At 40.2% G+C, this 72,089-nt stretch overlaps 1 protein-coding gene across 1 annotated transcript; it reads right to left on the bottom strand.

The window, feature by feature from the left end:
- Positions 1 to 9,758: 9,758 nt before the first annotated feature.
- Positions 9,759 to 11,610, bottom strand: LOC109215378 (dof zinc finger protein DOF3.1-like). The gene has a single exon (XM_019379433.1). It carries the CDS (start codon positions 11,033 to 11,035, stop codon positions 10,361 to 10,363), a length of 675 nt encoding a protein of 224 aa, XP_019234978.1. The 5' UTR covers positions 11,036 to 11,610; the 3' UTR covers positions 9,759 to 10,360.
- Between the last annotated feature and the right edge of the window lie 60,479 nt (positions 11,611 to 72,089).

Raw genomic sequence — 72,089 nt, forward strand, 5'->3', positions numbered from 1 at the left:
TATTTCCCTTCCATTACTGTAATGTACCGTATAGTATTGTATTGTATTGTACTGTATCGTTTGATGAATACAATGTTTGGATGGATTGTGTCGTTTTGGCGTCGTTTTATGGTATCACCGCCTGTGATATGATGAATAAACTTGCAATATTATAAAAAAAATTATGATACGGTATATAAAAAGGTAGTGTAAATGATAAAATAAAATTATTTAATATAACATCAAAATCAACCATGTCCAGAAGCAACAGATCTACACGAGTCTCAAGACCCCCAATCACCACAATACAAGAACGATGGACTCGATCTACTACAATAGAATCACCCACCTGTGTAGACACATATACTAGGACACTCAAGGAATCACTAGGCATGACCAGGTACGGTGCAAAATAAGATGACACATACGAGTATGTAGACCCCGGATCAAATAAAACTGAAGCATCTCTGCCACAAACCAGAATGGTACATGTAATAACTGCATCAGAAGCCTAAGCCTCGGGCCTGGCTGAAAGAGCAAAACATCGGGGCCGGGCCCCCACCACCCTGAACCATATCTCTGGGACGATCTGCCGCTGGCTGGCCTCCACCCCTGGCGGCCTGAGCTACCTCTAGGACCTTTACCTCCACCTCTAGCACCTCTACCCCCACCTCTAGCTGGCTGGGCGGGCTGTGGAACACCTGGTGCCTGAACCATAGCGCGGGAACCCTGCTACTGCGACTGAGTACCCACTAATCGCGGACAAGCCCTCCTGATATGACCATACTCACCACAATCATAGCATCCTCCTGAGTGTTGCGGCTGAGGAAACTGAGACTGACCCTGGCGACCTGAATGACCACCCCGAAAACTCTGGAGTGGCGGTGCACTGATAGGAGCTGGTGGTGCACTGTAGGGCTGCTGATCAGAATACTGCATGTGAGAACCACAGCCACCTGAAGCACCATGAGAAACCTGAAGTGCTGACTGAAAGGGCCTAGGAGGATGGCCTCTATCATACGAATCCCTGCCTCCAGACGAGGCACCACTGAATCTGCCTGACTGACGGGGTCTCTTGTCTGCCATATAACCACCCCCATGTGATAGAACCATCTCAACTCTCCGGGCCACATTGGCCGCCTCCTGGAAAGATATCTCACTCCCAGCCTCTCTAGCCATCTAAAGACGAATCGGCTGAATAAGTCCATCAATGAACCTCCTCACCCTCTCTCTCTCGGTGGGAAGTATGATAAGAGCATGACGAGCCAAATCGATGAATCTGGTCTCATACTGAGTAACGGTCATAGAACCCTGCTGGAGACGCTCAAACTGCCTCCGATATGCCTCTCTCTGAGTGATGGGGAGAAACTTCTCCAAAAATAGCTGAGTGAACTGCTCCCAAGTCAAAGCTGGTGATCCGGCTGGTCTAGCCAAGCAATAATCTCTCCACCAAGTCTTGGCGGATCCAGATAAGCGAAAAGTAGCAAAATCGACCCCATTGGTCTCCACTATCCCCATGTTCCTGAGAACCTAATGACAGCTGTCTAGATAATCCTGGGGATTCCCGGTAGATGCACCACTAAAAGTAGTAGTGAAGAGCTTGGTGAACCTATCCAACCTCCACAAAGCAACGGCAGACGTAGTTGCACCATCATCGGTCTGAGCTACCACACCCGGCTGAACTACTCTAACTGGCTGAGCTGCTGGAGTCTGAAACTGGGGAGCTACCTGCTCTGGAGTGCGAGTAGCAGGAGTCTGGGCTCCTCCTCCAGCCTGAGAGACGCCTGGTGCTACAGGAAGTAGACCTGCCCGGGTGACACTCTCCATAAGGCCCACTAGACGGACCAGAGCATCCTGAAGAACTGGGGTAGTAATAAACCCCTCTAAGACCTGAGCTGGGCCTACCGGAACTGCTGGGGCCAGAACCTCATCCTCAAAATCAACCTGAGGCTCCGCCACTGGTGCTGATGCTCTAGGCTGAGATCTACCCCTGCCTCAACCTCTAGCACGTCCTCGGCCTCGCCCTCTGCCCCTCGTGGGAGCTGCTGCTGGGGGCTCGGGCTGCTGATCGGTAGATGAGGAAGCGCGTGTTCTCGCCATCTGCGAAAGAACAGAGTAGAAGTTCAGTTAGCATTGAGAAACCAAACCGCACGACAAGAAAGAATAAATGTGAAGTTTTCCTAACTCGGTAGCCTCTGGGGGATAAATACATACGTCTCTGTACCGATCCCTCAGACTCTACTAAGCTTGTCCATGAATTGAAAGACCTATGTAACCTAGAGCTCTGATACCAACTTGTCCTGACCCGGATTTCCATCCTCGGGGGTCGTGATGGCGCCTACTCGTAGAAGCTAGGCAAGCCACGAGATGCAGAAATCTTAATTCATTCATTTTAGTCCTTTTTAACAACTTAAAATAAACAAGCGATCAACATTAAAATGATTGCGGAAGATGAAATCAAGCGGAAGACACAGTCAAATTAAATACCAAAATCAGTACAGAAATGCCAATATATGCCTCCACCCAGAAACCGGTGTCACAATATCCACAGACTGTCTATGAGTGCTACATACAAGGTATGAAAAAAAGGAAATACAGTCTGTCTCGAAACCAAGTGAAAACAGAACATAATCACAGGTAGAAGAGAGCGCCGGGCCTGTGGACGCCTACAGGACTACCTCGGACTCCCTGACTGGACTGAAGGCTGGCTCCCCGAATGCTACTGCCCAAATGTTGTACCGGTATCTGCATATAGTGCAGAGTGTAGTATCAGCACAACCGACCCCATGTGCTGGTAAGTGCCTGGCCTAACCCCGGCGAGGTAGTGACGAGGCTAGGACCAGACTCCAGATAAACCTGTGCAGTTATATAATATACAGCGGAAAATAAATAGAAATAAACAATTTAAATGGGAGGGGGTACATGCTACGGGGGATAATGTCAAATCCAGTAGGAACTTAAGAGAAATACGAGAGAACAACTCAGAATCTACAACAAAACAATAATAGTACTGTTGCGGCGCGCAACCCGATCCCTTAACATTTACCACTGTTGCGGCGTGCAACCTGATCCAATATAATATTTACCATTATTGCGGCGTGCAACCCGATCCATATTTAGTATTGTTGCGGCGTACAACCCGATCCATATTTATAATATACTATCGTTGAGGCGTGCAACCCGATCCATATTTAATATTATTGCGGCGTGCAACCCGATCCATATATATATAATATCAACAACAACCATACCAAGTATCCTGGCAAGGGATCATTAATAACTACTCTATCCCGGCAAGGGTTTCAACAGTAAAAAGAATAAATACGTCCCGACAAGGGAGAATCAGCTATATCCAATCTTAACTCAACTTCTACTCATCTCAGATAACACCAATACCCATTCATAAGTACTTTCCACGAAAGACAAACTCAATCCTTGCTCAATATCGAGGATCATCAATTAAAGCATTCGTAGTATCATTTAAGAACATAACAATTCGCAATTTAAGACTCACGGTCATGCTCGACACCAACGTATAGATACTCGTCACCATGCCTATACGTCGTACTCAACAAGAAGCAAGTAGCAAATAGGACACAACTCCTAATCCCTCAAGCTAAGGTTAGATCGAACACTTACCTCGAACTTCCACGACCAACTCAAGCCGCAAACACCGCTTTCCCTTTCGAATCTGGCTCCAAATCAATCGTATCTAGACATAATCGACTTAATAACATCAATAAACGCCCAACAATACAATTCCAATGCTCAATTATAACTTTCCAATCATTCTTTCCAAAAACCAAAAAATTGACCCCGGGCCCGCTTGGTCCAAACACGAGGTTCGGACCAAAACCCGATCACCCATTCACCCACGAGCCCGAATATATAATTTGTTTTGAGATCCGACCCCAAAACGAGGTCAAATTACCAATTAATCAAAAGCCCTAACTCTACCCAATTCCCCAATTTTCTACCATTAAAACCCTAGGATTATTGATAAAGTTGATGAAAAACATTAGATAGTTGAAAGAAATCAGTTAATGAATACTTACTTGTGATTTGGGAAGAAAATCTCTTGAGAAAATCGCCCTTGTTCTTCTATTTTTGTGAAAGTTTGACAGAAAAATCGCTGAAGTTATGTTTTAAAAGACTCACTGCCCGACTTCCGCGTCTGCGACTCGTGGGTCGCATCTGCGCAACCGCACGTGCGAAAAGATGACCGCTTCTGCGGAAATGACTTGGCCCACTGGGGCCACATCTGCGAGGGGGAAATCCGCTCCTGCGAAACTGCTTCTGCGGAATTTTGCCCGCATCTGCAAAGGTTGGACCGCACCTGCGATACACTTCTCGCACCTGCGAGTCCGCATCTGCGGCCCAAGAACCGCAGTTGCGGTTACACCAGAATTGGTGCAACAGCAGTGTTTTTCCTAAGTTTAAACACCCTGGAACCTACCCGAAACTCACCCGAGCCCTCTGGGCTCCAAACCAAACATGCATACTAACTCAAAAACATCATATGAACTTATCCATGCGATCAAATCGCCAAAATAACCTCTCAAACAACAAATTAAACCTCAAAAATCAATGAAATATCTCAAACTTCTTAAACATCAACTTTTGCAATTTAGGCTCGAATCACGTCAAACGGATTCCGTTTCTTACCAAACTTCACAGAATTATCTTAAATCATATATAAGACATGTACCGGGCGCCGGAACCAAAATACGGGCCCGATACCAACATGTTCTAATCAAATTTTATTTCTGAATCCTTTAAACAATTTCAGAAACAATTTTCTTTAAAAATTCATTTCTTGGGATTGGGACCTCGGAATTCGATTCCGGGCATACGCCCAAGTCCCATATTTTCCTACGGACCCTCCGGGACCATCACATCATGGGTCCGGGTCCGTTTACCCAAAACGTTGACCGAAGTCAAATTAATTTATTTTATAGTCAAAATTTATCATTTTTCACAGATTTTCTCATTTAAGCTTTCCGGCTACACGCCCGGACTGTGCACACAAATCGAGGTGAAGATAAAAGAGGATTTTAAGACCTCGGAACACAGAATTTAATTTAAAAGCAAGTGATGACCTTTTGGGTCATCACATGAATTTGTTCCAAAGGTTATGTTTTTAGCATTCATTTTTTTTAAAAAAAATCCTTCCTTGAACATGAATAACTAACGTTTCTGCAAAACAATAATGACAGATATTATACGTTTATATATTTAGTTTTTTTTTTCTTTCAAATTTTCTATATGGATCTTGCCCGTAAAAATTAGTACGACCTAATTCATACTTTGGTTCGGGCATGTTCAGAGGAGAAGTCCAGATGCTTCGGTACGGAGGTGTGAGCGGCTTGTTGTGAAGGGCACGAGAAGAGGTAGAGGGCGGCCTAAGAAGTATTGGGGAGAGGTGATCAGGCAGGATATGCGAGGCTTCAGATTTCTGAGGACATGACACTTGATAGGAAGATGTGGAGGTCGAGTATTAGGGTTGCAGGTTATGAAGTAGTTGAGTCTTGCCTTAATTCGTATCATTATGGGACTAGTCTGGTAGGGTTTTTGTCTAAGATAGCTAATGGCAATATTGTGTCTTAGTGCAGGACCTATTTACTAGCTATCACTTTTGCTTTGCATCTTTCTTCGGGATTTCATGTTGTTCCTATTTTTCCTGTGATTTCTGTGGTGATACTAATATTGTCTCCTTTTGTCCTTTTGTTTTCTTGAGCCGAGGGTCTTTCGGAAACAACCTCTCTAAGGTCTACGTACACACTATCATTCCGAGACTCCACTAATGAAATTTTACTGAGTTGTTATTGTTGTATTTATTATCGTAAGCCTAGTGAAATGAAATGCAGTCCCTAGCTAGTGCCACCCACTAGTGAGTAGGGACTAGGGAGGCATTACATAGACAAACAACTTAATGAGAGAGAGTACGATAATATGAATTTTTTGCAAAAATATTTTTGTTTTGAAAGAATTATTATGTCTCTGCTTCTTGAAAGAATCAAAAGAACGTAACAGAAATTTATTCAGTTTAAAATTAAACACCTGTTTTAAATTATAAACCAAACATTCACCAAAAAAAGCAATTGAACCAAATAAGTAAGAAATTTTTAATTCCTATATGACGATCCTTGTATGAGTTTATCCACAAATCAAATGACCTCTTTTACGGTCATACATCTCTATAATATATCCCTATATAACAACACTTTAAAAAGCCAAGCTTTTTCGGGATCAATTTTTATGTTATGTTATAATATATGTTCTTTACAACAGCACTTCGCTATAACATTCAAAAATATTCAAAACAAACGAGGTTGCTATAGAGATGTTTGATTGTAGTTCTAAAATAGATATTTACCAAGATTTAAATGACCAGCAATTTGATGAGTCCGCCCACAGTCGAAATAGACAACAATGAAAACCAAAGTCAGAAATCTGCAAATCGGGTTGGCAAACAAAGACCCAACGCCACTCCCTCAGGGGTTGAAGTCAAGGCTTCAATACCATTAGGTACCGCATTCATTCCAAGATTTCAAACCATAGCAACTCAAATATTTTATCAAATCGATAATAGAAAGGCAATAAATGTTATCTATATCTATATGACTATATCAACACCTATAATTAAGTCGGTCTTTTTCTTATTTTTATATACAGTCAAACCTTTCTATAACAGCGTCTCTATATAACAACACTTCACTATAAAAGCCAAGCTTTTTGGAACCAATTTTTATGTTATGTTATAATATATGTTCCCTATAACAGCACTTCGCTATAACATCCAAAAATATTCCGAACAAACAAGACTATTATAGAGAGGTTTGACTGTAGATTCTATACTTAGAGTCCGAAACAATGGATACAGAAAAATGCATAACACATGAATGGAAGCATCAAATGTCTGCATCAAATTAATAAATGCATAACACATGTTAATGTAAATAATAATATTAATTTTATACTTAATTCACGTAAATTTATATAATTTGGTGTAAATATAAGAAGAAAGCAAAATTTCCTATCTTTGGAACTTTTGTTCATATATACACTTTCAATGATGTCAAGGCTTGTGTTTCACACCATCTGATCTAAATTCTAACACAGATGTGGGCCCAATTCTTAAAAGATAGATACTAGATTTTAGCTCTAAGTGGCTTAAGAGGCCCACTTCATGTGGGTTGGTTCAAGATGGGAATCATCATAAATCAACATAGTGGTCCTTTGGTCCATCTGTTTTGCACATCATGGGTTGCGGGCCTTTGTTTCTAATCTCACAAACTCTAATCCAATTGCTTAGTTTGGTAATATTATATTAGCTGCTAATTATTACGCGACACATCAAATATATATACATATTTATTATTTTGAATTTTATAGCAAATCTATGAAATAAAAGATCAATTGTTTTGAATTGAAACAAGAGAGCAACAAACTCTCGTAGCTTAGTTGGTTAGACTGATCGCTTAGTAAGTGGAGGTCTTCAGTTCAACTATCAACAAAGGCATTTTTTTCTATATTTCTGTATTTCGCAACAAATATAATTGATACGGGTTGTACCTTTTGTATATACCCCTGTATTTCGCTTTGGTTGTACTTGTTGCGCGAACGAATGTCGTCGATACATGTTGTATTTCGCTTGGTTGTATTCGTTGCGCGAATGAATGTCGTTGATATATGTTGTATTTGTTGCTCGTACGAATACAATTGCACAACGAATACAGTTGACACAGGCAGTATTTGTTGCGCGTTTGAATACAAGTGATACATACGGATAACAATTGAATTATTACTACGAATGATAATTAGGAAAATTATAGTTACTAGGTTATAAATTATAGTGCTTTATTAAAATTCCTGAATTATTACACCAATTCTAATTACACTAGAACTCCAGCATAATATACTGGAGTTCCAGCAAGTATACCGGTCCAGCATAATATACTGGAGTTTGGAGCACCGGTGCTCCAGTCTCCAGTATATTATACTGGAGCCAGCAAAGTATACGGTCCAGCATAATATGCTGGAGTTCATACACAGGTGCACCGAACTCCAGTATATTATGCTGGACCGGTCTCTGCTGTAGCAAAATAGTGGCTATTTTTCATTGACTTAGTAAACGCTGGCTATTTTTGAATGACCGGTCCGAAAACTGGCTACACCGTGCTATTTTTACAAAATTTAATAGTGTATTAACAATGCCTTTACTTTTTCTATAATTTTCTGTATCGTTTGGACCAATCACTGCGAGCTGGGGGGCAGAAGAAGATCCAATTTAATTTAATTTAATTGTAGCAACTAGCAACGAAACACACAAAAAGGGGAGGCAAAAAAGATAAGATAGAATATCGAGTTAAGGGAAAAGTCGAGATCCTGTCTAGTCCTTTTTAAGACATTATAACAAGTCTACAACTCTTCAATACTATTTAATTTGGGATCTTCATTGTATTTCACCCCTCTCCATCCCATCATCCATCAAATCAATTTGGAATATATAATCCAAAAAGAACAAAACTAGTCTCCTTTTCTAATGTTCCCTTAAAAGATTTTCAATCTAATCGAATTATTTACATTTCAATAATAGTTCAATTCCTATATTACGAAGGAGATTACTTGCATTAGTAGCAACAAAGCCCTTGGGATTAAGGTGGTTTGTTCCATACACCAATTATAGGTTAAAATATCATGGTATAGCCAGTTTTCACACTAGTCAATGAAAAATAGCCAGTGTTTATCAAGTCAATGAAAAAAAGCAACTATTTTGCTGCAATAGGGACCGGTCCAGTATAATATACGGGAGTTCTGGTGCATTTGTGTACGAACTCCAGCATATTATGCTGGACCGGTATACTTTGCTAACTCCTGTAAAATTTGCGGGAGACTGGAGCACCAGTGCTCCAACTCCAGTATATTATACTGGACAATTATACTTGCTGGAACTCCTGTAAAATTTGCGGGAGTTCCAGCATAATTATGCTTGAACTCCCGTAAAATTTGCGGGAGTTCCAACATAGTTATCCTGGAACTCCCGTAAAATTTACGGGAGTTCAAGCATACTTATGCTGGAACTCCCGTAAAATTTGCGGGCGTATTTTTCCGGATTTTGAACAGTGTTTTCGCTCAGATTTAAAGTGGCTAAATTTCGATGACTTTTGAAACTTGGCTATTTTTCAACGACCAGTGGTAAATCTGACTATTTTTGAATTTCTCCCCAATTATAGACAATACCCTATTCCTAGGTCAACAAATGCATCCACGTTAGCGGGACGTACATTGAAAATTTTGTAAGCGGCGTCATAATTTATAGAAGAACGGAATAATAACTTTAACTATCATACTTTTAGATAAAAAATAACTTTTCTCTATTGATTTTGTTGAGTCTTAAGTTAGAAAAGGTCCTGAGTTCAATTCTACTTCATTACAACTTTTAACCAAAGGCTCTCTTAAATATTTGCCAAAAAAAAAAATGTGCTTACTGAGCTTTGAACCTGTAACTTCTTAGAACAAAATGAAGCACATAATCAACACATCAAGAGACAATTCACATAAAGTGGTATCATTTTATCCTCTTATTCGTTTCTTCACAGTATTAATACATATATTTAGTAAAATTTTCCGAGACGTCCATCGGCCCCTGCACGTTAGTATCTACATGCAGACCTGAGTTAGGTGAACAGAAGGGGGTTCAATTGAATATCACATGATGTATTTTTATTTTACATATCCTTATTTGAATTCCTGACTCCACCATTACTTACGAGATAAAAAGAAACGAACCAAAAATTTCCATTATACTGAATAAAACAATAAAACACACACATCGTTAGTATGTATATATCAAATTGCATTACCTGTAGAAAACGAGTATCATTGCTCACGCACAGCACTTCACCACCACATTTTCCAGAAGTAAATTATGTACGGGTTCGTTTGGTACGAGGTATAATAAGGTATAATGTTGGTATAAAAATTTAATACCACCTTAATACTTTATTTGGTTAGCAAACCTAGTATATTTTAGTATCGGGATAACTTATATCTTGAAGAGAGTGGAGAAATTAGTGCCGGGATAAGTTATACATTCTCCTTAGAAATTATGCAATTGTCATTTTTAATACAACATACCAAATAGTGGATAAAAATCAATACCAGTATAACTAATCCCAGTATAACTTATCCCTGCATAAGCCGTATTCAAACCAAACGACCCCTAATAGTACTAGAGTGCAATCAGTAACAACACTTTCAAAAGAATGTCAAAAAAGAGAATAAAAAGTTAAATACTTAGCAAAGTAGTAGTAGTTAAATACCTTCTCTTAAAAAAAAATAGTAATACTAACTCTAATAATTTTTTTGGCAATTTCATTCACTGGAAATTGGAACCTGGTGTGTAAATTGCAAGATCAGGCCAACCATTGCTACCACCATTCCAACAATTATTAGTATCTCCACCATTTTGAACTCCCAAATATGTATTATTCCCATTTTGACGGGTACCATCTGAGACCGAACCCGAACCCGAACCCGAATTTGAATTTTGATTCCTCGCAAATTCACCCAACTGCAAAACGGACCCATTATTATTACTGGGATTCAAAGCTTCCAGTAAATTCCCAAATTGCGGCTCGTTTGACTCCAGCAGCGAACTGAATTGCCCATTACTCATATCAATCACTCCACTACTGTTTTGATCAAAAGCTGGAATTACAGGTAAAACAAATGGCTCTGGTTTTGGATTTGCTATCTGATCAGATTTTGAAGATAAAACTGAAGACGACGTCGTTGAGGAGGAAATTTTCTTACTTGAAGATGAAGAACGTTTTGTGTTCTTACGAGAACCACCACCAACTGGAATATTCCTAAGAGTACCGCCTTTGGTCCAATACCTACGACAACTCTTACAAAAGTGACGTGGCTGAGAAAGATTGTAATTGTTGTAATAACAGAATTTTGTATTTGGTGAATCACATCTTGGACATTTCAAGTGTTCTTGCTCTGGAAATTGTGGCTTTATTTGTGTATAAATTGATGGATCTTGCATATTTAACTTTCTCTTCAGCCTATAAAAATTCAGTCTTTTTGAAATAAAATCAAGTGAATTAGTAGTATTGAAACCAAAATTTGTAGTTCTTTTTTTGAGTGAATTTTCACTGGATTTGTTTGTTACTATGAAAGAAGAAATGCTGGCCTTTTTGGGGTTTGAGAAGTGGCGAAAAAGCACTGAAGAAAAAAGGACAAAAAAGACAAGATATTTTTCACTAGTAAAATCTCCAGAAGAAAAACAACAAAAAGGTAAGAGGAAAAAGCAAGAATTTGTACACAAAGAGGGCTATTTTAATTTCTTGAATATATGAAACCAGTTTATAGGATCTTTACCTCCAAATTTTCACCAAAATCAGTGACTCTGCAGAAAAATTCTGACTTGAAATCTTTCAAGAAATCAAGGAAAATAAGGGGAAATGAAGAAAATAAATATACTTAGATTTGAAGTTTGATTGAATGATATGAAGAATTCCGCGTTAGAAAGAGTTAAGAAGAGAGAAGTAGAGTTTCCTTTCTCTTTCTTATATACTCTTTTTAGGCTTATAGAATTGGAATTTTTAGGAGTCTATAGTGTTTAGTGAAGTCTCACTCAAGCTGATTTTAATAGATAGGCTAAATACTAAAGAGGAGTCTAGTAAAAAAGACACACTGCCACATATTTAAAAAAGGAATTAAAAGTCGAGAAAATCATACTGTATAATCGCTCCGCACTAAAAATAATAGCCGAAAAAAGTATATAATTTTTTTTATATCTTTTGTATGTATAGACATTTTATATGTTATATACAAAATTTTATACAATTTTTCGGCAACTAAATATAAATAATTTATGGCGCGGACTAAAAGTGATAATAACTCTTAAAAAAATAAAGAACAATCTAGAGATGATTAAAAAATATTTATATAAGATTCTTTTAAGCCTTGGCTACCTCTAGGTAGGATAGAATAAGCCAAAAGCTAATATTGTATTGTTAAATCGTCAACGTAATAGTGTTAGTAAATTCAAACAAGGAGACTAAACGTCAATTCTTGTCTTTATAATGTTCACTTAACCTTACACGTGTTTATTAACCTTTGTTTTTCCTTCAGCAAAAATAACTACAGTTAAACCTCTCGATAACAATACGCTATATAACAATTATTTACTATAAAATTCAAAAATTTATGGAACCAATTTTTATGCTATACTATGTTAGAAAATATAACAGAATATAGGGACGAAATAATTAGGCTTTGATAGTGTAGTCACTGTCCTTAAGGAATTTAAGCCTCCCAATTTCGTTGCTGCAGGGATTATGGCAGAATTCCTCCAGGATTTTACAAAGCCTCTGAAATTCGAGCACCAGCAATTAACTCGAATTTCCACTTGAACAAATTTGGTGAATTGAAGATAGCAGAAAAGAAGAAGATACTTTGTTGCTTTTCTGATGATTTTTGTTTTGGAAAAGAAAAGGGTATTTATAAACCTTTAGGTGTCTGTTAGGACTAACAGACTCAACCTTTGCCAATAGGCACCTTTTAAAACAAAAGTCAGCTCTTTTTAAAATTAAAACGTTTTAATATTTAAAACGTTTTTTTATTAATTAATAAAATTAATAGATGACTAAAAGAAATAAATTTTGAGCTATTTAATTGGCCCAAAGCCCCAAGTGCCCAAGTGCCCAATTTTGACTATTAATAATATAACCAAATTCTAGTTCCCTCCAAAACATCTTTAAATTATTCAAATCATGTAAGACAAAGAAGTGTTTTTAAACACTTCTTCCTTTCTTTCTTTTTCCAACGAGGGACAAAGCAACCTCTTCTCAAATACTCTCATCAAAACACTAACTAATATAATATACTATAATTTATGTTATCTATAACAACACTTCGCTATAACAGCCGAAAAAATTAATAAATAAGATTGTTATAGAAAGGGTTGATTGTACATCAAACATCCTCAAATCAATTTTCTCTAATACAAAACTTTACAGGAACGTAATACTTTATAATTGGCATTTGGACAATTTTTGAGAATTTTTTCACAAGATCTTTACAAAATACACATTTGATACACACCTTTTCAAATGTTATTTTAGCTAGTCAAATTTAGTTCAAAATAAAAGTCATTTAAAAAAATAACTTTATCCTTGTTCCAAGAGATGAGTTATACACTCTTAACAGCTATTACTCAATTTTAAAAGAGATAAAAAGTAATGTAATAAAGTAGTTCCGATGATTAATAACTACTAAATGGATTTTTTTAATTAGTGTGTTAAAACTTTAAATGGTATTTACAAAGAATCTAACATAATTTGTTTGATATTTGTATAAAACTTTGTATTGCCAAACAACGTCAACATAAAAAAGTTTTTAAAATATTATTTGGTTACAACTAGAAATAATACTGGGGTATTTATTTATTCAATCAAAATTTTAAATGGTAACAAAACAAAATTGTTCTTTTGTAGGCAAAAAAATTGGAGGGGCTTTCAACTTCAATGGCATCTTCTTTAGGAGAAGAGTTTAGCATTATTAGGCGTTATTATTTTGTCGCATTAGATAACGATTAAGGAATGTCTTAGTCAAATAAAGATATGAACACGACTCCTTATCTCTAAAATAATCCGCGTGACGACTTTCCTCTACTGTCTAGTCTTGATTCTTAACTTATTAGTGGCTGATTTTTGAATCCTAAAAAATTTAATGGGTTTAATTTTAATGGTTTTGACAGTAATTTATTATGCGTTAAAAATGATGAATTCAATTATAATATTTACTAAAAAATTTAGTAATTTTTGTGTATACATTTAAGTTTTGCGTTAGATATAGCTGGTTCATGTATTTTTAATGTACAGTCAAGACCTCTCTATAGTAATATCCTTATAAAACAACACTTCACTATAAAAATCAAGTTTTTCCGTTATCGAATTTTATGTACTGTTATAATTGTTGGGTGTGCGAACAAAGTCCCACATTGGTAGTTGAAAAGATTGGGAGTCTACATATAATGTGTAGGGATCTCTTAATGGTGTGAGGCCTTTTGAGGAAAACCGTGCGAGCTTTGCCCAAAGCGGACAATATCACACCATGTTAAGAGTGTCTTTGGGCTAGTTTAGCCCAACAACTGGTATCAGAGCCCAGGTTCAGCGGAACGAGTATGGAGATGGTAGAGTGATGGTGCAGGGCGGTGCACACACAAGAAGAAGCTAGTTGCGGGCTTCGGTTGACATAATACTCTAACAATGTGGGTGACACACAGTGAATCTCAAAAATTGACCCGTGGATCGTGGTAGTGGGCCACGTGGAACTTAGTTCGAGGGGGGATTGTTGGGTGTACGAACAAAGTCCCACATTGGTAGCTGAAAAGATTGGGAGTCTACATATAACGTGTAGGGATCTATTAATGGTGTGAGGCCTTTTGGAAAAAACCGTGCGGGCTTGGCCCAAAGCGGACAATATCACACCATGTTAAGAGTGTCATTGGGCTGTTTTAGCCCAACAACTGGTATCAGAGCCCAGGTTCAGCGGAACGAGTATGGAGATGGCGGGGTGATGGTGCAGGCTGTGCACACACAAGAAGAAGCTAGTTGCGGGCTTCGGTTGCCATAATACTCTAACAATGTAGGTGGCACACAGTGAATCTCGAAAATTGACCCGTGGATCGTGGTAGTGGGCCACGTGGAACTTAGTTCGAGGGGGAGATTGCTGGGTGTGCGAACAAAGTCCCACATTGGTAGCTGAAAAGATTGGGAGTCTACATATATATAAGGTGTAGGGATCTCTTAATGGTGTGAGGCCTTTTGGGAAAAACCGTGCGGGTTTGACTCAAAGCGGACAATATCACACCATGTTAAGAGTGTCTTTGGGCTAGTTTAGCCCAACAACTGGCTTCTTCTTGTGTGTGCACCGCCCTGCACCATCACTCCGCCATCTCCATACTCGTAACTAGGACTTTCGTGGGGGGAAAAACCTTAGGGTAAAAGACAAAAATAACAAACCTAGTTTAAATAAGGAATTGTTTATAAGAGTTAAATTTTAATTTGATTTTAGAGTCTTAAATGTTAGAATATTTTATATGTTTCAAATAAGGAATGACTTAATAACCATAATTGAGTTGATTTCTAAGTCTTAAATATTAGAAATATTGTTAAATTAAAATTTTATCTAACATAAAATATATTTTTAAAGGGTAAAAATGACGAACGATATGTCGCTAAGGGCCTTTGTGCTTTTAATATAGTAGTATAGATAACTTTACATATATGATCAATTTTGAAAATGATTGAATGGATTCTTTCATTTATTAATTAATTAGTTTAAATACTTAATTTATTGACTTCAACAATTTAAGGAACTATTTATTTTTCGTCGACTCAAATATAATGTTTAGGTATCCCATGTTTTAAATATTAACAGTAGCATGGAAAGAATTACAATTATGTTTATTTTCAATTAAGAAAGTAATTCATATAAAGTAATTGCACTTTTAGTTTATTTTAAAGTACTAAATATTAAAATTTCCCAAAATAGAAAGAACTTAACAAATAATTTAGTGGACTGTAAAGTCCTAAACATTAAAAATATTAATATAAAGTAATTGTATTTATGATAAATACTCTAACTCATGTTCTTTATTAGAAAACAATAAACATATTTAAAAGTCATTCTCTAACATTGCCTCAACGCACTGAAACTGGAGACACAATTCTTAACCTCAAATAATTTGGGACTCATAATATTCGATAATAAAAATTGAAAGTTCTATCATTTAAAAGTCTATGCAATTCAAATAAGGGAAGAATTTAAATAAGTAAATTTTTATATAATTTTGAATTCTTAAATATTAGAAGATTTTATATAATTAAAATAAGGAAAGACTTAATAACAAAAGTTCTAATTAATTTTAAAATCCTAAAAACTCGATAATAATACTATTTTTAGCTTTTAGGAAAGTAATTAAAGTTCTATTCCTAAATATTAGACAAAACACTCAAATGACTATTTTATCCAATGTGAACACTATTTTAAAAGGGTAAAAAAGACGAACGACATTTCACTAAGGGTTTTCGTGTTTTTAATATAAAATATAGAATATAGATATAGATAAAAGCACGAATAATTTATGTTAAATGTTGGACGACTACTGATGGGAGGTATGCCATTGTCTTTGATCACTTCTCCAAAGTCTCAGGTCTACAGGCAAACTTGGAAAAGAGCTCACTATACATAGCAGGTGTGCCTATGGAATTCAAAGATAGAATGCTAGCAGAACTCCAGCTATCAGCAGGAAGTATCCCATTCAAATACTTAGGAGTCCCACTATCCTCAAGGAAGATAACTATTCACCAGTGCATGCCATTAGTTGAGAAGATTGTGGAGATGATAAGAAGCTGGACATCAAAATGCCTATCTTATGCTGGAAGATTACAACTCATTAAGAGTGTTCTGTTTGAAATGCAGACCTACTGAGCTCAAGTATTTCTAATCCCAAAGAAAGTTATTAAACTTGTCAATGGAATATGTAGGAACTACTTATCGACTGAATCAGGAGAATACTCACAGAGCTCCTATAGCATGGGAAACATTGTGCAAACCAAAAGCTGTTGGGGGTCTAAATATTATCTTTGGGCCATAATGGCTAAAAAAGATAAGCTTTGGATCAGATGGATACACTGTCACTACATAAAGCAGAAGGAGATCAATACAATGGAGGTTCCAAAGCAGGCTAGCTGGCTAGTAAGGAAATTGTTTATAGCAAGAGAGTGGTGGGCAAATGACATAATGTCACACCTCCTTTTTCATACACCCGCAAGGGCGTAAAGGAGTTTTTCCAAATAAAGGACAATCGAAACGGGATTCGTTATTTATTAAGGTTCAGAGTCGCCACTTGGGAGATTAATGGTGTCCCAAGTCACCGGTTGAGTCCCGATCCGAGGAAAATATGACTCTGTTTAACAGTCCGCGATCCAGAAATCCGAGTAAGGAATTCTGTTAACCCGGGAGAAGGTGTTAGGCATTCCCGGATTCCGTGATTCTATCACGGTCGCTCAACTGTCATATTTGGCTTATTTACTTGATTTTAGTACATGTTTTAACCCATATGCTTTTAACTTTTAACCGCTTTTATTATTATTATTTTGAGAGAATTGCAACGTCGTGAAAACATGTCTCGAATCGCGTCACATAAATGCACCCGCAATTTTTGACATGTTTGGACTTCGTTGAGATTTGAATTTGGGTCACATAAATGTGCACCCGTATTTAAGAAAGTAAGATTATTAAAAACGCGCCTAAAGTGACTAACACGTTATTATCTTTGGGGAGGGCCGTGAAATTCTCTAAACGGCCCATCCCGGAGTCTAGGTATTTTTAGTATAAACATTTATCGAGGGCCCCGCAATTTATTTGTTTTGTTTAGCGAGGCTCGTCTCGTTTTATTATTAAAAGGGCAAATCTAAAGCAATCTATAATTTTCTATTTTAATTTGTCCCTAATAAAATAATCCTAATGAATATGTTATTGTATTAAAGCAAACCATAAGAACAATTGCATTCAGGCCTACATCAAAGAATGGCCGATCACAGGCCTTGGCCCAGGCCCAAACGTGCACGGGATACACGAACAGAACCTGGGCCGCTCATTAAGGCACTGAAGCCTACACTTTTGACAATGGGCTGTTGAACCCAAATCCTTAAAACAGACCAAGCTTCAATTCAATTAAAACAAGTAGCCACTGAAACTGCTTCAATTTATTCTACTTACATCCAGATGATACTGACCCTTTGAATTTCAATTCATGCTCATATTAATCTACTCCCTTATCTGTTGGTGAATTCCTAAATATTACTAACGTTGAAGATTAAAAACAGAGGCGTGAATTTGGCAACATTACTACTAATGCAAACTAACTATCTTTTAACTAAGTCAAACTAACATGATTAGATAAGCTGGACTATTGGAATTAACTATTGAAACAGGAAACTGTATTTTTTATTACTCACATAGATTTGAAACAATTCACCAGTCATCTCACGAAATCATTCTAAATTAGCTAATATTCATAGTACTCATATGGATATGAAATATAGTACTCTGCACAGTTCTAGTCCAATTATACAATTCCAATTACAATGACTAAATTAATTTCTAGAACAAGAGGGAGAACAGTCCAATTATACAGCTCTTCCAAACCTAAGTCATCAAATGTCAAATGCTGATACCATACATAAACTGATGTGTACGTAAACATCAGCAGGAGCAAACTATCATGTGAAGAATATATGAATGAACGACTAAAACTCTAAACAATTCAGCTTTCTATTCCAATAATGCTTCAGTTACAAATTTCCTAAGTTTTAGCCATTGGAGATTGAAGATGTACCTGGAAAATGAAGAAAATGTGAGAGAATAATGAGTCAGCAGTGCAGACAACAGTCAACAGCAATGGTATTTCAACAGCAGCACCGAAATTACTCTCAAACTCAAAATCGATTCAGAAATAGCCCAGGATTGAACTCAGAAACTCAATAGCAGTCAATTGATCAACAAACAAACTCATTTGACATCAAGTTTATTCGAAATCGAACTATGAAGCTACTGGATGAATCAATGCAACTTTTTTGGATTTTTTGAGAGTTTTCTATTGTTTTTGGACAGGATCTAGACCTAAGAAAAGGCTTGAGCTATCATATCAGAATTTTATAGCTCCTTTTATTTGAAATTCAAATTTTGAAGTTCAGATTTGCAGAATGGTTGTTGGAGGGAAATTTTGGGTTCCAAACTTGTTCATGAAGGCAAGGTGCATGCCTTTTTATAGGCACAAAATGAAGCTCTATCAGAATTTTCCTTTTGCTTATTAGTCCCTCTTTTAAAATTTAGTTTTTCCCACTTAGCCCTGTTATTCCTGACTTGTTACTCAAGTAAGTGCATTTATTTTCTGAATTCTTATCTTAAAACCCCTTCTAGAATGTTCTAGGAATTTCAGGTAACAACTACAAGATTCTTCACCCTATAATTTCTAAACTACTCTCTCAATGCCCTATTATTTACCCCAAACTGGCCCAACCTCTTTACCTCAGTTAACAACTATGGTTAAATACTAAAAGTGATTAAAATTTAACTAAGTCTGATCAACTCCTAAAGTTGCATCCTAAACCACTAATCAGAAATGAAAATCAAAGTCAGCTAAAATGCTAATACTAACTAGACTCACTTACTACACAAACCATTCAAAGAATTAAACTATAGTCAGGTTATCAAATAACAAAATTGAATCAAGCTAATCAGCAAACAAAATCAAACCAAGAACAAAACCTAAAGTAAGACGGAATTACTTAATCATGAATACCAATCAATCCAGTGAGAGGAACTTTACTGACTAAAACGAAAAATCCAAAGAAAACCAAACTAAACTAACTAACTATGGACTAACTAACGATGACAAAGATCAACCGAATGACAAAATTAAACCAACAGACCCAGGTCGCCAATTATGTGAACAAATCCACACAGAAAGCACAAATGATTCAAAGACATAAAACAAAACTCTAAACCACTAATGAACAAGGAATTCAAAGAAAACCAAAGAAAATTACCACTCACTGTTTTTGACTTCTCTTCAAAATTAGCCCTTCCTCAGCGACATTGGAGCGCCATTGACATTGAAATCATCATGGGGAAAGCAAAGGGACCATGTGGTATCAGTTTGATGAAATTCGGAGAAACTAGGGTTTTGGCCGGAAAACATTTAAATCAATATTCGAACGGTTCCGGCCAAATTCGAGGGTCAGAACCTTGGGGGTTTGATAGAGGACACGAAGGCGGTCTTATGGTGTAAATTTGGTGGTGTTTGGACAAGGTGATGTTTTGGCCGGAAATTCTATGATTTGATATTCGCCGGCCTAGGGTGGGTTTTAGGGAAAATTGATGGTGGATTTGGATAGAGGAAGGGAAGGGGGATCCAGGGTGTAATTTTGGTGGCATTTGGTGGTTCTCCGCCGCCGTGGGCGATTTCCGGCGGCGGAGTTAGGGCGGCGCCGGCAGAGGGTGAAGGTACGAGGAAGGGAGCCCTTTGTCTCTAGGGTTTCTGCTATTTTGAGACATTTTTATTTAATACTCAAGATTGAACTCAGGCCATTGGATTGGAATGATTGGACGGCTCGGATTGACTTTGTATTAACTAGCTCAAACGACGTAGTATCATTCTTATACTACGTCGTTTTATTGGTCATCAGGGGGGTCATAGATCTGGACCGGGTTTGGGCTTAAATGAATGGGTTTTGCATGGGTTTGGGCGAATTGCTTGGGCTGGGAGTTAAATTGGCCCAAATTTCTTTTCTTTTCATTTTTGAAATTGTTTTCTCTTTTCTTGTTATTTATTTTATTTATTTTTCTGATTTTTGAAATGCTAAATCGAAATTCAAAACCAAATTGACACCAAAACGATTATATTTTCTAATTTCCAAGTACTCTAATTTCTAATTAAACACCAACTAAGACAAATTGAAACTAAAAATGCAAAAAGACCATTTTTGTTATTTTTCTTATTTATTCCCTTAACTAATATGAAATTAAATCCTATACAAATACCAAGTGTATTTTTTGTATTTTTCATATGAATTAAAATGCAAACAATCAACATAAAATGTCATAAAAAATCCACAAAATCTGCAAAATAACGAAAGAAATCATTTTGTTTGAATTTTTGGGAGTAGTTCACTTAGGGCAAAAATCACGTGCTCACACATAATAACAATTGAATCCTTTGTTCAGAATGGGAGATTCAGTATTCAGAAGGCCTATCTTCATGCTACTCCAAGTTACCCCAATGTTCACTGGAAGACACTAGTCATGTTAACTGGAATACTACCAAAGCAATAATTCACTTTGTAGATGGCAATACAAAGAAGATTGGCCACAGTTGACAGATTAGCAAAATGGGGAATACAGGTGCCTAATTCTTGTGTACTGTGTAGAGGAGACATAGAAGAGACTCATGATCACTTGTATTTTGAATGTCAATATTCACAAAGTTTATGGACAGGAATACTGGAATGGTTGAGATACAAGAGGAAGATTGCAAACTGGGAAGCTGAAGTGCAATGGTTAATTGCCAATGTAAATAACAGAAATCCAAGGAAAACTTTACTAGGAGTGGTGTTTGCAGCAGTAGTATATCACATCTAGATGGAAAGAAATGCAAGAAGATTCCAAAACCAGAGCAGAGAGGTTCAAGATAGAGCAAAAGAAATTTCCAGGCAGGTGCACATAACAGGACAGAAGAAATATAAATGGACACCTATATTGAATACTCTAAATAGTTATCCTACTTGTAATTCATAGCAACTAGGATAGGATAAAGATCCATAAGTGTTATGGGATCTTAGTTAGCAGCCTTGGTTGTACAGTTTTTTTTGTTTATTGGTTGTCATGAGACCTGATACTAGAGTCCAATAGTACAGGTGATATAAATTGAAGAAACTGGTTGAAACAAAATTTTTTCTTTCGACCAAAAAAAATGTTGAACGACTAAAATATTCCTGAAACATTGATCGACTTTTATGCCCTTAAATATATGTATAATTTAAGGATCTAATGGTAAATTACCTAATGATAGAATTCTTTTTCGGTTTAAACTATACATATACTCAACCCTACAACGTTGATCCACCTTGAATTAGAAAAGTATTGTTCATAATTACAATTCTCTTATAGCAATGGACGTAATAAAAGAAAGATATGTACTAAAAGAAGATTTTAATTAGTACTACGTTATAGAAAACATCCATAACATTTTAAACAAAGTTGAATTCTTCCTATTCTTTAAGTCTTAATTTGTATTTAGTACATATAAAACTACAACTAAATTAAGTTAGTATCTCTCTAAATTAAGTTACTACATATTTCAAACAAATTGAGTTAATTTATAGAATATTAAATAATAAGAAAATAATTAATTGATAATTTTTAAAAATATAAAATCTAATTTTAAAGTACTAAAATAATAGGGGAAATTTTAGATGAATATTTTTATTTTACATGATAATAAAGTGGTGGTGCAGGCATATAAAATTTATTGATTTCAAATTCAATAAATAATTTGGATTATATTTTAGATATATTAGTCCAAATATAAGACCAATATATTGGGCTAGCTCATTTAATTGGGCTAAAGTTAATGAGCCCACTTCATTAAGCCCAATATGCCATCTTCCTAGAGGTCCAGTTTGGTGCCACGTGTTAAATGACGTGGTGCACCAAGTCAAATGGAAGAACCAATATGATCATGCCACGTGGCAAAATGACAAGGCATGCCAAGTCACATTAAAAGGCTAATGAAATCGCGCCATGTGTGCAAGTGACATGTTCTGGCCAATCAAATGCGTCCATGTCACACTTCGATTTGATTGGTCGGAAAGAGTTTGTTGTTATCATAACTCTTCCCTTCCACAACTATAAATAGGGGTCTTCATAACTCAGAAAAGACACCAGAAGTTATAACAAGAAGCAAGAAAGAGCTCGTGGATCAAACGCTGCAAATTCCTCCACAAGTTTCAAGCTTCAAGTTCAATTTCAAGAAATCAAGTTCAAGCTCAAGAACGAAGAACAAATCAAGTTCAAGCTCAAGAACGAAGACCAAATCAAGTTCAAGTCCAAGCAATCAAGCTCAAGCTCAAGAACAAGATCATCGTTCGTGGCAACAAACATAGATTCAAGATCATGCTCAAAGGCCCTTGAATTTATTTACCATTGAAAAGAAGAATCAGAGGATTAATAGAAATTGTACACTCATATTATTTGAAATAAAATACTACGATTGTTGCGATATTTTTCGGTCTTGATTTTATTTTCTCGACGGAAATTTATTTTCTACAAATTCTGGCACGCCCAATGGGACAATCTCTACCTCTCATCTCAACTTTGCAATCACCAAAGTTCAAGAACATTGAAATGGCTTCGAAGAAAATCAACTCCAGATCAACATCCACCAAGGCTGCTAACTCCAGGTTCTATGCTGATGTGGAAAGCATCCTCGATGTTACCTTTGGAAGCTTCAGACCAGTTACGAGGAGCAAAGCAAGCTCTTTAGGACAACAAACACCCCAAGTGTCGTCCGCATCAACCCCTGTTTTCGGATCTTCATCCTCAAAAGGAGCAAGATCTTTCACAAACGCGTCTGAAGGAGGAAGCAATGTTGCTGAGAAGATCAAGAAAACTCTTGCTCTGCTTGACCTCTCCGGATCCAAGCACTCTGCTGTGAAGGAAGATGATGATGCTTCAACTGATGGATCCTCCCCACTTACACCGCATAGCGTGAGCCAATCAAGGATAAATCTATGTGAAAATCCATGCTACTCTCCATCGTCCACGACAATCATGCAAGCCATGGTGAGAAATACTTCATCTACGGAGGAGCAGTTGGCAAACTTGACGAAAGCAATCGATGGCTTGACCAAATGCATGCAAAATCAAGAGGCTAGAATTGACAAGCTAACATACAGGGTGGGAATCTTGATGGAAGAAGAATCCACCCATGCACCCGGCAAGCTCCTAGAGGTTCTAGAGAGTGACTCTCCCCAGAGACAAGCAACATCCACTAAGTCTATCCCTGTCTCATCTGAAGGGATGATTCCAATTGATCAATTGAAGGAGTTCACTGAAGGAACCATTATGAACAAATATGAAGTTCCTGCCAAATCCTCCCTTACATATGCAAAGTTGTACACTGCAAGGGTCGATAGGTTGAAGATGCCTGCTGGCTATCGACCTCCAAAGTTTCAACAGTTTGATGGTAAAGGTAACCCAAAGCAATATGTGGCGCACTTTGTTGAGACATGCAACAATGCTGGGACTTATGAAGATTACCTTGTCAAGCAGTTTGTCGGCTCATTAAAAGGAAATGCTTTTGATTGGTACACGGACCTCGAGGCTGGATCTGTTGATAGATGGGATCAACTAGAGCAAGAATTCCTCAATCACTTTTATAGCACAAGACTCACTGTAAGTATGATAGAGCTTACAAATACTCGTCAACGAAAGGGGGAACCAGTTATCGACTTTATCAATCGTTGGAGGAATGCAAGCCTCAACTGCAAAGACAGGCATAGTGAAGCTTCAGGCATAGAGATGTGCATCCAAGGCATGCATTGGGGATTGTGCTACATCTTGCAAGGTATCAAGCCTAGCACATTTGAAGAACTTGCAACTCGTGCCCATGACATGGAATTGAGCATGGCCTCCGCTGGAAATGAAAGGCTGCCCATCTATGAACCTCAGCGAATGACAAGCAAGAAGTCAGGAAGTGGGGCAAATTCGTACCCAAGTCTGAAAGCAAAGAAGCTATGAATGTCAATACGTCACCTATGAAGTTCACGACGAAGGTGAGCAAGAAGCAGAGTATGAAATCCACTTCTTGTCAAGACAAGCCAAGTGGAAAGTTGACTCTAAAAGAAATGCAGGAGAAAGAGTACCCATTCCAGGATTCTGATGCGCCAACCATTTTCGAAGAACTCCTCGAGTTAAATCTCATTGAGCTTCTGGAGATGAAGCGACCAAATGAAGCTGGGAAAACAAATGATCCAAATTACTGCAAATATCACCAACTTGTAAGACACCCTCTGGAGAAGTGCTTTTTTTTCAAGGATAAAGTCATGGACTTGGCTCGCGAAAAGAAGATCGTGCTTGAAGATGAGAAAGCAAGCGCAAACCAAGTCTCTATCACCTTTGGCTCATTCAGTCCGGATGACTTATGTGGTTTTAAAGAAAGTAAAGATGAAGAATTACTGGAGAGCGACAAAGCTGAAGTCAATCAACCTGATGATGATGAAGGTTGGACATTGGTGACTCGTCGTAGACACCACAAAAGGAGCCCACGAAAAGAATCAATAGAACAACCAACAAGGAAGATGATGGTAAAAAGACCAACGAAAAAGAATCCAGTTAGGCATTTGAAGAAAGCAAAAGTGGAGATGCACCATTCTGAAAAGCCACGAAATAATGTGACCTTGGAGGAGTTTTTACCAAGTTGGTTCCGCATGAAGATTTCCCATGAGGGCATTGATGCCTCTTATTGCCATGTTGACAAAGGGGAAGAAAAGAGTGATGACCTACCGTTGGCACCATCTTCGGAAAAGCCCATCGAGTCCACTCCTCAAGAAGTTAATGCTTGTGAGGAAAAGGTCACGTTCACAAATGACGATCTTTTGCTAGGTGACACTCCTCATAACCACCCATTGTACCTGGTTGGCTATATGCGCGATGAAAGGGTAAATCGGATTTTGGTTGATGGAGGATCCTCAGCGAACATTTTGCCAATCCACAGTGTGAAAGAACTTGGTATTCCCATGAACGAACTCTCAGAAAGTCATGTGATAATACAAGTATTAAACCAAGGGGGGCAAAGAGCCATAGGCGTGATCAGGCTGGGAATCACTATTGAAGATATGCAATCAAGTGCATGGCTGCATGTGATCGACGCGAAGACTTCATACAATGTTTTGCTTGGGAGGCCATGGATACATGAGAATATAGTAGTTCCATCTACCTACCATCAATGTTTAAAATAATACGAAGGTGAAGTCGAGAAGACGGTAGTTGCTGATGATGAGCCATTCACCGAGGCTGAGTCATACTTCGCCAATGCAAAGTTCTACTTGAAGAACCGCATTGTGAAGGAGCTGCAAGCTGATGATGGCATGAAAAGCAAGAATAAAGAGCCCTCAACTAACATAGAAGAGGTGACTACTGGTGAAGCCAAAGTTGCTAGTAAGGAGGTACAACCCAACGCGAATAAATCTTATTGAGGGAATATTACGTCTAATGGCAAGAAAGTAAGTCCAGCGCTCCAATATGTCCCTAAAAGGAAGAAAGATGAAAGTGAATCATCTAATCGCCAAGCCAACATGCTAAAGGAGTTAACTCTTCCGGTCAAACAAATTGAGGCAGTAAAGTCGTCCTCAATGCCACTTGCAGGGTTTGTAGCCCAAAATCGTTTGCAGAATGTGGCACTCCCTACAAAGCGAACAGATGAAGGTTTTGACCCTAACGCATACAAGCTATTTGCAAAAGCTGGATACAATCCCAATAAGCCGTCAAAGTTAGGGAAGCTCCCATCGAAAGCTGTAGCGAGGCAACCACGTGAAGGTTTGGGATACAAGCAACCGTCACCAGTGCACATCTCAATAAGAAGGGCGAGCAACAACTATATCACTGTAGAAGATGAATCAGCCGCTTCTAACAAGCCTTCTGTCTTTGATCGACTTGGAAGATCACCTGTGAGGACCTCCGTGTTTGAAAGATTGGGTCCACTAAATAAGGGAACAATTTCCGGAGAAATTTTCAAAGCATAAGAACACCCGCTTCACCCAAAATCCAGGAGATCTCTAAGGATTTTCAAAGTTTGGTTCCTTCTAGAATGAGGCGACAAACAAAACTTGTGGTTTCATGTAAAGAAGTACTAAAGGTAAAGCCATATACTGTGGTTTATACTAAGGAACATGATGAAGATAAAGGAAGTGTAGGTTCTTCGTATCATGTTACTGTACAAATCAAGAATGGCATTCCATCTTCGATGGAAGATAATGCGGAATTGGAGGATGTTTCGTCGTGTTATCGCATATCCTTCAATGATGGGGACCCTCAAGAAGATGAAGATGCGAAAGATGCTCCACCTGAACTTGAAGAATGAGTGAAGACGACAGTTGATGCCTTAAAAGAAGTTAACCTTGGCACCGATGAAGAACCAAGACCCACCTACCTAAGGGCTTTACTTAATGCTGACGAAGAGAGCACTTATATTGAATTACTCAAAGAGTTCAGGGATGTATTTGCTTGGAGTTACAAAGAGTTACCTGGCTTGGACCCGAAAGTAGCAGTCCATCACCTTGCAGTCAAAAATGGTGCTCGTCCTATTAAACAAGCTCAAAGGCATTTTTGGCCGGACTTGGTTCCCTTGATTGAAACAGAAGTTAACAAACTCATCGAAGCTGGATTTTTATTCGTGAAGTTAAGTACCCAACATGGGTTTCAAGTATTGTCCCTGTAAGGAAAACACATGGCCAGATTCGAGTGTGCGTTGACTTTAGGGATCTTAACAATGCGTGTCCGAAAGATGAGTTCCCGCTTCCCATTCCAGAACTGATGATCGATGCTACTACTGGGTACGAGGCAATGTCATTTATGGACGATTCGTTGGGTTATAACCAAATATGCATGGCACCAAAAGATGAAGAGCTTACTGCATTTCGTACCCCGAAGGGTATTTATTGCTACAAGGTAATGCCTTTTGTCTTGAAGAATGCTGGTGCTACTTACCAAAGGGCTATGCAGAATATTTTCGACGATCTTCTCCACAAGAATGTCGAATGCTATGTTGATGACTTGGTGGTGAAATCAAGAGAGAAGGGCGACCACATGAAAGACTTGAGGATGGTATTTGAATTGCTCCGGAGGTACCAACATAGGATGAATCCTTTGAAATGTGCCTTTGGAGTTACTTCTGGAAAGTTCCTTGGTTTCATTGTCCGACATCGAGGGATCGAAATTGATCAAGCCAAAGTGGATGCCATTTTGAAAATGCCTGAGCCTCAAGATATCCATGAATTGAAAAGTCTACAAGGAAAGCTAGCATACCTTAGAAGATTCATATCAAACCTGGCTGGGAGGTGCCAACCGTTTAGTCGCCTCATGAAGAAAGACGTTCCTTTCAAGTGGGACCAAGCTTGTAGCAATGCCTTCGAAAGTATCAAAACCTACTTGATGAAGCCTCCAGTTTTAGCAGCTCCTATACCTGGAAAGCCATTGATACTATACATTGCAGCGCAGGAAAGGTCTGTTGGAGCACTGTTGGTGTCACGACCCTGATTTCCCACCCTCGGGGTCGTGATGGCGCCTACTCGTAGAAGCTAGGCAAGCCACAAATCATAAACTCCTAACTCTTTTTATTTTAAATCCTTTTATCAATCATAACAACAAGCATTAAATATTTAAATAACAGCGGAATATGAAATTAAAGCGGAAGACTTAAATTAAATAAACTGAACGATAATGCGGAATTCAACATGTGCCTCTACCCAAGAACTGGTGTCACAACATTCACGGACTAATAAAAGTACTAAATACAACCGTTTGAAAGAAATATAACATTGTTTGTCTCGAATACATGAGATAACAGAATGAAATATAAGATAGAGGAGAAGCCGGGCCTGCGGACGCCTGCAAGGCTACCTCGGTGTCTCGATAGACTGAAGGATAGCTCCCGAGCTATTGCAGCTGTCCGGTACCTGGATCTGTGCAAAAGAGCATAGAGTGTAGTATCAGCACAACCGACCCCATGTGCTGGTAAGTGCCTAGCCTAACCTCGGCAAAGTAGTGATGAGGCTAGACCAGACTATCACATAAACCTGTGCAGTCATATATATATACAGCGGAACAGAGATACAGAGATAACCAATCAATATGGGAGGGGGAGCATGCTGTGGGGAAAGATAACAACACCGAGTAAAAGTCATCAAGTAACGAAAGAAGCACATAACTCAGAAATCAATAAAGAATCAGAAATCAATAAATGCACGGCATCACCCTTCGTGCTTTTACTCTCGTCCTCACCAAGCAATGATATAATAAAAACGTGTACGGCATCACCCTTCGTGCTTTTACTCTCTTTCCTCACCAAAGCAATTATATGATAAAATGTGCATGGCATCACCCTTCATGTTTTTACTCTCTTTCCTCACATATAATCAATAGAATCGGCACGAAATGGTACATCGTGCGGCTCGGCATCACCCTTCGTGCTTTACACTCTTTCCTCACAATAACAAATAATGCACGACATCACCCTTCGTGCTTTAACACTCTTCCTCACCCAAACAACAAGCACAAACAAGGGACAAGGGAATAAGAAAAATAATAAAAGAAATCCCGGCAAGGGAACACAATTAATCAATTAAATCCCGGCGATGGTACAACATTAACAATCTCAACATCCCGGCAAGGGAGATAATCCTCAAAGCAACAATATCTTGGCAAGGGAATACTTTAATAACTCTTTCTCTTTCTTTCACTTTTATTTCATAACTCACTTTACCACTTGAGCCAATGCTCCAAAGGGTTCAATCATCTCATATACTTTCACAATTCATAATGTAACTCGAGCCAATGCTCCATGATGTTCAAAGGTCTCAATTCCTTCCACAAACTTTTCACAACAACTAGAAATCATCACCAAAGCATGAAGAATACAATGAAATCAAGATATTCTCAATATAAGGACTCACGGTCATACTAGACACCACCGTATAGATACTCGTCACCATGCCTATACGTCGTACACGACTAATACCACATAGCAATAGGACTCAACTCCTAGTCCCTCAAGCTAAGGTTAGACCAAACACTTACCTCGATGCCTTGAACACAACTCAAGTCTCAGTTATAGCATTACCCCTTGGTTCTACCGCCAATTCGCTCGTATCTAATCACAAATTACTTAATTACATCAATAAACGCTAAATAAATCAACCCCAATGCATTAAAATGAGTTTTCCAAAGTTTTTACCCAAAAAGTCAAAAATCACCCCCGGGCCCGCATGGTCAAAACCCGAGGTTCGAACCAAAACCCGATTACCCATTCCCACACGAACTCAAATATATAATTTGTTTTGAAATCGGACCTCGAATTGAGGTCCAAATCCCCAATTTTTGAAAAACCTAGGTTCTACCCAAAATACCCAATTTCCCCCATGAAAATCTTTACTTTTAGGTTGAAATCATGTTAAAAGATGTTAATAATTGAAAGAAATGAGTAAAAACTAACTTATAATTGATTTGGAAGAGGACTTGTTCTTGGAAAATCGCCTAAGTGTGTTTGGGTTTGAGAAAATATGAAAAATGAAGTTCAAAATCGGTTTAAGTGTAAAAATTGCAGGTCTCTGATATGGGAAATGCGAACATGGGTTCGCAATTGCGAACCCCAGCCTCTCAGATGTGGGAATTGCGAAACAGGGTTCACATTTACGACCCTTCATAATTTTCCAACTTTCGCATTTGCGAAGCAGTAGTTGCAATTGCAACTTCGCATTTGCGAGTGAAATATCGCATTTGCGATGTCTGAGGATTTAGGCGGGCATCGCTTTTGCGATGGAAATCTTCGCATTTGCGAAGAAGGCTGCCCAGGCATTGACTTGCATTTGCGATGCTTGGCTCGCATTTGCGAGGCTGGCTTCGCAAACGCGAAGCCTGCAGGTCAGTTCATACCAGCAAATTTTAAGTTCAAAAATGCAACCCGTAGCCTATCCAATACTCACCCGAGCCCTCGAGGCTCCAAACCAAATATACACACAACCTCAATAACATCCTACGGACTTATTCTTGCGACCAAATCGCCAAAATAACATCATAAACATCGAATTAAACCTCAAAATCCAAGAATTCTTTAAAATTTTATAAAACATCAAATTTTCCAATTTAGGTCCGAATCACGTCAAATGACGTCCGTTTTCAACCAAATTTCACAGGAATGACTATAAACCATATACATGACCTGTACCGAGCGCCGGAACCAAAATACGGGCCCGATACCAACACGTCCTAATCAATTTTCATTTCAAAGTTCCTTAAACAATTTCAGAAAATAATTTTACTAAAAAATTCATTTCTCGGGCTTTGGACCTCGAAATTCGATTTCGGGCATACGCCCAAGTCCCATATTTTACTACGGACCCTCCGGGACCGTCAAATCATGGGTCCGGGTTCGTTTACCCAAAACATTGACCAAGGTCAAATTAATTCATTTTATAGTCAAAACTTATCATTTTTCACACATAATTCCATATTTAAGCTTTCCGGCTACGCGCCCGGACTGCACACGCAAATCTAGGTGACTCTAAATGAGATTTCCAAGGCCTCGGAGTCATAGAATTTAATTTAAAACAAGTGATGACCCTTTGGGTCGTCACATTCTCCACCTCTAAAACAACCGTTCGTCCTCGAACGGACAGAAGAAGGAAGTACCTGAGTCGGGGAAAAGATGAGGATAACGGCTCCGCATATCGGACTCGGACTCCCAGGTCGATGCCTCAGGAGGCTGACCTCTCCACTGAACACGAACAGAAGGAAAACTCTTCGACCTCAACTGACGAACCTGCCGGTCTAGAATAGCCACCGGCTCCTCCTCATAAGACAAGTCCTTGTCCAACTGGACAGTGCTGAAATCTAATACGTGGGCTGGATCGTCGTGATACCTCCAAAGCATGGACACATGAAATATTGGATGCACGACTGATAAGCTCGGCGACAAAGCAAGTCTGTTAGTTATCGCTGCCAACTCGACGCTACACCAAGGTAGGAAGAGCGGGTCGCAATAGCTTTTACCCGAATAGTAGTCGGGATCGATTTCCACAGGTAGCTAGTAGTGGAGTTGGATTTTCTGTCTAGTCTAGAGATGTGTTTGTGCTCCTAATGTCACTTCAAACATTCTTGGTTTTTGATTTTATAACTACTATGATAAAGCTAATGATTAACTCTAAATTATGCTAATAGAATATTGCAAAGTTGTATCTAATGGGAAGTAAGGCACTAGGGTCGTAGCATTGCCTAGGTGGCTAATTGACGGGTAAATGTTACTAAGGATAGATTGACATATTTGGGGCTTATGCTATAACCGTTGCACAATTGTACCCACTCTCACACCTCTCGGTAGAGAGAGTGATTTTGCTCAATTGACTCTCTCGAGACCAATTGGGTAGACCAATAAGATCAAGCAACTAGGGTTCAAGTAGGGTGATTACTCTCTCGAGATTTAAACCGTTAATTGGGAATATCATTTCTCATGAGTCCATCCCAATTCCTTGTTGGGTCAAGTTTGGGGGTCATAAACTCTCTTTCTCAAGAAGAGTCAAACCCACAAAGCTTGAATCCGTGTTTGCAACCACGAATTCTTAAATAAAAACATAAAATCAACCCAAATAACAAATACCCATAATCAATCTAACCCTANTGGGCCTCTCTGCTACTGGTTGATAAGCCAAACTCCCCAAACTCTTTGCGCCGCGACTCAAAGCATCGGCCACCACATTGGCCTTCCCCGGGAGGTACAAAATGGTGATATAATAATCCTTAAGCAGCTCTAACCACCTCCTTTGACGCAAATTAAGATCCTTATGCTTGAACAGATACTGCAAACTTCGGTGAGCAGTGTAGATCTCGAGAGGCACACCATACAAATAGTGCCTCCAAATCTTCAAGGCTTGAAAAATAGCAGCTAACTCAAGGTCGTGGACAAGATAGTTCTTTTCATTTACCTTCAGCTATCTGGGCGCGTAGGCAATCACCCTACGGTCCTGCATCAACACCGCGCCGAGTCCAACTCGCGACGCATAACAATTAACTGTATAAGACCCCGAACCTGAAGGCAATACCAATACTGGGGCTGTAGTCAAAGCTGTCTTAAGCTTCTGAAAGCTCTCCTCACACTCTTCCGTCCACCTGAACGGAGCGCCCTTGTGGATCAGCCAGGTCATAGGTGCTGCAATAGATGAAAATCCCTTAACAAGTCGACGGCAATACCCCGCCAAACCAAGGAAACTCCAGATCTCTGTGGCTGAGGACGGTCTAGGCCAACTCTACACTGCCTCCACCTTCTTCGGATCCAACTTGATCCCTTCACTTGATACTACGTGACCCAAAAATGCAACTGAATCCAACCAAAACTCACAGTCCTCAGGTGCTGCTCATGTTCTTCTCGACTCCGGGAGTACACCAGAATGTCATCAATAAAGATAATGAAGAACGAGTCAAGATAAGGCCGAAATACACTGTGCATTAGATGCATAAATGTTGTAGGGCGTTGGTCTGCCCAAATGACAGAACAAGGAACTCGTAATGACCGTACAGAGTCCTGAAAGCAATTACGGGATATCTGGCTCCCGAATCTTCAACTGATAATAACCTGAATGCAGATCAATCTTGGAAAACACTCGAGCACCGTGCAACTGATCAAATAGGTCATCAATACGGGGCAAAAGATACAGGTTCTTCACTGTAACTTTGTTCAATTGGTGATAATCGATGCACATATGCATAGAACCATTCTTTTTCTTCACAAAAAAGACAGGAGCACCCCAAGGTGACATAGTGGGCCGAATGAAGCCCTTATCAAGAAATTCTTGTAACTGTTCTTTCAACTCAGGAGGGGCCATACGGTAAGGAGGAATAGAGATGGGCCACTAATGCGAGTGTCATCCAACTCAAGAACATATAGGGCTTTTGTGGAGTTAATGTGAAGGCTTTTGGGTAAGGGTAGGATATGTTTTTGTTCAAGTGGGTTCAATCTCCCCTTAAGCATTTCTGTTGATTCATTTGACACAATTCACTTGACTCTTTAAGTCATTTCACCTCTTTCAAGGGGTTAGAGAGACACATTGTCACTCTTTCTTATGCAATTCAAGACATTTCTCCTTTTTCTACTTTTTCGACACCCTTTTTCACTTTTGTTTTTCTTGAACCCCTTTTTATTGGACTTTCTTTTTATCTTTTTCTTTTCTTTCTTTTTCATTGCCTTCCTTTTCTTTTGCTTTTGTACCTTTTACCCCTTTTTGTTTCTTTTCTTGTCTCTCCCCCCAAACTTAGACTTTGCCATTGCTCAAGGGAAGATGTGGGTGCCAAGAGAAAACTTATATACATACCAAATAGAAAATCAACCAAAAAAACATAAATTGAGTCAAATATATACAGTCATCCAGATAAACAAAAAGTAGGGCGCACCCCCACGAACAAAAGCTGGCATTGTCCCCAATGCCAACTATCAAACTAAGCATCAAAAAGTCATAAGAAAGGATATAGGAGCTCCCTAAGCCTGGTCCGTCTGCATGGGATCATCAGTGGTCCCCAAGTCCTCTGTATGTGCGGGAACCTCAGACTGGTTCCCGGTCTCCTGCTGCTCAGCTGCTGGGACTGGGGCCTGTTGCTGGACCGGCTGGATGTCGGGTACATCATGAGGCAAACTGGAGGAGGCTTCCTGTGGGACTACCACCTCAATAACTGCATCAGGTGTACTGGGGAGCTTCCTCTTCTTCCTTGGCTGCCTGGGTGCCTGCTACTGCTGTGGCTCTGCTACTGGTGCTGCTGGGGCTGGGTCCCGAATAGCAAGTCTAGAGGCATCTGGTCTGCCAATAGATTGTCCACATCTGTCCTGAGTTGTTTCACAGACTCCTTGGAAGCCCGTGATCTCCTCATCTTCTTGTGCTCCTTGGCAAGCTCCTTCAGAGCCTTGCCATGTGACTCCACTGCTGTAGACAAGGTAGCCTGTGTCTTCATAATCTTTTCCTGGTTCTCCAGGAGCTTCTTCAAAGTGTCCTCAATGGACTGAGGAATCTGAGCTGGCTGAGGTGCTGACTGGGTCTCAATGGTGGAAGACAATGTAGACAACTTGGATGTCCCAGCTGACATCCGATTGTTCAAACTGAACAATGTCTTGCTCAACTAATGGGCAGTGAAAGGATGAGCCCGGGAAGATGGACCCCCGAGCCAGCTGAAGTGTTGGGACCAGCAGTAGAGGAAGGTCCTGGAGGCAAGTCCTCAACTGTAGTGGCAACAGGCATTATGGAAGGCTCGGTAGAAGGCTCTACCGCAACTGGCTCCTCTGACTGGCCAGTTGGGGCAGAGGTAGGTGGCTAGTAGCTCTTGTGTTTAGGGTTGTCCGGACCCTGCATACTGTACCAAGAGTAAGGAGCCACTGGCTTGGTCTTGACATCATATCTCTTCTTCTCCACCTCTAGGTCCCGGAAATACATTGAAAGGGTGTTGGGAAAAGGGTAATTCCGGTCTTGCTCTTGCCCCACAGTAGAAATCACACGGGACATCACATTGCCCACATTGATAGGGTACCCAGCCATAATAGATGCAACAAGAACAGCCCGGGTAAGTGGAGTAGTCTGATCGTGGGTAGAAGGGTCAAGCCGACTGCACACAAAAGTCAACCACCCCCGAGCCTCAAAGTTGAAGGTCTTTCGGTAAATTTTTCTCCCTGCCTGCAACCACCCTAGAAGAGTACCTAGGATTGCTAAGTACTGGGCCAACCAAGGACGGACTTCCTCAGCCATCCCTAACTTGGAAAAATATAGATACTCATCTTCATCCCTGAACCCCAAATACTCATTCAGAGAATTTCCATCGAACAACACCGTTTTGTCTCTAACTTTGGTCACCTTAGTATCCTTGATGATGTGGGCCACATTAGAGTAGAATTCCCTGACCATGTGCTCATTTGCATCAATGCACTTCTCCACGAAAAACTCCCAGCCCACTCTAGTTCTAAACTCCCTCTGCACATTAGGGTTGTGGGGTAAGAGGTCATTGTCAATAAAGCTCCTCTCCAGTATCTATTTCCTCACCGGCCACCACTCCTTAAACTTGTGGTAAGCCACTTGGCTCACGAATCTTTCTTCCCACTCTTCGGCTTTTCTAGTTTGTGCAATTCCCCCAATCTGAGGCTCACTACCCTCATCGCTACCTGCATTCTCCCCAGATAATGAAGCTGTGGGGGAGGTGGAGTAGTTCCCACTACCTGCTGCTGACTCGTCAGATGAATCAAAAACTAAATTTATCGGTCTTTTGATGGTGGGTGATGCTGGAGGGGTATCAGTTAGGTGGAGGGGGTTGGTTATGTGAGTTTGGACTGAATCTGAGGAGATGTCCTTGGAAGGCACATACTCACTCCCCGAGGAATGAGAAGCAACTCTTATCAGTTTCCGGGTCTTTTTGATGTTCTCCCGAGCCTGGGGAGTAAGTTTTGCTATTCTCTTGCCTTTACCCCTTCGGGAGGAACCACCTCTCCCAGGTTGTTGTGATCCCTTGCTTCCTTTTTTTTAACCATTATCTGCAAACACACGCATCTAACATTGTTAGTTTAAGCACAGGCAGTGAAACAGGTGAATGAAAAAATTGCAGACAACAGTTGAAGAACACAGTTGCACAAACATGCACAACGGCCCGCATAAGAAGGAGTGCGGCCGCATTGGAGGCACCGCGGACTGCGCTAAGGCGACTGCGGTCCGCACAAAATGGGGTCGCGGCCGCGGTGGGCCAGCGCGGACCGCGCTAAGTGCAATGCGGTCGCGCTGGGAAAAAATCAACTTGCAATCAAAGAGCACCGCGATCCGTACAAGAAAAGCAGCGCGGACCGCGTCACGGCAGCGCGGTCGCGCAAAGGCGACCGCCGTCCGCGCTGAGCTAGGGTTTACGGGCACTAAGTTAGGGTTGTATTTATGCCATTTTTGTTCAAATTTTTTCATATACTTTGTCCCTACTCATTTGTGCAATCATTAGACATATTCAGCACATGACCCAGGTTTTAAACTATCCTAAACTATCAATTAAATAAAAAAGAAGAAGCTAGGAGACGACAGGAGAAGCTAAAACTACTGGGCAAGCAATTAAAATTAAAATATGAAATTAATTAATCGCAAATTCACGAAATGTTACCAGGTTTGTGAAGATTAAAAGCAATTACTCCAAGTAAGCAAGAGTTACAGTCTCAGAAAGAGATGAACAGTAGTTCTAGGGCTCAGAGTTTTCAGAGTTCGAAAAGGGTACACTGAGACCCTGGGGCTCTATTTATAGAAAATGATGCGGGCCCCATACTCACCTACCAGCACGGCCGCGCAAATTGGACCGCGGACCGCGCTGGATTTCACCAAATGAAGTTTCAGTAGGCAACCTCCGCGGACCGCACTAACTGGAACGCGGCCGCGGTGGAAAACTTCAGAGATCATCATTGTTGGACCATGCCAGTGTGGACCGCACTAAGGTGACCGCGGCCGCACTGGCAAACTTCAGAGACTGTTCAATTTGTTCCAACTTATTTTGCACTGCATCAACACAATCCCTGCAACATCTCACAACCAATTAGCTCAAAAATCCTAAAATATAAAGAAAATCAAAGAGAAAGAAAAAGACATGGGTTGCCTCCCAAGAAGCGCCTGATTTAACGTCGCGGCACGACGCGGGTTACCATCACATCATTTGAAATGAACCATAGCCACCACGTGGCTATCATCCATCTTCCCAAGATAATGCTTCACACGATGTCCATTGACTCTGAATATTTCACCATTCTTGTTCCTTAGATCAAGATCACCAAATGGGGTCACGAACACAAATTCAAATGGCCCACTCCACTTTGATTTGAGCTTTCCCGGAAACAGACGTAACCGGGAGTTGAAAAGAAGAACCATATCACCAACTTTGAATTCCTTTTCCCGAGCATATTTGTCGTGAAGATACTTCATCTTGTCCTTATAGAAGGACGAGCTGGAGTAGGCATGAAATCTAAACTCATCAAGCTCATTAAGTTGCTCAACACGGAGATTCGCTGCAACATCCCATTCCAAGTTCAACATTCTCAAGGCCCACATAGCTTTGTGCTCCAATTCCACCGGAAGATGGCAAGCGTTCCCAAAAACCAACCGGTACAGGGACATACCAATTGGGGTCTTGTAAGCCGTCCGGTACACCCATAAGGCGTCATCCAACTTTTCGACCAATCGATCCTATTAGCATTGACCGTCTTGGACAAGATACTCTTTATTTCTCGGTTGGAGAATTCCACTTGACCACTAGCTTGAGGATGATAGGGGGTGGTCACTTTGTGATTTACTCCATACTTGGCAAGCAATGAGTCGAAAGCCTTGTTGCAAAAGTGAGACCCCCCATCACTAATTATAGCACGAGGGGTGCCAAACCTTGTGAAGATACTCTTTTTCAAGAATGCCACAACACTCCAGGCTTCATTGTTGGGTAAAGCCACGGCTTCAACCCACTTTGAGACATAGTCCACCGCTACGAGAATATAAGTATTCCCACAAGAGCTCACGAAAGGACCCATGAAATCGATGCCCCAAACATCAAAAATATCCACCTCGAGAATCGTATTGAGAGGCATCTCATCCCTTTTTGAAATTCTGCCGGCTCTTTGGCATGCATCACATCTCTTTAACAAATAACTAGTATCCTTAAACAAAGTCGGCCAATAAAAACCGCAAATCAAGACCTTTGAAGCCGTCCTCACCCATCCATGATGGTCACCATAGGGGGAGGAGTGACAAGCCTCCAAAATGCTCAATTGTTCACCTTCCGGGACACATCTTCTAATCACACCATCCGTGCAAATCTTAAACAAGTATGGATCATCCCAATAAAAGTCCAAACTACCCCGTTTGAGTTTCTTCCTTTGGTTAGAAGAGAGCTCACACGGGACAATCCCAGTTATAGTGAAGTTAGCAATATCCGCAAACCATGGCATGTCACACATTGACACGGAAAGAAGTTGCTCGTCGGGGAATGTATCATTTATCTCAAGGCCGTCACATGGCCTCCCTTCTTCTTCCAACCGGGACAAATGGTCCGCAACTTGGTTCTCACTTCCCTTCCGGTCCACTATTTCTAAGTCAAATTCTTGAAGAAGTAACACCCATCTCATCAATTTTTCCTTGGATCCTTCTTGGTCATCAAATACCTAAGGGCGGCATGGTCCGTGTGCACAATCACCTTGGCCCCCATAAGATATGGTCTAAATTTCTCCATGGCAAATACAATGGCCAATAACTCCTTCTCCGTCACCGTGTAATTCCGTTGAGCTTCATTCATAGTCTTACTTGCATAATACACGGGATGGAACATTTTGTTTACCCGTTGACCCAACACCGCCCCCACTGCAACATCACTAGCATCACACATTAGTTCAAAGGGTAAACTCCAATTAGGTGCGGTTATGATAGGGGTAGTGGTCAACTTGTGCTTTAATAGTTCAAAGGCCTCCATGCATTTTTCATCAAAAACAAACATAGAATCTTTCTCTAGCAATTTGCAAAGGGGATTCACAACCTTCGAGAAGTCTTTGATAAACTGCCGGTAAAACACGGCATGCCCAAGAAAACTCCTCACCCCTTTGAGAGCAGTAGGGGGAGGGAGCCTTGAAATCACCTCAATCTTCGCCTTGTCTACCTCAATCCCATGCTTAGAAATCTTGTGACCCAACATTATACCTTCTTCAACAATAAAATGGCATTTTTTCCAATTGAGAACGAGGTTAGTTTCTTCACATCGAGCCAAGACTCTATCCAAATTTACCAAGCATTCTTCAAAAGAGTCACCAACCACACTAAAGTCATCCATAAAGACCTCCAATATGTCTTCCACCATGTCGGTGAAAATAGCCATCATGCAACGTTGGAAGGTCGCTGGAGCATTGCACAACCCGAATGGCATCCGGGAGAAAGCAAATGTACCATAGGGGCATGTAAAAGTGGTCTTCGCTTGGTCCTCCGGGGCAATTAAGATTTGATTGTAGCCCGAGTACCCATCCAAAGAGAAATAGAAAGCTCGCCCCGCAAGGCAATAAGCATTTGATTGAGGAATGGCAACGGGAAATGATCCTTGCAGGTCACCTTGTTGAGTTTCCGGTAGTCCATACAAACTCTCCACCCGGTAATGGTCCAAGTGGGAATAAGCTCATTGTTGTCATTTGTCACTACCGTCATCCCTCCTTTCTTTAGCACACATTGGACCGAAGAGGTCCATGAGCTATCGGAGATTGGATAAACCACACCGGCGTCAAGGCACTTGATAACCTCTTTCTTTACTACTTCTTGCATCCGCCTCATTTAGTCTTCTTTGATGTTCAAGTGAAGGCCTTGCATCCTCCTCCAAGATGATTTTATGCATGCAAAATGCGGGGCTTATCCCCCGAATGTCCGCCAGAGTCCATCTTATTGCCCTTTTTAGCCTTTGAAGAACCTCCAAAGTGGCCTCAACCTACAAGTTAGTAAGGCAAGAAGAAAGAATAACTAGAAAAGTCGAATTAGAGCCCAAAAATTCATACCTGAGGTGTGGAGGAAGTGGCTTCAACTCCAACACCAGTGGCTCCTCAATGGATGGCTTAGTTGGTGGAGTTTTGCGGTTTTCAAGATCCAAAGATAACTTCCTAGGCTCATATGAATATGAACCCATACCATGCAATGCATTCACGCACTCCACTCTACTAGCATCATCATCGACATCCATGTTAAGAAGCACGACCTCAAGAGGATCTTCAACATTTATCATGGAACTTGTGTCATCCACTACCACAGCTGTGACAATGTCCACAAATGAACACACCTCTGTGCTATTGGGTTGTCTCATTGATTTGCAAACATGGAATACCACCTTCTCATCTCCCACTCGGAATGTCAACTCACCCGCTTCAACATCAACCAAGGCCTTCCCCGTAGCTAGGAAAGGTCTCCCAAGAATAATCGGCACTTCAAAGTCCACTTCACAATCCAATATGACAAAGTCGAACGGTAATATGAATTTGTCCACCCGGACAAGAAAGTCATCAATTATACCCAAAGGCCGCTTCATCGACCGGTCCGCCAGTTGATGTCTCATCGAGGTTGGCCTAGGTTTCCCAATTCCCAAAGTCTTGAAGACTGAATAAGGCATCAAATTAATGCTAGCCCCCAAGTCACAAAGGGCCTTAGCAAACTCCGCACTACCGATAGTGCAAGGGATAGTAAAAGCTCCAGGATCTTCAAGTTTCGGGGACATAGAATGCACTATCGCACTGACTTGGTGAGTCATCTTTATTGTTTCACAATCCATGGAATGCTTCTTTGTGACCAAATCCTTCATGAACTTTGCATAGCCCGGCATTTGTTCAAGTGCCTCCACCAAAGGCACATTGATTGTAAGGCTTTTCATCATATCTATGAACTTCTTGAATTGATTGTCACTCTTTTGCTTTGCTAACTGCTGAGGATAAGGTGGAGGTGGTATAGGCAAAGGTGCCTTGGCTTTTGGCACCACCGGCTCCGACATGTCAATTATGTGCTCCCTAGACGGGTTCACGGCCTCTTGAGTGTCCACCTCGGCCTCATCAATATCTATCCTCACTTCATTGTTCACATTTGTCTCAACCACATCTTCAACTACCAAAGGAACATCATTTTCTTGTAACCCAACATTATCATCCACAACTTGATTTTCTTTCGAGGCATGCACATCACCGCCTCTCCCACTTCTTGTTGTAACCGTCATCACATGATTGTTACCTCCCTTCGGGTTCACTACCGTATCACTTGGTAGAGCACCCTTAGGTCGAGTATTCAACGATTGAGAGATTTGGCCTAATTGCACCTCCAAATTCCGAATAGAGGTATTGTGGGAAGCCAATTGAGCATCGGAGTCTTGGTTCTTCTTCATCATTTGTTCGAACATCATTTCTATTCTTCCCATATCACTACCCGAAGAGCTAGACCCTTGAGATTGAAAGGGAGGTGGATTGTTCGGTTGTTGGTACATGGGGGCCTTTGAAAGCCTTGCCCCCGGTTGCCTTGATTTCCGCTATTATTCCACCCTCCTTGATTGTTATTGTTGTTGCTCCAATTATTATTGTTCCCGTTCCAATTGCCTTGATTGTTACCTTGGTTACCCCAATTGTTGTTTTGATTGTTGTTGTTCCAATTCCCACCACCTTGTTGTTGGTTGTTATTATTCCAATTACCGCCACCTTGTTGATTGCCCCAATTTCCTTGGGGACGCCATTGTTGATTCCCTTGATTTCCTCTATTCCCTTGGTAGTTATTGACATATTGACATTCCTCGCTTTGATCATCATAGCACTCATTCAAATAACCACCACCATCATTGTTGTTGTCAAATTGCTCACAATTACCTTGAGGTTGTTGTTGCCCTCTTTGCCTCCTTTTCAACATAGAAACACCTTCCATTGCATTGACTTGGTGTGGGTTTTGGACTTGTTGCAATTGTGCCTTCGCCAATTGATTCATAGTTGTTGTAAGGTCGGCAATAGCTTTGCCATGATCATTCAATTCCTTGTGCAAATGGATGACCGTGGGGTCACCTTGGGGTACATTTGCTCGGATTTTCCATGCCGAATAGGTGTCGGCCATTTCATCAAGTACATCACATGCTTCTTGGTAAGAAAGTTTCATAAAGTTCCCACCGGCTAATTGGTTCACAATGCACTGATTCGTGGTGTTGATGCCCCTATAAAAAGTTTGCTGGATCATTGCCTTGGTCATGTCGTTATTAGGCCACTCCTTCACCATTGTTCTATATAGTTCCCATATCTCGTGCAAAGGTTCCGTTGGCATTTGCTTGAAAGCTATAATTTCATCCCGAAGAGCCGCCATATGACTTGGAGAAAAGAACTTGGCAATAAATTTGTCCGTGAATTCATCCCATGTGGTGATAGACTGATTGGGAAGCCTTTCTAACCAATCCAACGCTTTACCCCGAAGAGAGAACGGGAAAAGCCTCAATCTCAACGCATCCTCGGACACGTTTGTTTGCTTGCTCCCCTAGCATGTATCTACGAACCCCTTCAAGTGCTTGTAGGCATTTTGATCGGAGGCGCCCGTAAAATACCCTCTTTGCTCGAGCAAGGTCAACATAACATTTGTGATTTGAAAGTTCCCCACCCGGATTCGGGGAGGAACAATGACACTCGCATATCCTTGATTCGGTAGCACCCGAGGAACCGCTCTTGGAGGTGGCGGAGGAGGGTCTGGAACATTGTCATTAGCATTGGCCAGCGGCCTCTTCGTGGTCCACGAGGTACAAGAGGTACCTCATCATCTCCAATATCCTCAAGCTCCTCCCCCGCAAGCACATTTCCAAGAGGGTCGTTTGCATTTAAAGCCATAGTACCTGAGTAATCGACACAAAGGAAAGAGAAGCAAAACACAAAACTAACTAAACAGATAGTCAACACCGTAAGCTCCCCGGAAACGGTGCCAAAAAGTGATCGCTTCCAACTCGACGCTACACCAAGGTAGGAAGAGCAGGTCGCAATAGCTTTTACCTGAATAGTGGTCGGGATCGATTTCCACAGGGAGCTAGTAGTGGAGTTGGATCTTCTGTCTAGTCTAGAGATGTGTTTGTGCTCTTAATGTCACTTCAAACATTCTTGGTTTTTTGATTTTATAACTACTATGATAAAGCTAATGAATAAATCTAAATTATGCTACTAGAATATTGCAAAGTTGTATCTAATGGGAAGTAAGGCACTAGGGTCATGGCATTGTCTAGGTGGCTAATTGACGGGTAGATGGTAGTAACGATAGATTGACATATTTGGGGCTTACACTATAACCGTTGCACAATTGTACCCACTCTCACACCTCTCGATAGAGAGAGTGATTTTGCCCAATTGACTCTCTCGAGACCAATTGGGTAGATGGTACTAACGATAGATTGACATATTTGGGGCTTACACTATAACCGTTGCACAATTGTACCCACTCTCACACCTCTCGATAGAGAGAGTGATTTTGCCCAATTGACTCTCTCGAGACCAATTGGGTAGACCAATAAGATCAAGCAACTAGGGTTCAAGTAGGGTGATTACTCTCTCGAGATTTAACCCGTTAATTGGGACTATCATTTCTCATGAGTCCATCCCAATTCCTTGTTGGGTCAATTTTGGGGTCATAAACTCTTTTTCTCAAGAAGAGTCAAACCCACAAAGCTTGAATCAGTGTTTGCAACCACCAATTCTTAAATAAAAACATAAAATCAACCTAAATAACAAACACCCATAATCAATCTAACCCTAGATAGCAACACCCATCAATTACCCACACTAGGGTTGAGCCACAACCCTAGCTAATGGGTTTAGCTACTCATGCTTGAAAGAGAAAATGAAGAAATAGATGAAGAACTAAGCATATTAATTGTTTACTAAGAAGAAACTACAATAATCTATCGTTAATGAAGAGCAAAAGTGCCGAAATTGGCTACAAAAGTAAGTCTCACGAGCGCAGCTAAGTCTTAAATATAAAACTTGACCTAAAAATGGTAAAATGTCCTATTTATACTAGGCTGGAAAAATTGGACAAAAATACCCCTGTGGGGTCAGTGCGGGCCGCGCAAAATGGACCGCGGCTGCACTGGCTCTTTGGACTTCAATTTATGCTTCTCTGAACTTGAGGACCGCGGACCGCGTGAAAGTGTACCGGGGCCGCGGTGGAAGTTGGCGCGGCCGCACAAAAACGAGCGTGGGCCACATTGCTTGGAATTGGCAAAATGTGAGCCCTCTGAATCTCTGCTCCACGGACCGTACAAAAGAGTAGCGCGGCCGCGGAGCCTGACCGCGGACCGCGTAAATCGTACCGCGCCCGCGTTGCCCCCAGCTTGAAAATGCCAACTCTCTGAACCTCCTAGTGCGGCCGCATTCACCTTTGCGCGGTCCGCACTAGGTTCTCTTTTCCTTAATTTACTTAGTCTTTGACACTTGAGAAGGTTTCACTCCTTTTTGAGCCGATATTTGACATTCGTCGCTTTGTCGATCAAACAAGCACAACTTGTGAGCATTTTGGGACTATTTTGTAACAATTTATGACCGAAGCATAAGCAAGTAGGGGCATAAAACATGTTAAAATCCCGACATATCAGTAAGCCACCTCTCCCACTCTATCAAGAATCTCAAACGGACCAATGAACCAAGGGCTAAGCTTGCCCTTCTTCCCAAATCTCATCACGCCCTTCATAGGCGACACTCGGAGCAATATTCGCTCACCGACCATAAAAGCCACCTCTCGAACCTTGTGGTCTGCATAACTCTTTTGCCTGGACTGAGCTTAACGAAGCCTATCCTGAATGATCCTGACCTTGTCCAAGGCCTCCTAAACCAGATCTGTACCCAACAACCGAGCCTCTCCCGGCTCAAACCATTCAACCGGAGATCGACACCGCCTACCATATAAAGCCTCATAAGGAGCCATCTGAATGCTCGACTGGTAACTGTTGTTGTAGGCAAACTCCGCTAAAGGCAAGAACTGATCCCACGATCCTCCAAAGTCAATAACACAAACTCGGAGCATATCCTCCAAAATCTGAATAGTCCGCTCGGATTGACCGTCCGTCTGGGGATGAAATGATGTGCTCAACTCAACCCGTGTGCCCAACTCTCGCTGAACTACTCTCCAGAAGCGCGGGTAAACTGCGTGCCCCGGTCCGAAATGATAGATACGGGCACGCCATGAAGGCGAATAATCTCCCGAATGTAGATCGCAGCTAACCTCTCGGATGAATAAGAGACTGCCACATGAATGAAATGCGCTGACTTGGTCAGCCTATCAACAATGACCCATACTGCGTTGAACTTCTTCCGAGTCAGCGGAAGTCCAGTAACAAAGTCCATAATGATCCGCTCCCACTTCCACTCGGGAATCTCAATCCTCTAAAATAAACCACCAGGCCTCTGATGCTCGTACTTAACCTGCTGGCAATTCAAACAACGAGCCACATATGCTACGATATCCTTCTTCATTCTACGCCACCAATAATGCTGCCGCAAATCCTGATACATCATCGCGGCGCCCGGATGAATAGAGTACCGGGAGCTATGGGCCTCCTCCAATATCAACTCTCGGAGCCCATCCACATTAGGCACACATACTCGACCCTGCAATCTCAAAACTCCATCATCATCTAAGGTAACCTGCCTGGCACCTCCGTGCTGCACCGTGTCTCTAAGGACACACAAATGGGGATCATCATACTGCCGATCACGGATATGCTCTAATAATGAAGAACGAGCGACCGTGCAAGCTAACACACGACTGGGCTAAGAAACCTCCAGTCTCACGAACTGATTGGCTAAAGCCTGAACATCCAAAGCAAGCGGCCTCTCATCGACCGGAATATAAGCAAGACTGCCCATACTGGCTGACATCCTACTCAAAGCATCGGCCACCACATTGGCCTTTCCCAGATGATATAAAATGGTGATATCATAATCCTTCAACAACTCCAACCACCTCCTCTGCCTCAAATTCAACTCCTTTTGCTTAAATAAATACAAAAGACTCTTATGATCCGTGAACACCTCACATGCGACGCCATATAGATAATTCCTCCAAATCTTCAATGCGTGAACTATGGCTGCCAACTCCAAATCATGAACCAGATAGTTCTTCTCATGAATCTTCAACTGCCTCGAATCATAGGCAATGACTTTGCCATCCTGCATCAATACTGCTCCAAGCCCAACACGGGAAGCATCACAATAGACTGTTTAAGGCCCTGAACTTATGGGCAAAAAACAACGCCGGTGCCGTAGTCAGAGCTGTCTTGAGCTTCTGAAAGCTCGCCTCACACTCATCCGACCATCTGAACTAGGCACTCTTCTGGGTCAATCTGGTCATCGGGGCTGCAATAGATGAAAACCCCTCCACGAACCGCCGATAGTAGCCTGCCAATCCCAAGAAACTCCAAATCTCTGTAGCTAATGCTGGTCTAGGCCAGTTCTTGAGTGCCTCAATCTTCTTTGGGTCCACCTGAATACCCTCTACTGATACGACATGACCCAAAAATGCAACTGAAATCAACCAGAATTCACACTTCGAGAACTTAGCATATAACCGACTACCCCTTAGAGTCTGAAGAACAACTCTAAGGTGTTGCTCGTGCTCCTCCTAGCTGCGGGAATATATCAATATATCATCAATGAAGACTATCATGAACGAGTCCAAATAAGGCCTGAACACTCGGTTCATCAAGTCCATAAAAGCTGTTGGGGCATTTGTCAACCCGAATGACATAACCAAGAACTCAAATTCCCGTACCGAGTGCGGAAAGCTAGCTTAGGGACATCGGATGCCCTAATCCTCAACTGATGGTAGCCAGATCGCAAGTCAATCTTGGAAAATACCATGGCACCCTGAAGTTGGTCGAACAAATCATCAATCCTCGGTAGTGGATACTTATTCTTGATCGTTACCTTATTCGATTGCCGGTAATCAATACACATTCTCATTGACCCATCCTTCTTATTTACAAATAACACCGGCGCACCCCAAGGTGAAACACTGGGTCTAATGAAACCCTTCTAAAGGAAATCCTGCAACTGTTCCTTTAACTCCTTCAACTCCGGTGGGGCCATACGATATGGCGGGATAGAAATGGGCTGAATGCCCGGAACCAGATCAATGCAGAAGTCAATATCCCTGTCGGGTAGCATACCTGGCAGGTCTGAAGGGAAAACATCAGGAAACTCACAAACAACGGGCACAGAATCAATAGAGGGAACCTCAGCACTAGAATCACGAACATAGGCTAAATAGGCCAAACACCCCTTCTCGACCATACGCCGAGCCTTCATATACGATATAACATTGCGGGTAGAATGACCAGGAGTCCCTCTCCACTCTAAACGAGGCATACCCGGTAAAGCTAAGGTCATAGTCTTGGCATGACAATCCAAGATAGCGTGATAGGGTGATAACCAGTCTATCCTAAATATAATATCGAAGTCAACCATGTCTAAGAGCAACAAATCTACACGAGTCTCAAGACCCCCAATCACCACAATATAAGAACGATGGACTCGATCGACCACGATAGAATCACCCACCGGTGTAGACACATAAACAGGAACACTCAATGCATCACTAGGCATGACCAAGTACGGGGCAAAATAAGATGACACATACGAATACGTAGACCCCAGATCAAATAACACTGAAGCATCTCTATCACAAACCAGAATCGTACCTATAATAACTGCATCTGAAGCCTCAGCCTCGGGCCTGGCCTGAAGAGCATAACATCGGGGCTGGGCCCCACCATCCTGAACCACATATCTTGGTCGGCCTGCTGCTAGCTGGCCTCCACCTCTAGCAGCTTGAGCTCCACCTCTAGTACCTTTACCTCCACCTTTAGCACCTTTACCCCCACCTCTAGCTGGTTGGGCGAGCTGTGGAACACCTGGTACCTGAACCATGGCATGGGAACCCTGATGCTGATAGCTACTCGGTGCTCGAGGGAAAAACCTAGCAATATGACCCGTGTCACCACAAGTGTAACAAACCTCGGCTGCTGAGTCTACTGACCCTGTCGACCTGAATGACCACCCCGGAAACTCTGAAGCGACGGTGCACTGATAGGAGCTGGCGGTGCACTGTAGGGCTGCTGATCAGAATAGTGCGTGTGAGAACCATAGCCACCTGAGGCACCATGAGAAACCTGGAGTGCTGACTGAAAGGGCCTAGGAGGATGACCCCTATCATACGAATCTCTGCCTCCAGACGAGGCACCACTGAATTTGCCTGACTGACGGGGTCTCTTGTCTGCCATATGACCACCCCCTTGTGATAATACCATCTCAACCCTCCGGGCCACATTGGCCGCCTCCTGGAAGGATATCTCAGTCCCAGCCTCTCTGGCCATCTGAAGACGAATCGGATGGATGAGTCCATCAATAAATCGTCTCACTCTATCCCTCTCACTGGGAAGTATAATAAGAGAATGGCGAGCCAAATCAATGAACCTGGGACTGCTGGGAGCTCGGACTGCTGATCGGTAGATGAGGAAGTGCGTGTTCTCGCCATCTGCGAAAGAACAGAGTAGAATTTCAATAAGCATTGAGAAACCAAACCGCACGACAAGAAAGAACAAATGTGAAACTTTTCCTAACTCTGTAGCCTCTGGGGATAAATACAGACATCTCCGTACCGATCCCTCAGACTCTACTAAGCTTGTCCGTGAATTGTGAGACCTATGTAACCTAGAGCTCTGATACCAACTTGTCACGAACCTGATTTCCCACCCTCGGGGTCGTGATGGCGCCTACTCGTAGAAGCTAGGCAAGCTACAAATCATAAACTCCTAACTTTTTTTATTTTAAATCATTTTATCAATCATAACAACAAGCGTTAAATATTTAAATAACAGCGGAATATGAAATTAAAGCGGAAGGCTTAAATTAAATAAGCTGAACGATAATGCGGAATTCAACATGTGCCTCTACCAAAGAACTGGTGTCACAACATTCACGGACTACTAAAAGTACTAAATACAACCGTTTGAAAGAAATATAACACTGTTTGTCTCGAATACATGAGATAACAGAATGAAATATAAGATAGAGGAGACGACGGGCCTGCGGATACCTGCAAGGCTACCTCAGTGTCTCAGTGGACTGAAGGCTGGCTCCTGAGCTACTGCAGCTGTCCGGTACCTGGATCTGTGCAAAAGAGCACAGAGTGTAGTATCAGCACAACCGACCCCATGTGCTGGTAAGTGCCTAGCCTAACCTCGACGAAGTAGTGACGAGGCTAGACCAGACTATCACATAAACCTATGCAGTCATATATATACAGCGGAACAGAGATACAGAGATAACCAATCAATATGGGAGGGGGAGCATGTTGTGGGGAAAGATAACAACACCGAGTAAAAGTCATCAAGTAACGAAAGAAGCACATAACTCAGAAATCAATAAAGAATCAGAAATCAATAAATGCACGTCATAACCCTTCGTGCTTTTAGTCTCGGCCTCACCAAGCAATGATATAATAAAAATGTGCACGACATCACCCTTCGTGCTTTTACTCCCTTTCCTCACCAAAGCAATTATATGATAAAATGTGCACGGTATCACCCTTCGTGCTTTTACTCTCTTTCCTCACATATAATCAATAGAATCGACACAGAATGGTACATCGTGCGGCACGGCATCACCCTTCGTGCTTTACACTCTTTCCTCACAACAACAAAGAATGCACGGCATCACCCTTCGTGCTTTAACACTCTTCCTCACCCAAACAACAATCACAAACAAGGGGCATGGGAATAAGCAAAATAATAAAAGAAATCCCGGCAAGGGAACACAATTAACCAATTAAATCCCGGCAAGGGTACAACACTAACAATCTCAACATTCCGGCAAGGGAGATAATCCTCAAAGCAACAATATCCCGACAAGGGAATAATTTAATAACTCTTTGTCTTTCTTTCACTTTTATTTCATAACTCACTTTACCACTTGAGCCAATGCTCCAAAGGGTTCAATCATCTCATTTACTTTCACAATTCATAATATAACTCGAGCCAATGCTCCATGATGTTCAAAGGTCTCAATTCCTTCCACAAACTTTTCACAACAACTAGAAATCATCACCAAAGCATGAAGAATACAATGAAATCAAGATATTCACAATATAAGGACTCACGGTCATACTAGACACCAACGTATAGATACTCGTCACCGTGCATATACATCGTACACGACTAATACCACAGCAAATTGGACTCAACTCCTAGTCCCTCAAGCTAAGGTTAGACCAAACACTTACCTCGATGCCTTGAACACAACTCAAGTCTCAATTATAACTTTACCCCTTCATTCCACCGCCAATTCGCTCGTGTCTAATCACAAATTACTTAATTACATCAATAAATGCTAAATGAATCAACCCCAATGCATAAAAATGAGTTTTCCAAAGTTTTACCCAAAAAGTCAAAAATCGCCCCCGGGCTCGCGTGGTCAAAACCCGAGGTTCGAACCAAAACCCGATTACCCATTCCCCCACGAACTCAAATATATAATTTGTGTTGAAATTGAACCTCAAATTGACGTCCAAATCCCCAATGTTTGAAAAACCTAGGTTCTACCCAAAACACCCAATTTCCCCCATGAAAATCTTTGATTTTAGGTTGAAATCATGTTAAAAGATGTTAATGATTGGATGAAATGAGTAAAAACTAACTTACAATTGATTTGGAAGAGGACTTGTTCTTGGAAAATCGCCTAAGTGTGTTTGGGTTTGAGAAAATATGAAAAATGAAGTTCAAAATCAGTTAAGTGTAAAAATTGCAGGTCTCTGATATGGGAAATGCAAACATGGGTTCGCAATTGCGAACGCCAACCTCTTAGATGTGGGAATTGCGAAACAGGGTTCACATTTGCGAACCCTTCATAATTTCCCAGCTTTCGCATTTGCGAAGCAGTAGTCGCAATTGCGACTTCGCATTTGCGAGTGAAATATCGCATTTGCGATGTCTGAGGATTTAGGTGGGCATCGCTTTTGCGATGGAAATCTTCGCATTTGCGAAGAAGGCTGCCCAGGCGTTGTCTCGCATTTGCGAGGCTGGCTTCGCAAATGCGAAGCCTGCAAGTCAGTTCATACCAGCAAATTTTAAGTTCAAAAATACAACCCGCGGCCTATCCAAAACTCACCCGAGCCCTCGGGGCTCCAAACCAAATGTACACACAACCTCAATAACATCCTACGGACTTATTCGTGCAATCAAATAGCCAAAATATCATCATAAACATCGAATTAAACCTCAAAATCCAAGAATTCTTTCAAACTTCATAAAACATCAAATTTTCCAATTTAGGTCAGAATCACGTCAAACCACGTCCGTTTTCAACCAAATTTCACAGGAATGACTTAAACCATATATATGACCTTTACCGGGCCGGAACCAAATTACGGGCCCGATACCAACACGTTCTAATCAATTTTCATTTCAAATTTCCTTAAACAATTTCAGAAAACAATTTTACTAAAAAATTTATTTCTCGTGCTTGGGGCCTCGGAATTCGATTCCAGGCATACGCACAAGTCCCATATTTTCCTACGGACCCTCCGAGACCGTCAATCACGGGGCCAGGTCCGTTTACCCAAAACGTTGACCAAGGTCAAATTAATTCATTTTATAGTCAAAACTTATCATTTTTCACACAGAATTCCATATTTAAGCTTTCCGGCTACGCGCTCGGAGTGCGCACACAAATCGAGGCGACTCTAAATGAAATTTCCAAGTCCTCAGAGTCATAGAATTTAATTTAAAACAAGTGATGACCCTTTGGGTCGTCACAGTTGGCCCAAGAAAATAGTGAGGGGAAAGAAAACTCTCTTTACTACTTGAGCAGGATGATGACACCTAACGAGTTGAATTATTCGCCAATTGAAAAGTTGTGTTTGGCGCTAGTCTTCTCAATTCAAAAGTTGAAGCACTACTTTCAAGCTCATGTTGTCCGTCTTGATTCTAAAGCAAATCCCATCAAGTTCGTGATGTCAAAACCTGTTCTTAGTGATCGACTGGCGAGATGGTACCTCCAATTTCAATAATTCGAGATTTTGTACATCTCTCAAAAGGTTGTAAAAGGACAAGCATTGGCAGACTTCTTGGCAGATCATCTGATACCTGATGACTGGGAGCTAACTGATGAACTACATGATGAGGACACAATGGTCCTTGAAGTTCAACCTCCATGGAAGATGTACTTTGATGGTTCTGCACATCGTGGGGGAGCCGGGGCTGGCGTAGTATTTCTCACTCCCCAAGGTGAAGTCTTGCCCTACTCCTTCACCTTGGCACAACTTTGTTCCAACAACGTTGCTGAGTATCAAGCATTAATACTTAGGCTTGAAATGTCTGTTGATATGAAGCAATTGCAATTGCAAGTCTTTGGTGACTCCCAGTTAGTGGTCAATCAACTTTTGGGTAGTTACGAGGTTAAGAAGCCCGAACTACTCCCATATCATGATTATGCTAAAAAGTTGATGGGGTGGCTCGATGATGTGACTATTCTGCATGTGCCAAGGAAAGAAAACAAGAAGGCTGATGCTTTAGCTGCTCTAGCTTCATCATTAGCCCTGCCTGACCAAGCACAAGTTATTGTCTGCCAAAAATGGGTAGTATCGCCACCAAATAAGGCTGAAGGTGAAGAAAACAAACTCAAGCATCTTGTTGCTATTTCTGAAGTTGAAAAAGAAGAATGGCGACAACCCATTATCGAGTACTTATGCTATGGGATACTTCCAGAAAATCCGAGGAGGAGGACTGAAATCCGTCGTTGTGCATCTCAATTCCTTTACTACAAGGATACTCTATACAAAAGGTCGTTCGAGGGAGTACTCTTGCGATGCCTAGGAGAAGAAGAAGCTCTCCAAGCTTTGCAAGAGGCACATTCTGAGGTATTTGGGTCACACCAGTTTGGACCAAAGCTCCACTTCAATATAAAAAGGATGGGATATTATTGGCTAGCGATGGTAAAAGATTGCTTGGACTACGTTTGAAGATTCAAGGCTTGTCAATTCCATGCGAATTTTATTCATCAACCTCCTGAAGTGTTGCACCCGACTGTTACATCCTGGCCATTTAACGCTTGGGGATTGGATGTTGTTGGACCACTGTCAAAGTCCTCTGGTGGGCACCTATACATCTTGGATGTAACTGACTACTTCTCAAAATGGGATGAAGTTGTTGCTCTTAAGGAAGTAAAGAAGGAAAATGTTGCAAGTTTCATCTGAGTAAACATTATTTATCGCTTTGGCATTCCTCGTTACATAATAACGGATAATGGAAAGCCATTCGATAATAGGCTGATGAACAAGATTTGTGATCTCTTTGGCTTCAAGCAACGTAACTCTTCGATGTACAATGATGTCGCCAATGGTCTAGCTGAGGCATTCAACAAGACTCTATGGAACTTGTTAAAGAAAGTCGTCTCCAAATACAAACGAGATTGGAATGACCGTTGGAAGAAGCTCTATGGGCATATAGGACGACTCACCGCACGCCAACACAAGCGACTCCTTATTCACTCATTTATGGAGTCAAAGACGTCTTGCCACTTGAGCGTCAAATACCTTCGTTACGACTGGCTATTCAAGAAGGGATCACTGATGAAGAAAATGCTCGACTTCGATTAGTAGAGTTGGAAGCTCTTGATGAAAAGAGATTGGAAGCTCAACAGAGTCTCGAATGTTATCAAGCTCGATTATCTTGCGCCTTCAATAAAAGAGTCCGCCCGAGATCCTTTCAAGTAGGAAATCAAGTATTGCCGTACAAAGACCCATAATTACTTCCCATAAACCTGTAGGGAAGTTCACATCAAAATGGGATGGGCCATATGTCGTACAAGAAGCTTACTCAAGTGGGGCTTACAAGCTGGTTGATGCAGATGGCATGAGAATCAGCCCCATCAGTGGCAAATTCTTAAAGAAGTATTATCCTTGAAATTGCAACGCTCCTCGACGTACGAGCCTAAACTGCAAGTCATGATGCTCCTTGACACATGAGCCTAAACTGCATGTTGCTACACTCCTGGCCCGCATGAGTCTAAACTGTGCACGGCCCCTTATATATATTAAAAAAAAGTCCGCTAGATTGAGAATCTCGAAAGAGGCGGCCTAGGCAAAACTTAGGACGTAAAAAAAAGTCCGCTAGGTTGAAAATCTTGAAAGAGGCGGCCTAGGCAAAAGTTAGGACGTAAAAAAAAATCTACACAGTCTGAACTACGGTATGACTTGATCCTCTTCACCGAGGTACATAGGCAGCTTAGAGTTTCATTCTATGTTCAGTCGCATAAGTTCAAAAGATACATATTGCCCCAGTTGTTGTTCGAACGAAGTATGAAGGAATGTAAGATCAAGCTGAAATGACATCTTCCTACTGAACTTTGAGCTCATTTGATTTAAACGGGGCAACTCTCCATGGTAAATTGATATGTTCAATGGGCCGATTTTAGGAGGATGTCAAGTATTTGCATTGAAGTCCAGGGATTCTCTATGTCTTCAGGTTCGCCAAACCTTCAAGTTTGTTGGTCTCCAAGTCCACCCTCTGCCTTAAAAAAAAGGGGAAGAGAAGAGAGACATAAAAAAGAAACACAAGTATAAGGAAAAGATTGCTTGGCACAATGTTTCAAATTCAATGAGACTTGAACTCAAGATATTTGTAAGAATATGGCTCTTAAATTTCGATTGATGGCAAGTAATACATCTTCCGATCTCGAGGCTTCCATACGAAGATATGAATTTTTGTGAGACTGCGCAAATCTGGAATTTATAGCGTGGTGCAATGTAAAGTTGATTTCAAAATATTATCTAGGACGATTCTGAAGTTGTTTTATTGAGAATTTTGGATATGTTCTAGATCTTGGAGTCTATTTTTCTTGAAATCAAACAGTTTGCAATTTCGATATTTCTACACCGAGATATGAATTTTTTTGGTGAGACTGCACAAATCTGGAATTGATAGCGTGGTGCAATATAAAGTTGATTTCAAAATATTATTTGGGACGATTATGAAGTTGTTTGATTGAGAATTTTGGATATGTTGCAGTCTGGTTTTCTTGAAATCAAACGGTTTGCAATTTCGATATTTCTACACCGAGATATGAATTTTTTTGTGAGACTGCGCAAATCTGAAATTTTCAACATGGTGAAATCGAAAGTTGGTTTCAAAATATTATCCGGCGCGATTATGAAGGTTTTTGATTCTGAGTATTGGATATCTTTTAGATATTGAAGTCATCAAATGGTCTATTATTTGGACTCTCCCACGACAAGATATGAATCATTTGTTACAAGCACGTAAAGCTGAAAATTATGCGACTAAGATAAATGTCGAACAATGTAAAGCAAAAGAGAAGCTGAAATATTTAAGACCTCGAAGTCTCCAAGTTGAAGTCTTCAAGTGTATTCAAGTTGAAGTCCCAAAGTTTAAATCTTCAACCCCGTCGGTATTCAAGTTGAAGTCTTCAAATTCGCTGATCTTCAAGTTGAAATATTTAGGCCCTCAAAGTCTCAAAGTTGAAGTCTTCAAGTCCGTCGGTCTTCAAGTTGAAGTCTTCAAATCCGCTGATCTTCAAGTTGAAATATTTAGGCCCTCCAAGTCTCAAAGTTGAAGTCTTCAAGTCCGGCAATCTTCAAGTTCAAGTCTACAAATCCGCTGATCTTCAAGTTGAAATATTTAGGCTCTCCAAGTCTCAAAGTTGAAGTTTTCAAGTCCGCCGATCTTCAAGTTGAAGTCTTCAAATTCGCTGATCTTCAAGTTAAAATATTTAGGCCCTCCAAGTCTCAAAGTTAAAGTCTTCAACCCCGTCTGTCTTCATGTTGAAGTCTTCAAATTTGCCGATCTTCAAGTTGAAATATTTAGGCCCTCCAAGTCTCAAAGTTGAAGTCTTCAAGTTCGTCGGTCTTCAAGTTTCAGTCTTCAAATTCGTCGGTCTTAAAGTTGAATTGTTTAAGCCCTCCGAATCTTCGAGTTGAAGTCTGCAAAGTCCGCCAATTCTTCAAAGTTTTCCAAGTGTTCAAGTTGATGACGTCTTCGAGTTGAAGCTTTATCACTTTCCAATATTAAGGTGGACATATGAGTCCCTTTGCACCTTAAGTTGGCCTCTTCGCGGGTTAGTCCTTAAAAAGAACTATAACTTTCCAATCTTAAGGTGGACATATAAGTCCCTTTGCACCTTAAGTTGGCCTCTTCGCGGGTTTGTCCTTAAAAGGAACTATAACTTTCCAATCTTAAGGTGGACATATGAGTCCCTTTGCATCTTAAGTGGGCCTCGCCAATAGTCGAGCCACATTGAAAGTAATCTCTCCGATAGTCAGGCCACATTGAGAGTAATCTCTTCGATAGTCGTGCCGTTTTGAGAGTAATCTCTCCGATAGTCGGGCCACATTGAAGTAATCTCTCCGATAGTCGGACCGTTTTGAGAGTAATCTCTCCGATAGTCGAGCCACATTGAGAGTAATCTCTCTGATAGTCGGGCAAGGATGAGTACTTATCCCCTCACACCCTAAGATTGTCTTCTTCATGCATGGATCATCTCGTTGAACAAGAACATATCTTTCTCGCTTGACCTACAAAAAAATGACAAAAGAAGAAAAGCACAAGAAAAGAAGAAGAAATTACCTTCTCGTCAATGCTTCCAAGTCGTCAAAAATAGACTCAAGTGGCTTGCAAATACTGCGAATTGATGCTAACAAATACGAGCATACGGGTTTATATAGGCATGGCAGAGAAAACTTAAACGAGTAACTTTCGATGTGGGATAGCTGTTCCAATTTGCATTATAAAAGGACTTTGCACTCAAGGCGGCGAACATTTCCTAATTACATGCAAATTAAAAAAGGGACGTTTGCAGTGTTATAATTTTAGTAAAGTAAGGAAAGATATCCTAGCTGACTCCTTCGATGGTTACAGCTAATCTACGTGAGCTAGCTTAAGTGACTTCTTATGTCATAGCTATCCAAAGATCAAATAAAGTCTCATACAAGCTAAGGTGAATCGTAACTTAGGCTTACGCGAAAAAGAGGCATGTTACTTTGCTGGGAGATCAAAGTGAAGACATAATTGTCTTACTCCAATGTGAATGCAATATTTATAAAAAAAAAGTATCTTCCTCGAATGAAATAAACCCGAGCTAATACTTCAAGCCTAGTCTTTAAAAGTTTAAAAACCTTGACGAGTCTTGAAGTAGGGGGCATTCGTAGGCATATTAAATTTATTGATTTCAAATTCAATAAATAATTTGGATTATATTTTAGATATATTAGTCCAAATAAATATTTTGGGCTAATATAATTGGGTTAATTATATAAGACCAATATTATTGATCTCTTTCTTGAGCTTGAGCTTGATTGCTTGGACTTGAACTTGATTTGCTTCGTTCTTGAGCTTGAACTTGATTTGTTCTTCGTTCTTGTGCTTGAACTTGATTTGTTCTTCGTTCTTTAGCTTGAACTTGATTTCTTGAAATTGAACTTGAAGCTTGAAACTTGTGGAGGAATTTGCAGCGTTTGATCCACGAGCTCTTTCTTGCTTTTTGTTATAACTTCTGGTGTCTCTTCTGAGTTATGAAGACCCATATTTATAGTTGTGGAAGGAAGAATTATGATAAGAACAAACTCTTTCCGACCAATCAAATTGAAGTGTGACATGGACGCATTTGATTGGCCAGAACATGTCACTTGCACACATGGCGCGATTTCATTGGACTTTTAGTGTGACTTGGCATGCCTTGTCATTTTGCCACGTGGCATGATCCTATTGGTTCTTTCGTTTGACTTGGCGCTACAGTTCGATTGTTCTAGTGTTGGTTTGTTTCTGATTTTCATTGCACACTTAAGTTTTAGAAGTTAATGCCATCGTTCGTGGCAACAAACATAGATTCAAGATCAAGCTCAAAGGCCCTTGAATTTATTTACCATTGAAAAGAAGAATCAGAGGATTCATAGAGATTGTACACTCATATTATTCGAAATAAAATACTACGATTGTTGCGATATTTTTCGGTCTTGATTTTATTTTCTCGACGCAAATTTATTGTCTACAGTGAGATTGTGCTCTTTAATTTATTTATGTTTACTCAGTATGAGTAATTAATTCTTTTACAAATTTCTCAAAAAAAATCGATTGATGTTAGTCTAGATTAGGTTTCCTAAAATAAGTTCGTCCCAGTCTCCTATATATCGAAGCTTAAAAAAAATTGATTGCTTTATTTTCATTAGATGCTCATGTGCCATAACTTGGTAAAAAAATATGTATATTTCTCCTAAAAAGTATGTAAAATATGTATACTATATATAATACACGTATATATATAGTATTTAATATACAATATTAAATAATGATTAATATTGTATTGCTTTGAATGTGATAAAGTAGTAATAATTTTACTCGGGATTATATCCGACATAATTTAAGTTAGGCATAATTTTATAAATAACTTAGACAACCCTCACAAATAAGTCAAAGTATAATAGTGAAAAAGTAATACTTATTGGAGATGATTCAAAGATGGCAACTATATGTTTTACTTTTGAGATGGAGAAGCCAAAGTTATAGAAGGAAACATACACCAAAAACGTCCTCTATAAAGAAGTATTAGATATGATACTACCACACTGAATATTTATACACTATAAATAGAATTTTATTTAACTTAACTAAACTGATCATCTTTGTAGATTAAGGCGATATAATTTTGAATTCAAGTATTCTATTAATGTAATAACATTAATTTTTAGCATTTAAATAATTATTACAATAATCATATCATCTTATAAATAATTTCTTACTAAATTTAATTAGTTATTCTTTCACATAAAAGTTCTGACTAAATATTTACGTGCAACACACGTACATAGTAACTAGTACTATATTAAAAGCACGAAGGCTAGCAAAATATCGTTCGCCTTTTTTACCCTTTTAAAATAGAGTTCACACTGAACAAAATAGTCATTTCATTACTTTTCTAATATATAGGAGTTTAAAATTAGCTAAAAAATGATTATTAGATTTTTTTTCCTATTTGGTTTGTGAAGGAAGTCCGATTATTTAGGACTTTAAAGATCGTTAAGTTTTTACCTTATATAATTTTTATTGGATCTACATAATATAACGACAATGCTTTTTATGATAATATTTTCTAATATCTATATTATATTAATCCTAACATAAATAAAGAGATTGATCAGAACGAAACTAACCTTCTTTTACCTGATACGCCTATTAAGTGGTCTAACCTAAATTTAAAAATGAATAGAATGCAGCAAACTTCACTTTTTTTGGTAATTAATTATCTTGTATTAATCATCAAAGATCAGACTTTGCAATTCCATAATCAAGCACAAAACTCAGCTGACTATCTCAAAAAAAAATGTAGGCAAAACAACTAAGCTAAGAACAAAACTACTAAACTATTCATCTAACCAAAACTGTTGTATTTGGTTCCTAGCTCAAGGTACTACTCTAACATTACAAATGCAAGCTATTTCTCTTGCTAATACATCACTGTTACAATATCTTTGCTCAAAAGTACGTGTGTTCCTTTCAATCCATAATGCATATGAAGTTTCATCATACACCATCCTGAAAATACTGGCCTTGTGTCATGACCCGGATTTCTCACCCTCGGAAGTCGTGATGGCGCCTACTCGTAGAAGCTAGGTAAGCCACGAAATATAGAAATTCTTAACTCTTTCATTTTAATCCTTTTTAACAACTTGAGTTAGCAGGTAATCAACATATTAAAATTTACGATAAACAGAAATAAGCGGAAGACTTAAGCAACTAAAAATAACCAAGCCAGTACTACAATGCAAATATACTCCTCTACCCGAAATCTGGCGTCACAATATTCACTGACGGACTAAGATTATTACAACAAATGTCTGAAAGAAATACAATCTGTCTCGAATCTAATGAGAACAGAGTACATAATGAGATAGAAGAGAACGTCAGGCCTGCGGACGCCTGCAGGACTACCTCGGGATCTCTGGATGGACTGAAGGCTGGCTCCCCAAGTGCTACTGTCCAAATGCTGCTCCGGTATTTGCATATAGTGCAGAGTGTAACATCAGCACAACCGACCCCATATGCCGGTAAGTGCTTGGCCTAACCCCGGCGAGGTAGTGATGAGGCTAAGACTAGACTCCAGATAAACCTGTGCAGTTGTATAATATACAGCGGAAAATAAACAGGAATAAACAATTTAAATGGGAGGGGATATATGCTATGGGGAAAAATGTCAAATCCAACAAGAACTTAAGAGAAATATGAGAGAACAAATCAGAATCTACAACAAAACATTAATTATACCGTTGCGGCACGCAACCCGATCCAATATAACATTTGTTGCGGCCCGCAACCCGATCCAATATAACATTGTTGCGGCGTGCAACTCGATCCATATTAGTATTGTTGCGGCGTGCAACCCGATCCATATTTAATATTGTTGCGGCGTGCAACCCGATCCATATATAGTATTGTTGCGGCGTGCAACCCGATCCATATATTCATATACCTTTAGCAATAACCATACCAAGAGTCCCGGCAAGGAATCAACAATAAACTATACTATCCCAGCAAGGGATTCGATAGTAAAAGTAAATACGTTCCAGCAAGGGAGAATCAGCTATAACCAATCTTAACTCAACTTCTATTCATCTCAGCTAACACCAATATTCAATCATAAGTAATTTCCATGAAAACAAACTTAATCCTTGCTCAATATCGAGAATCATCAATTAAAGCATCCGTAGTATCATTTAAGAACACAACAAATTTCAATTTAAGACTCACGGTCATGCTCGACTCCAACGTATAGATACTCGTCACCATGCCTATACGTCGTACTCAACAAGAAGTAAATAGAAAATAGGACACAACTCCTAATCCCTCAAGCTAAGGTTAGACTGAACACTTACCTCGAACTTCCACGACCAACTCAATCCTCAAATACCGTCTTTCCTTTCGGATTCGGCTCCAAATCAATTGTATCTATACATAATCGACTTAATAACATCAATATATGCTAAACAATCCAATCCCAATACTTAATTATAGCTTTCTAATCATTCTTCCCAAAAAATCAAAAATTGACCTCGGGCCCGCTTGGTCAAAACACGAGGTTCGGACCAACACCCGATCACCCATTCACCCACGAGCCCGAATATATAATTAGTTTCAAAATTTGACCCCAAAACGAGGTCTAAATCACAAATAGTCGAAAAGCCCTAACTCTACCCAAATCCCTAATTTTCTACCCTTAAAAACGTGATTGAAGCCTAGAAATCTAATGGGTGTTAATGGAAATTGAAGAAAATGAGTCTAAGATTACATACCTATGAATTGATGGTGAAATCCCCTTTCAAAAATCGCCCAGTTTGGAGTTTAGATGAAGAAGTTATGAGTTTTGGTGAAAATCCCGCAATGGCTACTGTTCTGGTCTTTTAAAATAACTGGGCGAAATTGGTCATCGCGTTCGCAATAATGTAACACCCCGTAAATTCGACTTAGGTATGAATGAGTTAAAGGAGTAGTAAGGTTATATTTTGGACTTGTGAAGCCCCATCGGGATGATTATGGGTAAAATAGTTGTTTCAAAATTAAGATGGAAAGTGAGGTGCATAAGATTTGACAAAATCGACTAAGTTTGCAGAAGGTCTGTCTTCCATCAAGTTTTAGTGAAAATGTCTAAGGAACTGGGGAAAACGCAAAGCATGAAAGTTGTAGGCCTTTGAAATAGCTTTCAGACGATATATTATCGAGCCCGAATGGATCTGTGTGCAAAATGTTATGTGCGTTTTATGGAACAGTACGCGTATGCGCGCCCGGTAGCGCGAGCAAGCCTCCAGGTGCGCGATGGCGCTAGTGGGAGGCAGTGTTACTGCCTTTTAGCGCGAGCAAGCCTCCAGGTGCGCGATCGCACTAGTGGGGGATCGTTTTAAAGCTATATTTCGTCCCCCACAGCCCCAAAACATAAAAACTTGCTCTAGAAAGGGGAACTCTCAAAAACCTAACTCCTTAAGGGTCCTTCCACCACCAAGGTAAGTTTTAATGGTGATTCTAAGTTAATCTCAATTTCCCAATATCTTATTAACATGGGTAAACCCTCCATATTATTAGATATTCGATTGGGACATCATTGTTGAGAGAAGGAAGCCTAGAACTCGAAATTCAAGGGTTTTAACTTCGAAAAGGTAATGTCTTCACCCTCTAATTGATTCTAGCATTGGTTTGATGATTATAAACCTTAGTGCATGAGATATGAGTTGATGGGTTTGATAGAAAAGCATGAACGATTATAGGGTTAGGGTGTTGAGTGTTGATTATTGGTTAAGAGTGTTGTTTACCTTATGGGTGATGAAGAATAATGTTGATTATAACCATTTGAGATTTTAGAATTTATCTAGGATCAAGAGAATGGCTTGTTGGGTGTAGAAACACCATTAATAAGGACCATGAAGCTTTATGTCACCAAGTGTTTGAGAAAATGTTTAAGTGACTAAAACATGAGAATTTATGCTAATATGGAATCCCTTTGACTTGTATTGATATAGATTAAAGTTGAAAGGGTTGGTGAATATTGTATTACGCTCAAGAGCAGGAAGTTAAGGTATGTGAGGCTAACTCTCTATGTTTGGGAATTTTAATGATTCTCCCTACACTACGTTTCTTTTACAACGTTACCAATTGCCTTAGAAATATAGTTATCAGTCTAGTTCAGTTCAGTTATCAGTTATCAGTTCAGTTCAGTTATCAGTTATCAGTTCAGTTATCAGTTATCAGTTATCATTTATCAGTTCGGTTCAGTTATCAGTTATCAGTTCAGTTCAGTTATCAGTTCAGTTGTCTGTTATCAGTTATCTTTTCAGTTATCAGTTTAGTTATCAGTTATCATTTATCTTTTCAGTTATCAGTTCAGTTGTCAGTTATCAGTTCAGTTATCAGTTCAGTTCAGTTATCAGTTCAGTTCAGTTCAGTTATCAGTTATCAGTTCAGTTCAGTTATCAGTTATCAGTTCAGTTATCAGTTCAGTTATCAGTTATCAGTTATCTTTTCAGTTATCAGTTCAATTATTAGTTATCATTTATCTTTTCAGTTATCAGTTCAATTATCAGTTATCAGTTATCTTTTCAGTTATCAGTTATCAGTTATCTTTTCAGTTATCAGTTCAGTTATCAGTTATTAGTATCTTTTCAGTTATCAGTTCAGTTACCAGTTCTCACTTCAGTTTCAGTTTCAATAGTTGTCATTTCAGTTATCAGCTTAGTTTTAGTTTCAGCATTTATAATTCTTTCTTTCAGTTGCTTTACATACCAATACAATTCAAATGTACTGACGTCCCTTTTGCCTGGGGCCTGCATCTCACAATGCAGGTAATGATTTACAGGTTGATGATTCAGAGCGCTAGGATTCTCGTACCAGCTGTTTGGTGATCCCCAGTTCTTTCGGGGCATTATCATTACTTTACGGTCTTACAGGCAGTCAGTGTTTTTAGTATTTCATTAGAGGCTTCATAGACTAGAGTAACAGTTAGACAGAGTCTCAGACTTTCATGTTAAGCCCTGTTGGCTGCAAATATGTTTCAGAATTGTATTAGCATTTCCGCACTTTGATTTATATCATCCAGACTTTCAGTATATCAGCATGTGTTAGTTTATCTTCTGCATTCAGTATGTTATGGTACCACATGTTGATTCAGCCAGCCAGTTGGTTCGCTCGATCACATGTAGTCAGGCACCGAGTGTCGTGTTACGTCCAGGCCCAGGTTCGGGGCGTGACAAAGCTTGGTATCAGAGCACTAGGTTCAAGAGTCTATGAAGCCGTGTCTAGTGGAGTTTCCTTTATATGTGTGTGCCGGCCACTCATATAAACGGTTAACTACCAAGACATTCAGGGTTGTCTCACTTCTTTCTACTCTAGATCGTGCCATGAAGCTTAGAGCAATAGTTAACCTTCTCTTCCTATCGAATTCCAAACGTATTGGATGCCCAAGCGACGCGCAGGAGAAACCTAAGGTCCTAGAGGGGATAATTGCCTATTGGGGTATAATTATGGAGTACAACTTGGTAAATATGAGACTTAAGAGGATGTCAAAAGTGGGATGCAATGAATACTAGCACACATTAGAGCATAACCTTATCAGAAAGTACAAAAGCAATTATCATGTTTTATGGATATCAAATTATCTCAGTTTCCCGTTAGCGGCCTTTCAGCTAGTAAGCTTATGGTTATTCAGTAAGCCAATTATTTTTTTTATTCAGTTACCAGATCTCCAATTTTCAGTGTATTAAAATTTCTGGTGACTTGGGAGTATACAGTGATGCATAGGGGTTCTCAAAGAAAAGGTAAGTAACACTAATTATAGCGAAACCTTCGCATATTTTAGGTCAGGATTAAAACCCGAGAATCGCCGGATGGTACAGTAAGTGATTTATCATATACTCTGAAGGATAAGTTTGTGAATGGTAATCGTATGTGTTTTACCTCAAAGAACAATTTCTTTTAATTTTTGGAAATGGAGCCACAAGCTGGATGATGATAGTTCAGATGTCAGACTCTAAAATTGGTCAGTATAGTTTTGGACAGAAAAGAGCCTAAGGGAAATATAGCTAAGAATAATATGATGTACGAAATGAGAACCAAGAGCAGGCAACATTGAATTTTAGGGAATGATTTTATGTCATTTAGATTTATTCAAATCAGAACTAGAAAGTACCATGTTAGTGAATTTATATACGAAGTGGCTATTATTGTGAGATAAAAGATATGACAGTTCCCCTTGATATGACTATGTGTTTAGGTTGGAGGTTTATAGTCTGAAGTGATTTTGAAGTGTATAGAAAGTTTGGGGTTAGATATTACAATTTTGTTTAAGACAGATGAACTTTCCCTAAGTGCGATCCATGTGCATAGTTCAAAAAAAATGATAGTGCACGGCAAAAGAATATGGTCAGATGATGTGGCAGTTAGGAGTAACCTTATGCTTCATTTTAGTTATTCACAGCAGGAGAAGAGAATATGACGCTAGCAGGTGGTTAGAAAAAGGATATTTAGTAAGTGTTGAGTAGATACAACAAATTAGCAATTTCAGCAGAGCTAGTAGAGGTACAATTTGATTCACTTAGCCAGGTTAACTCTAGTGAGTGGATGAAAGTTTGAAATACCGAACATGTATTAGAACCCCAAGAGTTTAAGTTAAATCCTAAGTATAGTGATAGTGGGAAAAATAATCAGCTAGCAATAAGAGAGCAAACTCTAGAAGAATAGCCTTTAGGAATTATCGAAATGTGGTCTCCAGGATTGACAATATGAGCAGAGTTAAATTATTAAGAGTGTGTATGATAGTTGTGAATACATTAGCTTTCCGTTATGTGAATAATTTAGTTTTTCCTAGTAAGAAAGATTTCTCAAAAGTAAGTTGGAAGATGAGTCGTCATTGACGTAGAGTGCAAAGAATTGCAGAAAATAAGGAGAGTTATTTGGATCCAACAAAAAGAGAAGGATCCACATGTATAAGACTTTTGGTCTAAGGGGGTGATGTGAAAACCATCAGTAAGTGCAGTTAGAGATGTGAAAACTCGAATAGTAGCATGGGATATGGAAAAGAAAATCAGTTCGGTAATGAGGAAAAATTGTATAATTACCACAAGGATTATGTCTAGCATGTGTAAGAAAAACAAAGTGAGTAGAATGATCACCGAGTTTAGTCATTGATGATAAAGTGATCACAAAAAGCTATAAAATCATGCCCAGTTATGTATCACGATGGTAGTGCCATTGCACGAGACTCTAGTCTTCAGAGTACTGGTTAAAGACTTAGCTCACAACAATTCTATAAGTGTTTTCAGGAAATTCTTAAAAAGATAAAGTGTGGGAAGTATAACTCATGATTGAGGTAGATAAGAGAACTCTGGTAAAAGAAGTTCACCAGCTAAGATAGGAGTTCGACTTCGGACTCTAAAGATGACAGAGTTGTTGTCTAGAACAGGACTTGTTCCCCCTTAGTAGCCGTTGAGAAGGAGAAACAATTTGATGATCCCTACATGTTGCAGTTGAAAGAGGAGATTCACAAGTATAAGACGATGGCTTTTGAATAAGGGGGAGATGACGGGACTTTGAGGTACTAGGACAGATTATGTGTCCCAGTAGATGGACTTAAAGAGGGAAGATCATGTTAGAAGCCCATAATTCTAGGTATTCTTTCCATCCAGGTTCCTAAATATGCATCATGACCAAGAGATTTATTGGTTGTACGACATGAAAAAAGAACGTCGTAAACTTTATGGCCAGGCAGAGCATTTTATTTAAACAGTTGAGGATATGTCCTTGATGTTAAGAGTAGTTGGGATGATCACATACCTCTCATTGACCTTGCTAATAATAACACCTACCATTCTAGTATCAAGATAGCACAGCGAGAAACTCTGTATGGGAGAAGGTGTAGATCGCCAATTGGTTGGTTCAAGTTGGTGATTGGGTGTTTCTGAAAGTTTCGCCTATGAAAGGCGTTATGAGATTTGGGAAGAAAGAAAAGCTCGGTCCCAAATATATCACGTCGTATATGATCCTACAAAAAAATCGGTCAAATAGCTTATGAGTTAGAGTTGCCACCAATTAGCGCTGGTACAACCAGTATTTCACGTATCATGTTATAACATTCAAGTTTCCAATACTCAGATACTCATGTTAGTTCAGTACTCAGATACTCATGTCAGTTCAGTACTCAGATACTCTTGTCAGTTCAGTACTCAGATAATCATATCAGTTCAGTACTCAAATACTCATGTCAGTTCACTACTCAGATACTCATGTCAGTTCAGTACTCAGATACTCATGTCAGTTCAGTACTCAGATACTAATGTTAGCTCAATACTTAGCTACTCATGTTAGTTCAATGCTTAGACATTCACTCCAGCTTAGTACTAAGATTACTCAAAAATTCGTGCTAGTTCAATATTCATATATCCATGTTAGTTCAGTATTCACGTATCCATGGCAAACCAATATTCAGTCAATACAGTAGCCATTCAGTTCAATATCACAACAGTTCAGTAATTATGTATTCATTCAGTTTAGTATACAAGTGTTAGTGAAAGTTCATGTTTGCACCAGACTCGTTTAAGGTCCGGAGTTAGCAGAAGTTACAATCAAGACAATCATTCGAGGACGAATGATCCCAAGGGGGAGATAATGTAACACCCCGTAAATTTGACTTAGGTATGAATGAGCTAAAGGAGTAGTAAGGTTATATTTTCGACATGTGAAGTCCCATCGGGATGATTATGGGTAAAATAGTTGTTTCAAAATTAATATGGAAAGTGAGGTGCATAAGATTTGACAAAATCGACTAAGTTTGCAGAAGGTCTGTCTTCCATCAAGTTTCAGTGAAACTGTGTAAGGAATTGGGGAAAATGCAAAGCAAGAACGTTGTAGGCCTTTGAAATAGCTTTCCAACGATATATTATGGAGCCCGAATGGATCTCTGTGCAAAAGGTTATGTGCGTTTTACGGAACAGTATGCGTATGCGCGCCCAGTAGCGCGAGCAAGCCTCCAGGTGCGCGATCGCGCTAGTGGGAGGCAGTGTTACTGCCGTTTAGCGCGACCACTAGCGCGAGCAAGCCTCCAGGTGCGCGATCGCGCTAGTGGGGAGTCGTTTTAAAGCTATATTTCGTCCCCCACAGCCCCAAAACATAAAAACTTGCTCTAGAAAGGGGAACTCTCAAAAACCTAACTCCTTAAGGGTCCTTCCTCCACCCAAGGTAAGTTCTAATGGTGATTCTAAGTTAATTTTAATTTCTCAATATCTTATTAACACGGGTAAACCCTCCATATCATTAGATATTCGATTGGGACATCATTGTTGAGAGAAGGAAGCCTAGAACTCGAAATTCAAGGGTTTGAACTTCGAAAAGGTAATGTCTTCACCCTCTAATTGATTCTAGCATTGGTTTGATGATTATAAACCCTAGTGCATGAGATATGAGTTGATGGGTTTGATAGAAAAGCATGAACGATTATAGGGTTGGGGTGTTGAGTGTTGATTATTGGTTAAAAGTGTTGTTTACCTTATGGGTGATGAAGAATAATGTTGATTATAACCATTTGAGACTTTAGAATTTATCTAGGATCAAGAGAATGGCTTGTTGGATGTAGAAACACTATTAATAAGGACCATGAAGCTTTATGTCACCAAGTGTTTGAAAAAATGTTTAAGTGACTAAAACATGAAAATTTATGCTAATATGGAATCCCTTTGACTTGTATTGATATAGATTAAAGTTGCAAGGGTTTGTGAATGTTGTATTACGCTCAAGAGCAGGAAGTTAAGGTATGTGAGGCTAACTCTCTATGTTTGGGAAGTTTAATGATTCTCCCTACACTACGTTTCTTTTACGACGTTACCAATTGCCTCAGAAATATAGTTAAGCCTAGTTCCTTGAATAGTTGTAGAACTTCTATTCTCTGGCTTCATAACTCGCTCATGACTTTCATTCTGAACTTTGTGAGCTCAGTGCGTATTCAATATAGACTTGGGTTTGATGCCCCCGAGTCTTAATATAGATTACTCAGTATGCCACATACAATTGAAATTTCAGTATTCATAATCAGTTTAAGAATACATGTCTCAGTCTAGTCCCATTCAGTATGTCAGTATTATGTAACCCAGTATGATCCAGTATTATAGTATCATGTAACTCAATGTGATTTGGTATTTCACTGTCATGTATTGCAGTATGATTCTCAGTTTCTGATTTTAAATTCCTGAATGTTGAACACCTGTATTTGGGCCTGAGGCCATAGTATGCTTTATGCATACTTGGGCCTGAGGCCGTAGTTAATGCTTTATGCATGTTTGGGCCTGAGGCCGTAGTTATGCATTTTTGGGCATGAGGTCGTAGTTATGTATACGTATACTTGGGTCTGAGGCCGTAGCTTGTCCACATATATATTGGGCCCGAGGCCGTAGCTTATTCAGATAAATAGGTTGTTCATCATTCAGAAGAGGGAGTATTCATATCCTTACTTCCTTTATTCAGTTCAGTTATCAGTAATCTTTTCAGTTATCAGTTCAGTTATCAGTTATCAGTTATCTTTTCAGTTATCAGTTTAGTTATCAGTTATCAGTTATCTTTTCAGTTATCAGTTCAGTTATCAGTTATCAGTTATCCTTTCAGTTATCAGTTCAGTTATCAGTTATCAGTTCAGTTATCAGTTATTAGTATCTTTTCAGTTATCAATTCAGTTACCAGTTCTCACTTCAGTTTCAATTTCAATAGTTGTCATTTCAGTTATCAGCTTAGTTTCAGTTTCAGCATTTATAATTCTTTCTTTCAGTTGCTTTACATACCAGTACAATTCAAATGTACTGACGTCCCTTTTGCCCGGGGCCTGCATCTCACAATGCAGGTAATGATTTATAGGTTGATGATTCAGAGTGCTAGGATTCTCGTACCAGCTGTTTGGTGATCCCCATTTCTTTCGGGGCATTATCATTACTTTACGGTCTTTCAGTATTTACAGGCAGTCAGTGTTTTTAGTATTTCATTAGAGGCTTCATAGACTAGAGTAACAGTTAGACAGAGTCTCAGACTTTTCATGTTAAGCCATGTTGGCTGCAAATATGTTTCAGAATTGTATTAGCATTTCCACACTTTGATTTATATCATCCAGACTTTCAGTATATCAGCATGTGTTAGTTTATCTTCTGCATTCAGTATGTTATGATACCACATGTTGATTCAGCCAGCCAGTTGGTTCGTTCGGTCACATGTAGTCAGGCACCGAGTGTCGTGTTACGTCCAGGCCCAGGTTCGGGGCGTGACAGATAAGCTCATCGCATTCGCGATGAGTTAGGTCTGACAGACCTTCGCGTTCGCGGAAGATGGCTCGCGTTCGTGGAGCTTTGGCTCCTCAAGCCTACGCGTCGCGGGCCAGTAGCCGCGTTCGCGATGCACAAAATGGTGACCCCTCCCCAGGCCTTAACCTTACGCGTTCGCGAGAGCATGGACGCGTTCGCGAAGAGTCTTCCCGCCTCAGCCTCGCGTTCGCGTCTCAAGCTTCGCGTTCGCGAAGAAGAAATTTGGCACCTGGGAGATTTGCCTTACGCATTCGCGAGTGTGCCCACGCGAACGCGAAGAGTAAAATCCCTGGGCACTGAACAACAAAAACCTGCAACTTTTTAAGTTCCAAAAAACTTTCCGAAACACACCCGAGCCCTCGGGGCTCAAAACCAAACATACGTACTAACTCAACAACATCATACGAACTTATCCGTGCGATCAAATTGCGAAAATAACATCATGAACATCGAATTAAACCTCCAAATCAAAGAATTATTTTGAACTTCTTAAAACATCAAATTTTGCAATTAAGGTCCGAATCACGTCAAACGGATTCCGTTTCTTACCAAACTTCACAGAATTATCTTAAATCTTATATAAGACCTATACCGGGCGCCGGAACCAAAATACGGGCCCGATACCAACATGTTCTAATCAAATTTCATTTCCAAATCCTTTAAGAAATTTCAGAAAACAATTTTCTTCAAAAATTCATTTCTCGGGCTTGGGACCTCGGAATTCGATTTCGGGCATACGCCCAAGTCCCATATTTTCCTATGGACCCTTCGGACCGTCTGACCATGGGTCTGGGTCCGTTTACCCAAAATATTGACCGAAGTCAACTTAAATGTATTTTAAGTCAAAATTTCAATATTTCACAAATTTTTCACATAACAGCTTTCCGGCTACACGCCCGGACTGTGCACGCAAATCGAGGTGAAGATAAAAGAGGATTTTAAGGCCTTGGAACGCAGAATTCATTTTAAAAACAAGTGATGACCTTTTGGCTCATCACACCTTGCTTGACTTCACTTTTCCTTTCATGATAATCCATTGGAGATGTTGATCCCAGTTGAGACTGGTCATTTGATCTTCTTGAATCCATCTCATTACTTTCTTCCAAAAATTTGTTGCATAAGAGCATTGCACAAACAAGTGTTCTCTTATTTCAACTTGGCCTTGGCACATAATACACTGATGAGTGACATTTAGTCTGTAACGACCCGACCGATCGTTTTGAGCTCTAGCGCGTCGCTCAGCAGCTTGGGGCCATTAGCAGCTTCACTTCAGGTATTATGACTTGTACGCACGGTCAGAATTGAATTCCAGGGAATTCAGAGTTGATTTGGAAAGGGAATTCTCATTTCGGAAGCTTTAAGATGAAAGAATTGACTAAGATTGGATTTCAGAGTAAACGACCTCAGAATCGGGATCTGAAGGTTCCAGTAGGCTCATATGATGATTCCGAACTTGGTCGTATGCTCGGATCGGGTTTTGGATGACCCGAGAGCATTTTGGCGCCTATTGTGGAAGTTAGCATTTTGGAAGAAATTTCATAAGTTTGGGTTGAAGTGCATCTCAGTATTATCGATGTCCGTTTGGGATTCTGAGTCTGGGAGTATGTAACAACCCAAAGGGTCATCACCTGTTTTCTTACTCATTCCGTGCTTCTGAGGCCTTAAAATTCTCATTTTTAGTCGCCTCGATTTGCGTGCGCAGTCCAGACGCGTAGCCAGAAAGCTTAAATATGAATTCTGTGAGAAAAATGCTAAATTTTGATACTAAATTGAATAGATTTGACTTTGGTCAACATTTTTGGTAAACGGACCCGGACCCGTGATTTGACGGTCCCGAAGGGTCCGTAGGAAAATATGGGACTTGGCGTATGCCCGGAATCGAATTTTGAGGTCCCAAGCCCGAGAAATAAATTTTTGTGTGAAATTGTTTTCTAGAAATAATTAAGGAAATTGGAAATGGAATTTGATTAAAAGACTATGGTATCGGGCCCGTATTTTGATTCCGACGCCCGGTACAAGTCTTATATACGGTTTAAGCGCTTTCTGTAAAGTTTGGTAGAAAACGGACGTCATTTGACGTGTTTCGGACTTAAAACTCTAAATTTGAAAGTTTATGAGGTTTGAAGAAAAACTAGCGATTTTGAGGTTTGATTCATTGTTTTTGATGTTATTTTGGCGACTTGATCGCATGGTTAAGTTCGTAGGATGTTGTTGAGTTAGTGCATGTGATTGGTTAGGAGCCCCGAGGGCTCGGGAGTGTTTCGGGTGTGTTCGCAGTGATTTCAACTTAGGAAAATTGCAGGTTTTTGCTTCAACTATTGCAGGTTCCTT

The sequence above is a fragment of the Nicotiana attenuata genome, unplaced genomic scaffold (genome assembly GCF_001879085.1).
Source record: "Nicotiana attenuata strain UT unplaced genomic scaffold, NIATTr2, whole genome shotgun sequence".
In the NCBI taxonomy this organism is placed as follows: Eukaryota; Viridiplantae; Streptophyta; class Magnoliopsida; order Solanales; family Solanaceae; genus Nicotiana; species Nicotiana attenuata.

What these genes read in the sequence shown, in the direction of transcription:
- LOC109215378 (XM_019379433.1), bottom strand. Translation starts at nt 11,035, where the DNA reads ATGCAAGATCCATCAATTTATACACAAATAAAGCCACAATTTCCAGAG.